This window comes from Ahaetulla prasina, chromosome 1, assembly GCF_028640845.1.
Source record: "Ahaetulla prasina isolate Xishuangbanna chromosome 1, ASM2864084v1, whole genome shotgun sequence".
NCBI classification, from domain to species: domain Eukaryota; kingdom Metazoa; phylum Chordata; class Lepidosauria; order Squamata; family Colubridae; genus Ahaetulla; species Ahaetulla prasina.
The window spans coordinates 270,565,817-270,631,788 of NC_080539.1; the positions used below are offsets into that span (position 1 = coordinate 270,565,817).

The 65,972-nt window shown below is 37.1% G+C and overlaps 2 protein-coding genes and 1 pseudogene across 2 annotated transcripts; all 3 read left to right on the top strand.

Annotated features, from left to right (window-relative positions):
* Positions 1 to 942: 942 nt before the first annotated feature.
* LOC131186029 (proteasome subunit alpha type-1-like) lies at positions 943 to 7,250 on the top strand (annotated as a pseudogene).
* Positions 7,251 to 7,478: 228 nt separating this feature from the next.
* On the top strand, positions 7,479 to 15,978 carry LOC131187403 (proteasome subunit alpha type-1). Its single transcript, XM_058161632.1, has 10 exons — positions 7,479 to 7,493; positions 8,126 to 8,170; positions 9,491 to 9,592; positions 10,825 to 10,928; positions 11,474 to 11,562; positions 12,312 to 12,382; positions 12,958 to 13,087; positions 13,282 to 13,361; positions 14,628 to 14,732; positions 15,635 to 15,978. The coding sequence occupies exons 1-10, from the start codon at positions 7,479 to 7,481 to the stop codon at positions 15,689 to 15,691; spliced, it is 798 nt and encodes a 265-aa protein (XP_058017615.1). The 3' UTR covers positions 15,692 to 15,978.
* A 2,648-nt stretch (positions 15,979 to 18,626) lies between these two features.
* On the top strand, positions 18,627 to 48,887 carry COPB1 (COPI coat complex subunit beta 1). The gene is made up of 22 exons (XM_058159237.1): positions 18,627 to 18,779; positions 23,041 to 23,191; positions 23,983 to 24,212; positions 24,697 to 24,866; positions 26,514 to 26,628; positions 27,061 to 27,153; positions 27,664 to 27,801; positions 28,935 to 29,054; positions 29,845 to 29,952; positions 30,071 to 30,217; positions 31,388 to 31,533; positions 33,011 to 33,107; positions 35,102 to 35,262; positions 36,617 to 36,737; positions 37,292 to 37,519; positions 41,947 to 42,126; positions 43,131 to 43,275; positions 43,378 to 43,497; positions 43,874 to 44,019; positions 46,745 to 46,834; positions 47,245 to 47,400; positions 48,565 to 48,887. Exons 2-22 carry the CDS (start codon positions 23,101 to 23,103, stop codon positions 48,622 to 48,624), a joined length of 2,862 nt encoding a protein of 953 aa, XP_058015220.1. The 5' UTR covers positions 18,627 to 18,779; positions 23,041 to 23,100; the 3' UTR covers positions 48,625 to 48,887.
* The last annotated feature ends 17,085 nt before the right edge of the window (positions 48,888 to 65,972 follow it).

Sequence of the window (65,972 nt, forward strand, 5' to 3'; positions counted from 1 at the left end):
AATAAATAAATAAATAAAAGCTCAAGATTTCAAATCGGCAACATTCCACCAGGCAATCGTAAAACATTGTCCTATTGTAATGCTATTGTAAAGATTGCATTAAAAAAATTAAATTTTGCAACTGGCTGTTCTGCCTACGTGTATGTTTGTGCCCTGTAATGCTTTAATTTTGTATAAAAATAATTTAACTTTGGAGAGGCAGAGAGAGATACACCCAAATTAAAAAAAAAAAAGGATTCATGTCCAGTAATCCCCACTCAGAGAGCAGCAGTAGTAACATTTTTGGGAGAGAGGGTGTGCCAGCCTGCTGCCCAAACTTGTAACGTTTTTTCTCAACCTTAGCAATTTTAACGTGTGGAATTCAACAGTCGGAACTGCTGGGGAATCCTGAGAATCGGAAGTCCACACATCTTAAAATTGCAGAGGTAGAAGACAGAAGTAAGAGACTGTAACCTTGCACTTAAATGTTAGCAGTTCGCAACAACTGATGAAAGGGAACTGGCCAAATAGATAACGCAAAACAAAAGTGGGATAAATCTCACCAGAAATCAATACAGGCAAAAAGCGCAATCGGGTACGAAGCCCGTGTGTGAGAAATCATTTATTTATTTTTCCTAACTGGAACTACGTACAATTTCAGTGTTCCTTTTACACTTTGTAGTGTAAATGCAAACTAATCAATTCTCAGCGCTGCCTACGGATGGAGAAGCTGCGTTACCTCTTTTTTCTTCATCTGTACGCCGAGACGGCTACAGTTAGCTACTACGCCGGAGATACTACCATCTATAAAACCGCATTATAAACCGAATGAAAGAGACGCGCTCTTATCGCTTTAACTCTCCCCGTTCCACTCTTCCGCAGCTCCCACCTCGCCCCGTTTCATCAAGGACCCAACGCGCATGCGCACTCAAGATTCGGCCACGCGCACCTACGATTTCTTGACGGTGGCTTTTAAGCGTGTTGGGATCGGAAGCTCGGCAATCGGCTGTTCCCGCCTTGGCGGAAAAGGAAAAGAAGCGTCCGGGCCCAAACCTATCGATTGCCGAGTTCGCCGTCGCTTTCCATCATCTTTTCTGGTCAGGCGCCGGCGCTGCTGTCCGAACGTTGCCCGACATGGTGAGAGGCGAAGCCACCGGGTTTGGGGGGCGTAGGGGGGGTAGGGAGAGAGAGGGTGGGCTTTGGGGCGAGCAGGGAGGCAGGGGAGGGAGAGAGGGCGCGCTTTCGTTTCCCCGGAGCGAGAGGTGTGACTCAGCACTTGGCCGGCTGAGATTGCCAAGGCCCAGATTGCCTTGTTTTTATTGCCATTTTCTCTCTCCCCCCCCCTCCATTTTGAAAACCTTAAACCCGCTGCATGTATGGCCCGGTCCTTTCCCCACCACCCCTTTCCTCCCTTTTTTTATTTTATTTTTTGCACTCTCACCGTCCCTTCCCGTAGGCAGCCCGGCAGAAACAAGCATTCGTTCCCTTTTTGTTTTATTAATATATCTTTAATACAGGGGTCTCCAACCTTAGCAACTTTAAGCCTGGAGGACTTCAACTCCCAGAATTCCCCAGCCAGCTTTGCTGGCTGGGGGATTCTGGGAGTTGAAGTCCTCCAGGCTTAAAGTTGCCGAGGTTGGCAACCCCTGCTTCAATACATTGAGTCCGCTCCCTTAATCGGAATACTAAATTTCTTATTAGGTATTTTTTTTATTTGCATTTATATCCCGCCCTTCTCCGAAGACTCAGGGCGGCTTACACTATGTCAAGCAATAGTCTTCATCCATTTGTATATTATATACAAAGTCAACTTATTGCCCACAACAATCTGGGTCCTCATTTTACCTACCTTATAAAGGATGGAAGGCTGAGTCAACCTTGGGCCTGGTGGGGCTTGAAGCTGCAGTAATTGCAAGCAGCTGTGTTAATAACAGACTGTCTTACCAGTCGGAGCCACAGAGGTCCGTGTATTCTTTATTATTAAGTATTAGAAAATAGTAATTTTCTAAGTCGGGTACCCGAAGTTGTGCTTTCACACCTACTTTCAAACCAATGCAAAAGAAGGGCTGTTCTTTATTCTTTTACACGTTTCTTCAAACTCAGGATCCCGCTTAAAGTAAGCGGCTTCCCCGCCCCCAATTTTCTCGCCCTAACTCCGTCCGTTGTATTAACTTAACACAATTCCCCCACTTCGTATATGTGAATTACACAGGTATAAATGAGTCAGCGTTTTGACATACTTCTGTTTCCAGCCTTTTTCTGGATTTGGTTGCAGAGAGGAGCAGATCCAGAGTTTTACACACTGCATCTAGTTATGCATCCTAGTTATGTAAAGGAGAGCCCTTGGGGTGTCACAAAATAAAACCGGACAACAAAAACCCATTAAGCCAATTTAGCACAGCAGATAAATGTATTGATGAATGTAAGTACAGTATAGTTACATGCAGTAGATAATATAAATGCTATAGAGATGCATCTTAATGAAGTCTGTGACATTAAATTAAAACAGTGGAGTATAGGTTTCTCAGTTTCAAAAGGGGATATAATTTAAAGTACATTTTAAATCCTCACAGTGCAGTCCTACAGTTAATCAGAAGTAAATTTCATTTGCCCATAGGCAGAGGTATTGATGCAGTAGTTAATAACACATTTTTTCTTTTTCTTTCTGATCAAGTCACTAGATGTGCAATACTTTCGTCTTCCTGAAATTGAAAGCAAAACTTTTTTTTTACCTAGTTAGATTACAGTTTTAGTTTATAGACCTCCACATGGAAATTGGAAATGTGGGCTTATTTTTGAAATGAACTGTTGGATATTACTTTAGCAAATATTTCCATGTTTGCCTTGATTCATAATACTGTGATTTGGGTTAAATATCCACGCTGTAAATGTTCATGTATTATTTCCTGCATGATGCTTCTTTCAACCCATCTTTTATTTTTCCTTTGTCAAAATTTGTTTCCTGCACTTCTTAATAAAGCTTAATAATTATGAGTGATATACTTCCATGTATTGAACAAACAAAAGAGACTATTTAGTAGTGATGTGCACTATCCCCAAATTGGAAAGGTTGCTTGAATTTGACTCACAGCATACTTGATATAGTAATGTTGTAAAGAAGCCATACTTTTTTTTTGGTATTGCAAGGTGCTGCCAATAGATACTAGAATTTTCACACTGAATCTGAAGCAGTAAAAAACTTTCCTGCTTTGAACCTGCATACTGCACACCTCCACAAGTTCATTCATCCCTATTTTGAAAAGAAAATTACTTATTAAATGTCATACTAAAGTCCTATTATTTCCATATTATATTTGGTTACAGAAATGATAATCCATAGTAAGAATGAGATTTTGTTTTAATTTTTCCTATTTTAATGGCAGTCATATTAATGGATTCCTTTTCTTCACTTTAGTTTCGCAACCAATATGATAACGATGTCACTGTATGGAGTCCCCAGGTATTGTTTTTGTACTTCTATTTTTCTTTGTATGTTTCCTTTGCTCACCATTTGAATAAATAAAGAATTTAAATCTTACTTTGAAAGCAAAAGTAATAAGATCTTTGCAGATATGTATATATGTGAAATGTGTTCATTATAGTAACAACCTGCACGAGCCATTTAGAGTAACATGCATGAGCCATTTATACATAAGATAACTTTCTCAACTGGAAAGTAGTTTATCGGGCTTTCTGTGCTAATAGCTATGGGAAATGCAGTTTAGCCTACTTACAGTTGCTTCTGTAATGCTAGGTCCAAGACTATGAGACCACTGAGTCTGAATAATAAGATAATCATTATAGTCTGCTGTTCGCTAATTTCAGGGAAAGTAAGGGATACCTGCATAGATTAAGAATTTGGCAATCTAGATTGTGGCTTTTGAGAAAATCGTAAGTGTAAGAATGCTGCACTTACATTCTCTTTTAAAGTTGTGATTAAAATTATGTCAGATTGAGCCAGGTTTATGGGAACCATAGTTTGTTGATTAAACCAGCAGTCCCCAACCTTTTTGATACCAGGGACTGATTTTGGGGAAAACAATTTTCCACAGACTTGCGGCAGGGGTGTATATTTCACACACTACCTGCACATGTACAGATGACATTTTGTTCGCTTTTGCGGCCTGGTTCCTAACAGACCATGGACCAGGGATTGGGGACCCCTGGATTAAACCATACTTGGCAAGATGCACATAACATTCAAATCCAAACAAGCCACATTACGACTAAGCAAGATGTAGAAACAAAAACATTAACTCTATTCCTTTTTCCCTGTTTTCATCTATTGAATAGTTTTGGAAAACTCTGTGTCATTTTTTATTGGTCTGATAAAGGTATTTGTCATATTATGGAATTTAGTGTGTGTGGTGTACTCATACAGGTCATCAGAAATCGTTACTAATTTGTGCTCAAATGTCCTGATTTATTGCAATTGTGATAAAGATAATGTTAAGTCTTCTGTCATGGAGTGGAATATTTTTTATTCGCTAAACATAATGTTAAGTAACATTTGAAGGAGCAACCATTGCAACCATTGCAATGAAAGACACAAGACTAACGAAGTGTTATTAGTTGTAACTCATTGGCTAATTTGGAGTCAGCATCTCTTCTCTCCACCCAGCCTGCCTTGGGTGATTGTTGTGGATGTAAGTAGGACGATAAAGATATATACATATATGCTGTGAGTTCCTCAGGCATTCATTGTTCCCTTTCTTACTATTGCAGGATGCTCACCTCAGTTGCAATATCAGCATGTTCATAAGACTATCTTGTGTTTTTAGGGTCGAATTCATCAAATAGAATATGCAATGGAGGCTGTCAAACAAGGATCTGCAACTGTTGGGCTAAAATCAAAAACCCATGCTGTTTTAGTTGCCTTAAAGGTAAACTTAAGAAGAAAGCCAATTTGGTTTTTTTTAAGCATATGCATTATAAAGCATTATAATATTCACAATCTTAAAGTAGTTTTGTGCAATCTAGAAGATATATCTGTTGGCCAAGAAAAGAATTTGTTAGTTTTGGTTTGTAGGGACAACAGCTGAGAAAGTCTGCTCTAAATAAATGCTGTATTTAGCTTGAAAATACAGTATTTTAATTATTGTACTTATTGTTTGCCTAGTATCAGGTGGGAGGAGATAAGTGGGACATAAATTATTATAAACATGAAATGTTACAACAATATTTTCAGAATAAAATGACAGGAAAGAGCCAAGCAATTTTGTGGGGCCAGTGAGAGATCATGTGGCAAAAGCAACAGGTATATTACTTGATTATAAATGCAATCAAGAGAGCATTGCAAATTTTTGTTACAATAAGGCTATATGTGCTATGAATAATAGATACTGGTTCTATTTCCACCAGTAAAGACCACATAGTTTTTCCTGGAGAAAACAATGTGGGATATCACTGCACAGGGTGCTTTCGGGTTCTCAATATGTGCGTCCTTACTAGGCCTGGTATGTAGGGACAGGAGGCTAGGGATGCAGTTACAAGTGTTAGCTTACTGAGCAAAGACATACAGAAGACTTGATTCTTTCACTTGCACTATTAGGGATGTACTACACTTATTGATTTGCTAACAGAAAAGGCCTTTTCTAGAATGTTCCATTGCCTTCTACACAGTGTCAAATTTCCTTCCAAATTACATCGCACAGAGATGGTTTGCAGGCTTTTGGAATCCTGTGAATTAGAAGCCATTTAAGTCATCATAAAATAATTGCATAAAACAGCTCCTTATGTTTACATAAGCAGTAACAAGAGTTTAACAAACTTTAATGTAGCTGTTTAAAATACGTTTATTAATACAGTGAATTAAAATACTATTATTAATACAGTGAAACCTCAATCCAATGGGCTTTAGATGCAATGAATAGAATTTCCACTATATTAATGTCATTTTATGTTTTTCTGAAATGGCATTATATACGAAGTGTCAAGTTCTGCAGTTATTTACAAATTATATAATTGGTGTCATTTGCTATTGTTACTACAGATTATATACTCTGGTTTAACAGTCAGGGAAAAATAATGCACACTTTCTCTTCTCTCCCCCCCCCCAATATTGTCACATTATAAGTGTATGATTTATAACTGTTACTTTGGATATGTCATTTAGAGGGCACAATCTGAACTGGCAGCTCATCAGAAAAAAATCTTGTATGTTGACAACCATATTGGTATTTCCATTGCTGGACTTACTGCTGATGCAAGACTCTTATGGTAAATTTAGAATTTGATTATTTGATTGATTGAATGTGGACTTTTTTAAAATTTATAAATATACATAGACTGGGTTTGTACCTAATTCCTAATTCAAGCCTTTGGTTCCTGAGACGTATCTATGTTTCTCCATTCTTAACCTTGTCTAGTGCAATTGCTGCACACCATAACCAGGTCTCCTAATAAACTATTGCTGAATTTAAGTATATGTATGACATTTGTTCTTAGTCATTTGTGAAGATTGTGACAGCATTGTATAAGAATAGTAGTGGGGAAGATTAATTCCACTGCTCCATCCACAAGTCACTGAAAACACTGAGGAGCTGAGAGTATGCCTGATTGAAATTGCTGCTGCAGAAATAGGAGGAAACATGTGGAACATACTTGCTAAAGAGCATCCAATAATTTCATGCCAAAATGAATTCATTCCCCTTGCCTGCCCTCTTTTGCAATCAAATAGTATTATATACAAGTAAAGTTTCTATTGAATAAATCTAAGAAGTGTTGAAGTTACAAATGGAATAAATTCTGTTTTATCCCTGCAGCAATTTCATGCGTCAGGAGTGTTTGGATTCAGATTTGTATTTGACAGGCCTCTTCCAGTATCTCGATTAGTGTCTCTGATTGGAAGCAGTATCCTTTTTTTCTATGTGATAATCATTGTGGGTTTCTCACAGCTGCCAATAGATTTAACTGTTGGATAATCATCTTACTGCAAAGGACTCAGCTAGTTATTTTGTATAATAGCAACAGTAATAGCATTAGCACTTAGACATATATACTGTTCCATAGTACTTTATAGCACTCTCTAAGTGGTTAATGAATATCACCCTATTGCCCCCAACAATCTTGAGTCCTCATTTTACCAACCTTGGAAGGATGAGTCAACCTGGCTGTTACTATTACTTTTAAAGAAAGTAAGGCAATACAGGGAATTGGGGACAGTTCATGCTAAAAATCTACTCCAATTGATTGAAAACCTCAGCCACATAATAGCATAAGAAAAGTTGAATAGTAAAATGAGAATTTTCTGGATTTTAGAACAAATTCATCTATTCAGGCAGATTCATCCAAAAAATTTACTGCAATATTACATAATTTGCATGAAGTAAATTTCATTTGCCCATAGGCAGAGGTATTGATGCAGTAGTTAATAACACATTTTTTCTTTTTCTTTCTGATCAAGTCACTAGATGTGCAATACTTTCGTCTTCCTGAAATTGAAAGCAAAACTTTTTTTTTACCTAGTTAGATTACAGTTTTAGTTTATAGACCTCCACATGGAAATTGGAAATGTGGGCTTATTTTTGAAATGAACTGTTGGATATTACTTTAGCAAATATTTCCATGTTTGCCTTGATTCATAATACTGTGATTTGGGTTAAATATCCACGCTGTAAATGTTCATGTATTATTTCCTGCATGATGCTTCTTTCAACCCATCTTTTATTTTTCCTTTGTCAAAATTTGTTTCCTGCACTTCTTAATAAAGCTTAATAATTATGAGTGATATACTTCCATGTATTGAACAAACAAAAGAGACTATTTAGTAGTGATGTGCACTATCCCCAAATTGGAAAGGTTGCTTGAATTTGACTCACAGCATACTTGATATAGTAATGTTGTAAAGAAGCCATACTTTTTTTTTGGTATTGCAAGGTGCTGCCAATAGATACTAGAATTTTCACACTGAATCTGAAGCAGTAAAAAACTTTCCTGCTTTGAACCTGCATACTGCACACCTCCACAAGTTCATTCATCCCTATTTTGAAAAGAAAATTACTTATTAAATGTCATACTAAAGTCCTATTATTTCCATATTATATTTGGTTACAGAAATGATAATCCATAGTAAGAATGAGATTTTGTTTTAATTTTTCCTATTTTAATGGCAGTCATATTAATGGATTCCTTTTCTTCACTTTAGTTTCGCAACCAATATGATAACGATGTCACTGTATGGAGTCCCCAGGTATTGTTTTTGTACTTCTATTTTTCTTTGTATGTTTCCTTTGCTCACCATTTGAATAAATAAAGAATTTAAATCTTACTTTGAAAGCAAAAGTAATAAGATCTTTGCAGATATGTATATATGTGAAATGTGTTCATTATAGTAACAACCTGCACGAGCCATTTAGAGTAACATGCATGAGCCATTTATACATAAGATAACTTTCTCAACTGGAAAGTAGTTTATCGGGCTTTCTGTGCTAATAGCTATGGGAAATGCAGTTTAGCCTACTTACAGTTGCTTCTGTAATGCTAGGTCCAAGACTATGAGACCACTGAGTCTGAATAATAAGATAATCATTATAGTCTGCTGTTCGCTAATTTCAGGGAAAGTAAGGGATACCTGCATAGATTAAGAATTTGGCAATCTAGATTGTGGCTTTTGAGAAAATCGTAAGTGTAAGAATGCTGCACTTACATTCTCTTTTAAAGTTGTGATTAAAATTATGTCAGATTGAGCCAGGTTTATGGGAACCATAGTTTGTTGATTAAACCAGCAGTCCCCAACCTTTTTGATACCAGGGACTGATTTTGGGGAAAACAATTTTCCACAGACTTGCGGCAGGGGTGTATATTTCACACACTACCTGCACATGTACAGATGACATTTTGTTCGCTTTTGCGGCCTGGTTCCTAACAGACCATGGACCAGGGATTGGGGACCCCTGGATTAAACCATACTTGGCAAGATGCACATAACATTCAAATCCAAACAAGCCACATTACGACTAAGCAAGATGTAGAAACAAAAACATTAACTCTATTCCTTTTTCCCTGTTTTCATCTATTGAATAGTTTTGGAAAACTCTGTGTCATTTTTTATTGGTCTGATAAAGGTATTTGTCATATTATGGAATTTAGTGTGTGTGGTGTACTCATACAGGTCATCAGAAATCGTTACTAATTTGTGCTCAAATGTCCTGATTTATTGCAATTGTGATAAAGATAATGTTAAGTCTTCTGTCATGGAGTGGAATATTTTTTATTCGCTAAACATAATGTTAAGTAACATTTGAAGGAGCAACCATTGCAACCATTGCAATGAAAGACACAAGACTAACGAAGTGTTATTAGTTGTAACTCATTGGCTAATTTGAGTCAGCATCTCTTCTCTCCACCCAGCCTGCCTTGGGTGATTGTTGTGGATGTAAGTAGGACGATAAAGATATATACATATATGCTGTGAGTTCCTCAGGCATTCATTGTTCCCTTTCTTACTATTGCAGGATGCTCACCTCAGTTGCAATATCAGCATGTTCATAAGACTATCTTGTGTTTTTAGGGTCGAATTCATCAAATAGAATATGCAATGGAGGCTGTCAAACAAGGATCTGCAACTGTTGGGCTAAAATCAAAAACCCATGCTGTTTTAGTTGCCTTAAAGGTAAACTTAAGAAGAAAGCCAATTTGGTTTTTTTTAAGCATATGCATTATAAAGCATTATAATATTCACAATCTTAAAGTAGTTTTGTGCAATCTAGAAGATATATCTGTTGGCCAAGAAAAGAATTTGTTAGTTTTGGTTTGTAGGGACAACAGCTGAGAAAGTCTGCTCTAAATAAATGCTGTATTTAGCTTGAAAATACAGTATTTTAATTATTGTACTTATTGTTTGCCTAGTATCAGGTGGGAGGAGATAAGTGGGACATAAATTATTATAAACATGAAATGTTACAACAATATTTTCAGAATAAAATGACAGGAAAGAGCCAAGCAATTTTGTGGGGCCAGTGAGAGATCATGTGGCAAAAGCAACAGGTATATTACTTGATTATAAATGCAATCAAGAGAGCATTGCAAATTTTTGTTACAATAAGGCTATATGTGCTATGAATAATAGATACTGGTTCTATTTCCACCAGTAAAGACCACATAGTTTTTCCTGGAGAAAACAATGTGGGATATCACTGCACAGGGTGCTTTCGGGTTCTCAATATGTGCGTCCTTACTAGGCCTGGTATGTAGGGACAGGAGGCTAGGGATGCAGTTACAAGTGTTAGCTTACTGAGCAAAGACATACAGAAGACTTGATTCTTTCACTTGCACTATTAGGGATGTACTACACTTATTGATTTGCTAACAGAAAAGGCCTTTTCTAGAATGTTCCATTGCCTTCTACACAGTGTCAAATTTCCTTCCAAATTACATCGCACAGAGATGGTTTGCAGGCTTTTGGAATCCTGTGAATTAGAAGCCATTTAAGTCATCATAAAATAATTGCATAAAACAGCTCCTTATGTTTACATAAGCAGTAACAAGAGTTTAACAAACTTTAATGTAGCTGTTTAAAATACGTTTATTAATACAGTGAATTAAAATACTATTATTAATACAGTGAAACCTCAATCCAATGGGCTTTAGATGCAATGAATAGAATTTCCACTATATTAATGTCATTTTATGTTTTTCTGAAATGGCATTATATACGAAGTGTCAAGTTCTGCAGTTATTTACAAATTATATAATTGGTGTCATTTGCTATTGTTACTACAGATTATATACTCTGGTTTAACAGTCAGGGAAAAATAATGCACACTTTCTCTTCTCTCCCCCCCCCCAATATTGTCACATTATAAGTGTATGATTTATAACTGTTACTTTGGATATGTCATTTAGAGGGCACAATCTGAACTGGCAGCTCATCAGAAAAAAATCTTGTATGTTGACAACCATATTGGTATTTCCATTGCTGGACTTACTGCTGATGCAAGACTCTTATGGTAAATTTAGAATTTGATTATTTGATTGATTGAATGTGGACTTTTTTAAAATTTATAAATATACATAGACTGGGTTTGTACCTAATTCCTAATTCAAGCCTTTGGTTCCTGAGACGTATCTATGTTTCTCCATTCTTAACCTTGTCTAGTGCAATTGCTGCACACCATAACCAGGTCTCCTAATAAACTATTGCTGAATTTAAGTATATGTATGACATTTGTTCTTAGTCATTTGTGAAGATTGTGACAGCATTGTATAAGAATAGTAGTGGGGAAGATTAATTCCACTGCTCCATCCACAAGTCACTGAAAACACTGAGGAGCTGAGAGTATGCCTGATTGAAATTGCTGCTGCAGAAATAGGAGGAAACATGTGGAACATACTTGCTAAAGAGCATCCAATAATTTCATGCCAAAATGAATTCATTCCCCTTGCCTGCCCTCTTTTGCAATCAAATAGTATTATATACAAGTAAAGTTTCTATTGAATAAATCTAAGAAGTGTTGAAGTTACAAATGGAATAAATTCTGTTTTATCCCTGCAGCAATTTCATGCGTCAGGAGTGTTTGGATTCCAGATTTGTATTTGACAGGCCTCTTCCAGTATCTCGATTAGTGTCTCTGATTGGAAGCAGTATCCTTTTTTTCTATGTGATAATCATTGTGGGTTTCTCACAGCTGCCAATAGATTTAACTGTTGGATAATCATCTTACTGCAAAGGACTCAGCTAGTTATTTTGTATAATAGCAACAGTAATAGCATTAGCACTTAGACATATATACTGTTCCATAGTACTTTATAGCACTCTCTAAGTGGTTAATGAATATCACCCTATTGCCCCCAACAATCTTGAGTCCTCATTTTACCAACCTTGGAAGGATGAGTCAACCTGGCTGTTACTATTACTTTTAAAGAAAGTAAGGCAATACAGGGAATTGGGGACAGTTCATGCTAAAAATCTACTCCAATTGATTGAAAACCTCAGCCACATAATAGCATAAGAAAAGTTGAATAGTAAAATGAGAATTTTCTGGATTTTAGAACAAATTCATCTATTCAGGCAGATTCATCCAAAAAATTTACTGCAATATTACATAATTTGCATGAATTAAATTTCATCCCGTTCAATACAGTACTATTTTAATATTGCCTTATATCATTAAATTCTATGAATAAAATCCAATATTAGTCTTCCACTGATGGAACTTGAATGAACTTGTTACTGCTGTTTTCCATTTGTGTCCTACATCTTTATAACTTGATTGTGGGACTGAGGTGGGAGTTGTTTTTAAAAAATCTTGAAGAGTATACATGAAAGTTTTCATAAGATAGTGTGAATGTGTAAACCAGCTTTTTGAGATGTATTCCTCAGCTTGTTTAAGAAACACAGATACCAACGCAGCGTTATGGCAGAAGACCATATGGCGTGGGACTTCTTATTGCAGGCTATGATGTAAGTGCATCATCTGTGGGAGACATGTATATTGTATATGTTTTCTGGATATTTTCCTTTCCTAGAGTAAACACAGTAGAATTATATCAAAGCGGGTTTGTAGTCTTCTTCTGTGTCATAAAACTATTTGTAAGTAGTTATACTTGGATTTGGAACTTCTTGAAAGATAAATGTCAGTTTTAGTGTATTATTCCCGATATTTGAAAATTGGTTTCTCGTCACTCAAGCCAGAATTGACAATGCTACATAAGATTTCAAACTGTTTTGGAGCATCAGGTTCTTTAGAAGTTTTTTTTTTCAAGGAGGCTGTTGTTTCAAACATGAAAGAAGCTGTTTTAAAAACGCTTGAACTAATTTTGTATTTCACATGGGTAGTTTTGGAAAGATTGCGCTTGAAGCAGTTCAGAATGAAATGTGTTGAATGCCCCCAATAGCCAGGGGTTATGAGTTACACTGTAAAACAGCTGGAAAATCATATATTTTTATCTGGGTGGTGAGAGTGAAACACTTGTATGTAAGCTGTCTGATAGATTGCTTTTTTCAAAAAAAATAATAATGTCATTTTAATTTGTCAGGATATGGGCCCCCATATCTTCCAGACTTGCCCTTCTGCAAATTATTTTGATTGCAAAGCAATGTCCATTGGTGCAAGATCCCAATCAGCTCGAACTTACTTGGAACGACACATGACCGAGTTTTCTGACTGTAAGTGTAGTGTCTTTGAAGTATACTATATTTTTAAAGATTTCTGCTCTCTCTACACATACACACTGTGTGTGTGTGTGTGTGATTGCTGAATAGTTATTGTCATGTGATGAGGAAGTTGAAAGTGTGTTTAACCAAGTCAGCCCAGAAAATACAGCGTTTCTGAACCAGTCATAAATGAAGTTATTTTGCAGGTAACCTGAATGAATTAGTGAAGCATGGACTGCGTGCTCTGAGAGAGACACTTCCTGCTGAACAAGATCTAACTATTAAGGCAAGGCTAAGATTGTTTTTTCTTGCAATTCAGTCGGTCTGAAACATGGTTAATAGTAGTTATAAACATTGTGGAAGAGTGACATTTATTTTTGTAAAGCAGAATCCAAATTTGTAATTAAACATGCAGTATGGAGAGATGCGCTTTAAACATTAAAGTAACCTGAGTCACCGACTCTATATAATATATAATACTAAGGAAATGTAAATCTGAAGAGGATTCTAAACAAGCTTAAAGATTTAAACATGGTTACCGTATTTTTCAGAGTATAAAATGTTCCGGACTATAAGACGCACCTATCTTTTTTGGTGAGGAAAACAAGAAAAAGAAATCTGCCTCTGCCTCCCAGCAATTTTGCCTCATTGCAGCAAACAGCCTGCTTTATTTTCATTTTCAGCATAGCTTGTTTAGCATAAGAAAAAAAAATCTGCTCCCAGCAATTTACCTCCTTGCAGCAAGCAGCAGAAGCCTGCGCAGCAATAGGCAATGGCAATCCCTCCAGCCTAAAATGGCTGAGTCGGGAGATCCAACTGACAATCTGATCCAGACAACGGCTGATCCAACTGACAATCAACTTGTGCTAATTAGGCTGTGCTGAAGCTGAAATAGGCTGTTTCTTCTTGCTGCTTGCTGCAAGGAGATAAATTGCTGGGAGGCAGAGGCCAAAGGGTGGGGGCCAATGGGTGGGTGGGACTACGTTTGGTATATAAGATGCACCTAAATTTTCACCCCTTTTTAGGGAGGGGAAAAAGGTGCATCTTATACTCTGAAAAATATGGTACTTCTGATTCAGCATTTCAGGAAATGAAAGTTAAGAGTAGAAATCTGCCCATAGTTTTAATACTATCACTTCCAGTATCTTGCAAAATATAATGTTTATGTGACTTCAGGCTCATCAGTTCCATACAATACATACCCGAAACTGTTTTTCTAGTTACAAATTACACTGATTACGATAGTCAAAACAATTCCAAGAGTGGGTTTCTTATAGTCAGCAGTAAAAGATGGCTTTATCAGAAAATGTTCCATGGTTCATGAAGATGATTGTTTACTATAGACCAGTGGTAGGAAATTATATTACATTCCAGTTTCCTGAACATTGACTCTCAGCAACCCCAGCTAATAGTGTAAATTAGATTTTTTATTAGATATTTATTCCCCTTTAAATAATAAATAATGCTCCTTCCTCCTAATTTCCCACAATTTCTTTCCCCTTCCCTCCCCCCCCCCTTTTTTCTTTTTCTTTTTACAATTGTCATTTTACAGAATGTTTCTGTTGGGATTGTTGGTAAAGAAATGGAGTTTACAATTTATGATGATGATGATGTAGCACCATTCTTGGAAGGTCTGGAAGAAAGACCACAGAGAAAGGTAGGCAAATTTTACCAAAAAAAATAAATAAATCAGAGTTTGTAAAAATTTCATTAGGCTATTTTTTTCTTTGCTATATTTGCTTATCTCAGTATTTTTTTTTTCATTCTTGTAAATTAGTAGCTGGATCACATTATGAGACTTTCCATTCTGAGGACTTTTGCTAGATTGTAGCGTCCTCTTGAGATTAAATGACTGGTGATCTAAGATAATGCCTTTGGAGTGTGGTATTCTGCCTATTTAATGCTCTCCTCATGATAATTTACTCATTTGACACTAAAAAAACCATTTATTTAAGTCTTTTTAACCTAACCAGAAAGCTTTGGATTTTAATTTCTGCAAAAAATATATTCCTCTCTTGCTTTTTCAATGATTCCTCTAAGTGTAATGCAAACACATTTCCCCGTTTTTTCTTTTCCTATGCCCAAAGCAGGCTTTTAGAAAAAGTGGGAGAATTGGTTTCTTTCCATATACACATTCTATTGGCATATTAAGTAAATTGGACATTTTGCTTAACAGGCCAAATGATTACTTTTATATATTTATGCCCTACACATAGGCATTTCAAGTGTATATATAGCTTACAAATGATAACTCTGAAGGTATGACAGATAAATGAGCCAATTAAGAAGTGTGGAAAACACAAACATTTGGTTTTTCTATGTATTGGGCTGTCTTATGAAATATACAAAAAGAACAAAGCATTTAAAAATACTGTATGTCAAACCAATTTTTGCCACTGATCTCTGTTGGATTTTTAAAGCAGAAGAAATGGAGTATTGAAAATCTCCCTGCCTATTTATTGCTACACTGAATATTGAGAGACACTGTATTTGTAGAATATTTTGTGAGATTTTTACCCCCACAGTGACTGTTATCTTTATTTCTTTTACTCTTTTAAGCCTGCTCAGCCTGCTGAAGAGACAGCAGAAAAGCCTGAGGAACCAATGGAGCACTAAATGCACTGTATACACGGGTTACTTCAGAGGGAATAGTGTGAGGAACACTATTTGTATTGTGGTAACTTAATTTTAAGATTCAAGGCATAATGTAGTGATAAAACACAGTGTTTAAAATGAATTACCAAAAATAAAAACCCTTATGTTGGCAGAAAAAAAAATAACTGACCACTTCTATTAAGAAAAGATGTCATTTTCTAGAAAGACTGAAATACTGTTTTATATGAAAAAGCATGTTGCTTTTATGTTGTAAAAACATCTCTGAAATAAATTTTTCTTTTATGAAACATTGTCTAACTTTTTTGTACTTCTTAAATAAAAAGATGTATACAATATCATTGGATCCCATGGTTATAGAATCCTATACCTATGTCAATATTTTTAGATATTATGAATCTCATACTAAGTTAAATTAGAATGAGTAATCTATTTGTAATGATCAAACCAGTTGAAAACATAAAGTGGAATCCAATTACCGTATATACTCGAATATAAGCCGATCCGAGTATAAGCCGAGGTCCCCAATTTTACCCCAAAAACTGGGGTAAACTGGGGACTCGAGTATAAGCCGAGGGTGGGAAATGAGGCACCTATCGGTTGGGGAAACCCTCCCTCCCTCAGCTGAGAAGGCTGGCGGCTCCCCCGCCCCGCCCTCTCACTGCACCGGCAGGGCTTCCCCGCGCCGTCCGGTAAAATGTGAAAAAAAGAAAAAAAAAACGCGAGTATAAGCCGTATATACTCGAGTATAAGCCGAGGGGCTTAAAAACAAAACAAAACTCGAGTATAAGCCGTATAGACCCGAGTATAAGCCGAGGGGACGTTTTTCAGCACAAAAAACGTGCTGAAAAACTCGGCTTATACTCGAGTATATACGGTAATTTAAAGAAATTCACAGAGAAAGATTTTCACCAAGGATGTGCTGAACTGATTGGGAGATGGACTTTTGCAATATTCTGAATTTCAAGAATTATTTCTGGCAAAGAAATAAAAAAGGGAAACAAAAAATGTGGCTGATCTTAAGAGCCACTAAGTTATATCAGAGTGTTGGAGAGTTTTTAGCATGAAGTGTGGAGGTAGAACAATCTCAAAACCTACTGTAAAAAAATGGATTAAAGTTTGTAAAATCTGTAAGTTTGGAAATTAAGTTTTCAACACTTTCCGTGGTGTCTGACAGAACCCTGGGCTGCTGTAAAACAAAGAACAAAATAAGAGTTCAGTTTAAGACTTCAGATAATTTATACTGTAACCTTTCAAATGAATTCACACCTGGGCCTTCGAATCATTTGATTTCTGGCAACTGCCTGGATCGGTGTTTAGTCATGCTTGCTTCCTAGGGTTAAAAGGGAGTGACTGCCCAAAATCACACAATTGGCTTCATTCCTAACACAGGATTAGTGCTTAGGGTCTTCTAGCCTGGTGCCTTATCCGCTATACCAAACTGATTGTCCAACCTACTGGTAGGTATACAATTTATGCACACATTCTGTATCCTGTACCTGCTGGACATTTTTTTAAAAGGGGGTGAGGCTGTTATAGTGTGCAAAATTTCTTGGGGGGGGGGAAGCAGCTATCTTGTTAAGGAAAATCTGGTTCTTTAATAGAATAAAATATAATTTTTTATTGGCCAAGTGTGATTGGACACACAAGTAATTTGTCTTGGTGCATATGCTCTCAGTGTACATAAAAGAAAAGATACGTTCATCAAGGTACAACATTTACAACACAATTGATGGTCAATATATCAATATAAATCATAAGGATTGCCAGCAACAAAATTATAGTCATACAGTCATAAGTAGAAAGAGATTGGTGATGGGAACGATGAGAAGATTAATAGTAGTGCAGATTTAGTAAATAGTTTGACAGTGTTGAAGGAATTATTTGTTTAGCAGAGTGATGGCCTTCGGGGAAAAACTGTTCTTGTGTCTAGTTCTGGTGTGCAGTGTTCTATAGCGTCATTTTGAGGGTAGGAGTTGAAACGGTTTATGTCCTGGATGTGAGGGATCTGTAAATATTTTCACGGCCCTCTTCTTGATTCGTGCAGTATACAGGTCTTCAATGGAAGGCAGTTTGGTAGCAATTATTTTTTCTGCAGTCCTAATTATCCTCTGAAGTCTGTGTCTTTCTTGTTGGGTTGCATTAAGCCAGCTTAACGGTCCACCTAAGTAGCCGGAATGTCAACAATTGAAATGGGGCACTTAACAGATTCCAAGGAAATTGTATAAGTGACTAGAAGTCTGTAGAGATTCTCAAGAAAGTCCAGTTGTCTCCTGAAAAAGCACCTTTGGGACAACCATGACCTTGGATGACTTGAGAATCTCTACAGATGTTTAGTGATACAATTTGGGATGAACACCCTGTGAATGGTGTGGGAGTAGGAATGGATTTCCAGAAGAAAAATTGCAGACTACAATAACCAGGCGCACTACTCAGGTGACCCTGAGGACACAGATAAACTTCCAAGAGCTTCAACCACCCTCTCAAAGGATACAAATGACCAGCTGTCTGCAAGGAATATAAATCCTCCCATTCCCGGCAATCCTGTCAGAACTGAAGAAGCTTCCTGGATGAGCAGCAAAACGTCTTCAAAAGAAAAAAGAAAGTCCAGTTGCCTCCTGAATGAAAAAAGCATCTTTGGGACAAGTAACTAGGTTAGGTACGTCGACCTGTGCTTAACTTAGCGATTCCTATGGGCAAGTTTTGGAAAAAGAAAGCATCCCCCCCAAACTACATAAGCTAAATTCCCACGCACGTGTATGAAGGGCGCACCCACCCTCGGCCTCTTCGGCCTTTCTCCCTGCTTCCGCCCCGAGTCGCGCGGCGCTCGAAGTTCGCCAGGAGAGGACGGACTTCTACGAAGCCAAGGAACGTTTTTTCGCAAACGGAGGAGGCGTGTCCTGCTGGGGCCGCCGTAGTCGCGAGGTGGCCTGTGCGCCCAGGGCTTCCACGTCAGCTGGAGCAGGCGGCTGTCCCAAGCAGGACCGGAGAAGGGAGCTGTGCGACGGGGCCCATTGAGGAAGAGGCGGCCGCCGCTGCCGCGCGGGTTCCACAGCCGCCTCCGAGTCTGCCACGGGGTCCCTCGGCTGAGGTAAGCTGAGGCGGCCACCGGTTTTGCCAAGGGCTGGGAGGGCCGAGAAAATGAATGTGTGGAGGGAGAGAGGGAGGCAGGCGGGCAGGCAGGCAGGCAACGGGCCGAAGCTGCGGGCTTTCCGGGGGAAAGAGTCCGCCACCCCCCACCCCCGTCTCCTTCCTTCTCCTCCTCTCGGGTCTGCACCCGACTTTCCCTTCCCGAAGAAGGCACCTTTTCAGATCTTCCCGCGGGGCCTAAGAGCGACCAGCCAGCCTCGTCCTGTCGGGAGGGCTTTGCGGACCTTCCGTTGCAAAGGCGGTGTGGAGGGAGAGGGGGTTGGAGGGGTTTTTACTCCCGTTAGGAATAACAGAACGGCGAATTCAGGGATTTTCCTCCCAATGAATGAAAAGGCAGAGCGAGATGATGAACATGCTCGGCTGGGGCCGGAGCCTCCCTGCCTTCGAGGGATTCATTTGGGGCTCCTCCGAAAGCAGTGATGCTGTTCGGCCCCCTGAAGGGCTGGGCTAACGAGGAGCCATCAAACTAGAGAACCCTTTAGGGGCCATTAGTCCCAACCGTCTACTCGGCTTCTTTTCTTTCCCCCCTCCCTGTGCCTTCCCGGCAATTACCTAAACTAGAAAGCTATGGGAAATCTAGACAGCGTACTAAAAAGCAGAGACATCACCCTGCCAACAAAAGTGCGTATAGTCAAGACTATGGTTTTCCCAGTTGCAATGTATGGCTGTGAAAGTTGGACCAGAAGAAAGGCTGAGGGCCAAAGAATTGAGACCTTTGAACTATGGTGCTGGAGAAGACTCCTGCGAGTCCCTTGGACTGCAAGGCGAACAAACAAGTCAGTTCTAGAGAAGATCAACCCTGACTGCTCTTTAGAAGGCCAGATCCTGAAGATGAAACTCAAATACTTTGGCCACCTAATGAGAAGGAAGGACTCACTGGAGAAGAGCCTAATGCTGGGAAAGATTGAGGGCAAAAGAAGAAAGGGACGACAGAGAACGAGGTGGCTGGATGGAGTCACTGAAGCAGTAGGCATGAGTTTAAATGGACTCCAGAGGATGGTAGAGGACAGAAAGGCCTGAAGGAATGTTGTCTATGGGGTCTCCATCGGTTGGACATGACTTTGCAGCTAACAACAACAACAACAACAACAAAAAGACTCTGGCTCAAGATCTGGCTGGCTTGGTGACTAAAGCAGGACTAGAATTCAGCCTCCTGGTTTGTAGCCTGGTGCCCTTCACCACCACATCAAACCACTTTCGCTATATAGGAGCTCAGATTTAAGAGCATTCCCAGGTTGATATTTATCTATCAAGCTTCCCTTTGAACACCACTAATGAGGGAATTTGCTAAATTAACTAAAAGGAAATCCTCCAAACTGACCTGTCCAGTTATAAATGTTATCAACTTTTAACTGTCTTTAAAAGTCATAAATAGGGGTTCTGCCTTTTCCAGCCAGCTAGCAGGATGTAGCTTACTTTTAGCTGACCTCAGAAAGCTTAAGCAGGCTCAGATCTGGTTAGTACTTGGGTGGGAAATCTTCAGGAAAGCCCAGAGGTCCACTAGCATGTATTGGGATGTTGGGGAAAAGAAATACCCTGGAAGAATGCAATAGCAAATGTCTCCCATATAGTTCACAAAGGAAGCTATGTAGATATGTCCATTTAGTCTTTGGGAATAGAGGTTAATTTGAAAAAAACCTATTGTTTCTATGGAAGTTTATTGTTTTTGGTTATATAAAGAAGGTACCAACCACAATGATAAAAAATGACAAAACATGGGTCATGCCACAAACCCAGCTTGAATCTTAAATGTTTGATGCAAACATGTATTATATTTAAGTTGAATTTGTATTATGCCATTTTTAGATGGGCTGGTCAAAACCTAACTGCATCCTTGTTACAAAATTGTAGGAAAGCTATTATCGTATTTTATTGGCCCCTTTAATTTGAATTTTTTCCAGCATCAAATCTTTTTTGTGTGTTTCATGGAATTTTCACAGTAGTCAGATTTATATTGAGCCATTCAGAACAACATAGCATATCGTTCTTGGTCATTTGTTATATATTTCAATTCTCTCTCTGTGTGTGTCTCTCTCTGTCTCTTCTATGTATAAACATATGAAACATTTATAATCCATCTGTTTTATTTAGTTGTCAGCATAGCTTCTCCAGAAAAGAATATTTAAACCCTTCAATCTGGAAATTTTAATAACAAAAATTTGATTCACTTTCTAAAGCTTAGGGGACATCACATTTTACAAACAATTGTAAACCATCTGGCATTTCAGATGTACCGGTATTTACATTATTTTTTCTTGAATATTCACAAGAATTATAGTATTCATTTGGAACGTCTCACTATCTGAACTTTCATCCATTTTTCTGTTTATATTTGATTAATACTACTGGTCCAAATAATGATATTGAGAACTATTTGTTTTTCATTTGTTTATAAATCATTTACTAAATAAATATAATTGCAGGACCAGAAAAAATGCAGAATTAAAATAATAAAAATAAAAAATAAAAATAGATTAGGGACAAAGATAAAAAAGGGGAAAGAAAGTAAAAATATGAATGTGTATGGGATCTGACAGAAAAAATCAATAAGTTTAAATATTGATATTTTTATCCAGTCATATTTGTATAAAGATTATCTATTAAGAAACATTGATAATATAGCTAATAAATGAGACCAGATTTGAATAAATTTCTTTCACTGTAGGATTTTTCAAAACTTTTTGCTGTATTAACTTCTACAAGATTGACAAATTTCAAATCTGAAGTCAGCCACCAATAATTTATTGAAATTTTTCAATAAATCAAACGATGTTAGAATGTTACATAATACTGACAAGGGTCAAAGTAGATACATAATGTTCTTTAGAGGTAATATTTTCAATGATTGAGTCCCAAAGATTTAGAAGGAAAAGATTAAACTTGACTGATCTAAAAGCAGGTTAGGATTTGTGACCCATCCTTTTACAATAACAGATTTGAACATAATTATGGTAAGTCTTTGATTCTACAAAATCCCTTTTATAAAATAAATGTAGCTTTATATTTTAAAAATGATAGATGATAAGGCAAAAATTCTCTTCATATTTTCCAAATGTGACTTTTAAGTGTGAATTTCAGATAACTACATATTAATTTCTTAATGTCAGGAGGAATGGTATCATCCAATCCAGACAGGATCTAACACTAACTTCAATTTGTATCCATTGAATATTATTTATATATCTAATTATATTTCTTAATTGTCTTAGTTGAAGGCACCAAAATATTGTTTACATTTAATATGGATAAACTTCCATTATGGTTTTATTTATATTGTACAGGTACATTGTTTCTGGATTCAAAAACTTTTTAGAATTTTATGCTTAAGCATGATCACCTAATAAACCAACAAAGATTTAGTGCATGTACAATTTCCACATGTACTTGAACCCACTGTAGATCAGACAGGTTTTTGTGATATTGTGTAAAACCATTAAGAGCAACAATATATGAAGTGCTTCTCTGAAGCTATGGTTCTAAGCACTGTGTCTTTTGAAGAAGGAGCCGTTTCAGAGAGTTCCCCATGTTGTCTTGCCATCATAGTTGTGTTACATCTATGTCTGGATCTTCATAGGATGAGTTTGGAAGGCACTGAAGTGGTTTGGCTAAACCGTTAAGAGGACAATCGCTTGTTTGTGAATTGAGGATCCAGTATGGGACTGTTGCTGCCAAGATGCTTGTATAAAACAACAGATTCTTGGATTTATTTTTGGAATAATGACACTATTTGAGGCTAGGAAAAAAGGATAATTGGGTCAAACAATTTAAGAACCACTGAAATAATACTTAAAACTGTAGGCAGGGGATTGTAGAAATGGTTTTGGCAGTTCTATGTGTTTGATTCTAAGTTAGATTTTGGAAAAAGTAGAAACAATTTGTACCTTATGTACTTATGTGTGTAACTTGAGATCATGCCTAGTTATTTTAGTGAAACATGGTCAGTTTTATTTTTATACTATGTGTGGTCTTAACCAAAGAAGGTTTACTGACTATTTTAAAATGTATAATGTCCCTGAGATTAATTATCCCTAATGTTTTTCCCCTAATGTTCTTCTGTTTATGAAAATTGTTAAATAGTTCTGTGTTGTGTGCTTTGGTAAATTAGAGACTTCAAACTTTTATTGGAAGAATTTGTTGTTATTTTCTATTGAATTGCATGCAGAATCATAATGAATAATTAGCTCTGTTGATTTATTTTCTAGAATTACTGAGACCTATTTGGAAGAACTTACATTAGGAAAGCCTTTTTCAAAAACACCACAATGACGGCTGCAGAGAATGTGTGTTACACGTTAATTATAGTGCCAATGGACTCAGAGCCACCATCTGAAATAAGTTTAAAGAACGATTTGGGTAAGTAACATTTTCTAGGCTATTGTTTATAGCTTTAGGTTATTTAAATCAAAAATTTAAATAGCATATTTTGCAATTAAGCGATCAAAATTTACAATTCTTTTAAATATTACAGAGTTGCAATGATACTGAAGATAAACAGTTTAAAATATATAGTGATAGCCGAAGTGATTAATAAACTAAGAGCAATGATAGGAAAAGTTCTTTTAGAAACACCAGTTGTTTGAATAATTGGAATGAAAGACACAGGCAGGGAGACAGGTTACTGAGCAGCCCTCAAAACTTAAGTTTACGTAAAAATTAATTATGAAATGGGCTGTTTTGAGCATTTTGAAAATACCTTGAGCATGAAACAGCTATGGGCACACTGAAAATGGCTCTCAAAGGCAACCATCTATTCTGCATTCAAAACATCTGCTTTGCATCTGAAACTAGATTTTTTATGACGCTTCATACTCAAAATAATTTGAAGTGAAGTGACTGGATGTATGAACTAAGTAGAAATTATCTGCTGTGTTTTTCTAACATGGAACGTTAAGTATGCTGCTTGGAAAATTTTGGGACTTGAAGTGCGCACATCCTTAAAAGTTGCCAAATTTGAAAAATACTGAATTATACCTTCATCAGAGTATACGTGCTGTTGATAACAAAGTTATATCCAAAAGAAGCTGTGTAAAAATAAGCAAACAGAAGTGGTTTGCAGCACAAAATAACATACATTGTGTGTGTTATTTCTTTAACATATATTGTTAACATACGTTGTGCTTATTTTAAACTTTTTCATTTAACAGAAAAAGGAGACGTAAAATTGAAGACTGAGGCCTTGAAAAAAGTGATAATAATGATCTTAAATGGTGAAAAGTTACCAGGACTTCTGATGACTATTATTCGGTTTGTGCTGCCACTCCAAGACCACACCATAAAGAAACTACTTTTAGTATTTTGGGAGATTGTTCCGAAAACTACTCCAGATGGTAGATTGCTGCAAGAAATGATCCTTGTTTGTGATGCCTACAGAAAGGTAAATATTTTAATTGGGTTTAATATTAATTTTATCTTTTTCAGTGAGCAACTCTAAAGATATTTATTGGGCATAAGACCAATTGCCATATACATTTAATATGCCAAATCTTTAGAATTGCATGATTTGTGATCTGTGTTTCAAAATGCATTTAGGATGTCATCTTACTAAAAACAGCCAGTTTTATCACTTTATCAGTCACTTTATGCCATTTTTTAATTCACTCGAAGATAGAGTCTTTCTTTTTTACTGAAACACTGATATGTGTGTGTGTGTGTGTGTGTGTATATATAAAAGGTTAAGTGTTTAACATATTTTTTGAAAACATAATGCATGTTAAAATTTATGAAGCAAAACAATATGAATAGAGCCATGCTTAACGGATGTTAACAAATTTAACGGATTCAAAGCAGAGAAGTAATTGGATAGCTGACACCACTAAATATAAATCCTGTAATATGTTTTGTTAATTTTGTTGTCTTAGGATCTTCAACATCCAAATGAATTTATCAGAGGCTCCACTCTCCGTTTTCTTTGCAAACTTAAAGAACCAGAACTGCTAGAGCCATTGATGCCAGCTATCCGGGCATGTCTGGAACATCGTCATAGTTATGTGCGCAGAAATGCAGTCCTTGCAATTTATACTATTTACAGGTAAATTCTAACTATTGACTGGTATCACAAAGCCTACATATAAAAAAATATTACGCTTAAGTATCCCAAAATGTCTCCCATATGCTGGAAATGTAAGAATAAAGAGGGAACATATTACCATATGTGGTGGTCTTGCCCCGAAGCACGTAAATATTGGTTAAAAATTAAAAAGTGGCTACAAGAAATCACGAATGAACAATTGGATCTAGAACCCGAACTTTTTTTATTGGGGATCTTTAAAAAAAAATACGTGAAGAGTATAAAATATTTAATACTACATATATTAACTACTGCTAGGATGGCCTTCGCTCAATGTTGGAAACAGCCATGTGTGCCCACAGAGAGACTTATTATACAAAAGATTATGAATTGCGCAGAAATGAACAAACTAACTTTGAGTCTGAAGGATAAGGAGACATCAGTATTTTATGGTATATGGGAACGGTGGTATGGATGGATGGAAAGGAGATAGGAATATTTAGTTACTAAACATAATCAATAGATAAAATAAGAATACAAATATGTATAATTTAATGTTTGTCATTATTGCATGGATTATTATTAGATGAAAAACACCACAAATAAGCTGTTAAATGATATAAGCCTTTTCCCCCCCTTTTTTTATGCTTTTAATGTAAAAAAGTTTAATAAAGTTTAATTTAAAAAAAAATATATTACGCTTAAATGTTAAGCTAAATTTCTTGAAATTGATTCTGTTGGCTTAATTACGGATTCATTTATCTGTTTTGATATTTCTCAAAAAAGATTAAACCCCAGAGTACTTACATGTGTGTGTATAACTACATATATGTGTGTATGTGTAAGTATATATATACCCACATTTATAACATTAGCACACATATGTTTGAGATTATAAATTGCAGATATAAAAATAAAAGGGTATTATTTCTCCTGAAATTCATAGGCACAATGAAAATACTAACATTTAAGGATTTATAGTAGTCATACTTTAAAATAGTCTCATTTTTTTAATTTACAGTAGTTTCTTTATACTGTATATATGGTTGTATTATTCTATATAATACATCATACATTATAGGTGAAAATGTATAACAAATAAATTGTATATCAGCAGTATATGTCTATTAGCCTGGAAGCTGGTATAAACTTTTGTCTTGGATTTGAAATTTTAATCATTTTGAAAAATGATTATTTTATTTTTGATGCAAGTGAAATAATGTAAATTTAGGAAAAATGAAATTGAAAAAATTAGCATGCCAAATGTAGACCATAAGCCATATTTATCTTTGTGAAATTATTTTTCTTGCCAGCTGGTAGTTAGATTGTCTTAGAAAGCACTTTTACACACTTGCGAGTGTCTTGTTAAACAGTGCATTAAAAAAAATAAGTAGAAGGCAAACAAACTTTCAGCTCCTATTAATCTTTAGTTGTTTGCTAACATGGATATAATTTCAGTTTTACAGTTTCACACTATTGGTGAATTTTTTCTTTTATGGAAATACAGCAATAGTAGTTTGGGAAATCTTGCTGAAATGTAAATTACATACCTTGAAAGAAGAATTGTTCTTTAACTCCCACATTCCACCCAATTGGATGCAGTTTCTATATGTTGTATTATCCAATCTCTTTGCTTCTAAATATTATCGGTGCTTTCTTTCCCAAAAGAAACTTTGAACATCTTATACCTGATGCCCCTGAGCTGATCCACGATTTTCTGGTGAATGAGAAAGATGCAAGTTGCAAAAGAAATGCCTTCATGATGCTAATTCATGCAGATCAGGTAAAAATATAGCCTACCTAATTCTGATTTTTATTTAATAATTGTTGTTAACTTGACACTAACATTTCCGTTTTATTTCTTCACTGATATATGTCAAGTCATGCTTGCCTAAGCTTCATTATGCACATCCATCATCTAAAGCTATGAGAATCTGAACGCTAATCCTTCCACAGCCTGAAAACAAATTCCAGAAAATTCCAGCTCTATGATGCATGTCTGCTAATTCTCCGCCCAAACCCCTCCCCCCAAATTGACTTTTCATCTCTGTTTTATTTTTTGTGGATTTGAAAGACTATAAATAATAATTCTGATAAAGTAATTATGAGGTCCCTCATCGATGGAATATCAAATATAATTATGTGTAAGAAATATTGTGGAGTTAAAATTCAAATCAGTATAGAAAAATTCATACTTGTTTTTTTTTTTTTAAAGGACCGAGCTTTAGATTACTTGAGTACCTGCATTGACCAAGTCCAGACATTTGGTGATATTCTCCAGCTGGTTATTGTGGAGCTAATCTATAAGGTGCAGTAAAACAAATTTCTGTAATCCTTAACAATGAAAGCAATTACCTTTGAACAAGCTACTGAAATAAGATTCAGTCATGAGTTCAGTTAGTAATTTGAAGTTTGAAAAGTGAGAAGAAATTGTGACAGAATTTCATAAGTCATAGTATACACAGTTAGATGGAAAGAGAGTTAGATCAAGCAGTAGAAGACAATTCTGTTTCTACCATCTATGACTGTAGATAGCTCAAGCTATCTATAGCTTGTGTCTATACATTGTGCTTAAGGTTTTTTTAATTCTTACGATTCACAATTGGGGTTTGGGTTGCCAAAAGAATAGGAAGCTGTGAAGTGAAGTACTGCTTGAGGTTTACTACATTTGTAGTTGTATTTTTTTAAATACAGAGTACTTTGAGATAGTCTGATGATGGTTTCCATTCTAATGTGGTTATAAAGCAATTAAGCAGTTGATTTTTCTTTTAAAAAAATACTCTGCTAAATAATGTTTCTGTCTCATTTCCAAATTTAGGTTTGTCATGCTAATCCATCAGAAAGAGCTCGATTTATTCGCTGTATCTACAATCTACTACAATCATCGAGCCCTGCAGTAAAATATGAAGCAGCAGGAACATTAGTCACTCTTTCCAGTGCTCCAACTGCAGTCAAGGTACCGCAGTGCATTGTCTCTAACTAAAGTGTGCAAATACTGTATAGTTAGAGACCAGGCAATCTTCATGCAGATCAACAATGCTTGTCAGTCAGGTTTGAAGAATGTTGTGGGCCAGGAGAATGGGAAATCTGGTTACTTTGTAGAACTGTTTGGCTTGTGCATGAAACTGAAAAACTGTGTGAGAAATTCTCACCGAATCAAAACCAAACTTTTCAGGAAAAAAAATGACAAATGTAAAGGAGAACTCAAAAAATCCAAAGCATCAATTTTTTTTAAATTTACATTTATATCCCGCCCTTCTCCGAAGACTCAGGGCGGCTTACAGTGTGTGAGGCAATAGTCTCATTCTATTTGTATATTTTCAAAGTCAACTTATTGCCCCCCCAACAATCTGGGTCTTCATTTTACCTACCTTATAAAGGATGGAAGGCTGAGTCAACCTTGGGCCTGGTGGGATTCGAGCCTGCAGTAATTGCAGGCTGCTGTGTTTTTAATAACAGGCTATCTTACAGCCTGAGCCACCACGGCCCTGTAATTGTTGATTTTCAAGCTGTGTGGTTCATTTAGTTCTTAGTTGCAGTAGTTTTTGGTAAATATGCAGCTTTGTTAATTGTTGACTATACTATCATATACTCATCAAAACCAATGCTAAATGGAATATTTTACATAACCACTCAGATGTGGATGCACTGCAATTTGTGTTTGAATCTGTAATTTGTCTTCTGGTTACATTCATCTATAGTAAAGAGAAATGTATCACAAGAGATGGTCAACTATTAGAGATTTTCCGTTTTTTGAACCACTAAAATGACTTATCTAAGAGAAAGAGATATTTGAAACATAACACGTTATTTCCAATCTTTCAGGTAACCTTGCACATGCAACTGGGTTTAAAATCTTCACAAATGTTATAGGACTTCCTGGTTTTTCCACTTTTGCAAGTTGGATTATTTCTGCAAAAGTGCGCTTAAATGTACACAAATATAATATAGACTTCCTAATTTTTCCACTTTTGCAAATTGTTGTAATTGCTTAAATGATTGTATTTTATTGATTTATTTTTTTACTTTTTTTTCTGTATCACAAAAGAATAGTGCTTTAAATACCTTAATTCTGTCTTGTAATTTAAGGCAGCAGCTCAGTGCTATATTGACCTGATTATTAAAGAAAGTGACAACAATGTGAAGCTGATTGTCCTGGATCGCTTGATTGAACTCAAGGATCACCCTTCCCATGAAAGAGTACTGCAAGTAAGTACAATGCAAACTACACTTGTTCCCCTAAATTTAAAGTAATTAAATAAAATGCTAATAGTCTATTGTGAAGAAATGTTGGAAGGGATGGAGTTAATGAATATAGTGAAGCTGAAATGGACTTTTATTTTTGGCTTTGAATAAAAAAAAGCTTCCTTGGTAAGAGAACAAAGGAACTGCATTTCTAATTATGCTTTTTTTTGCTCAAAATTCCACACCACTATGGGAATCTTCAAAGGAGGGCAAAGGACAAAATTTCCATCATAACATTGGGACTCGGATATCACGACTTAACATATTTGAGTCAGAATTTGAAATAGGTAACAATATGAGATGTAAGTCATGATGTCATTGTTTTTGTTGTTGTTGTTATTTTTGCATCATGGTGACCTGGTGTAGAAACCATTCAAGGCAACTTCTTAGCTTTCACTTTTTAGGACAGGGCTTTCCAACCTTGGCAACTTTAAGATTTGTGGACTTCAACCCCTAGAATTCCCCAGCCAGCGTGGGAGTTGAAGTCCACAGGTCTTAAAGTTGCCAAGGTTGGACATCTCTGCTTTAGGGGTTCCTAATACCAGTCTGGTCTTGCAAAAATGAAGAGAATAGTTGCTGAAATAGAAGCACCTTGATTATTAAACAGGTCAAGAATGAATTTTACAACTTTTCAAACATACATCTCTGATCTTAAATTACTGTTTTTAATAATTACATAATTCTATACAGAATTTAACTGAATTTTCCCAGGATGGTTAATGAATGCCTATAAATGAAATATGCTTTATTTCAGGATTTGGTTATGGACATACTGAGAGTTTTGAGTACTCCTGATTTGGAAGTTCGCAAGAAGACATTGCAGTTGGCTCTTGATCTTGTATCTTCCAGAAATGTAGAAGAGGTAAAATAAATGCTACTCTATCAATTTATTTGGAAATATATAGATTCTTATTTTAATGTAAAATTAACATGGTGCAAAATTATATATTACACAGTTAATAGTATTGTTTTGTTGCTAGTTGGTGATTGTTTTGAAGAAAGAAGTCATTAAAACAAATAATGTGACTGAGCACGAAGACACTGATAAATACAGACAGTTGCTTGTTCGGACTTTACATTCTTGTAGTGTTCGGTTCCCAGACATGGCTGCCAACGTCATTCCTGTGGTATGTAAATCAGCTTTGTTTTCATTGCTCTGCAATACTTGTTAACTTATGCTGTTATCAGCTTAACTTTAGACAAAATCATTATTCATCCCTAATTCAGTTTTCCTATACTTCCTTAATTAGCTGTTTATCTTTGAGATATTTCTAATTTAAATAGTATTTCTTTATTTGAGAAATAATGAATAGTCCCTACCCAATGCCTGGTGCTTGATGCATTGAGCCCCAGGATTGGTTTAGTTTAATTTGTAGATTATTTTTAACATACCTTTTCATTTCATTGAAAATAGTGGTGAACAATGACCTTTTGACTTTAGCCTGATTTAGTCAAAAAGTTGATCCAAAAGCAGGTAATCTAGGTTCTGGGTCCAGAGTTACTTCCAACTCAGTCTTAACGTTTATTCCATTCCCATTTACTTTCAGATTAGGAAAATTTTGTATTCATTTTTCTGAGCTGGATTTTGAAGAACCGAGGTTACAATGTTGTTAACAACCAGTTTGCTGGATTCATGCTAGGATCAATCTATTTTCCAACTGGAGTATCTGGAGTAGATTAAAATGGGATTGAATAGTTTATAGGTCAGCCTATTGGCGAAGCTGTTCTCTCTCCCTCCCTCCCTCCCTCCCTCCCTCTCTCCCTCTCTCTCTCTCTCTCTCTCTCTCTCTCTCTCGCACACACACACACACACACACACACACACACACCATTTCTTTTTATAGAATTTATTAAGAATTTTCTGTTTACAGAGATATGTCACTTTCATTTAAGTGTTCATAATTTAGCTTTACTGGGTCATGACCTACATTCCAGACAAATCTATTTCACATATGTTATATTGATTAAAAAGTGAACTGTGCCACAGCTATTATCATTTAGATAACACATCTTTTACTAAGCTAAAGGCCATCCATTCAGCATTCCTGATCTACATGTTAAGATATCCCTAATTTATTAGTGGAATGTAGTATGGTGCTAATAAGTTGCACCCAAATGCCTTTTGTCAATGTAAATTATCATGTCAAAAACAGTTGAACATAAATGCTTTTAAACTGGCAGTCATTCCCATTCTTAACCTTGTATTTGCCAAAAATTAAGTCAGGTACCATTATCTGGTATTAGATAGCGGTACAGTGGTTTGTTCAAATTTTGTATGTTCATTCTTACTCTTCTAGTTGATGGAGTTTTTAAGTGATTACAATGAAGCGGCAGCTGCAGATGTATTGGAGTTTGTGCGTGAAGCCATTCAGCGTTTTGATAATCTCAGGCTGCTAATTGTAGAGAAAATGTTGGAAGTCTTCCATGCGATTAAGTCTGTCAAGTAAGTTTAAGATCTGCCTTGAAAATTCACTACCTGAATTTCATCGTGAATTACTTTTAAGACTTGGAGTTTATAATACAGTCAGCACCACTGAAATAATCCATATACAAATGACTTCTTTGCAGTAGGAATTATTTTATTGCTGATGATTTCTTTGTCTCTGAATGCATTCAAAATTCCATTTTGATGTATACATAAAACTTGCCAGATCTAAATCTCATCCTTTAAAAAGCCTGCATTGCAGTTCTCTAATGCCTACTGAAACTACTGTGTTTAGTTGGTTGTATTTACAGGATTGTAGCCTTTGTTACATCACTTTATCATAGAATTGCATTAAATACTTAAAGCAATCTGAAGTAGAAGTGACCATTTCTGAGTAAAATATGTATAGATTTAACATTCAGGGATTTTTAATTTTCATTCATCTATATAAATTGCCCCTTTTCTAGCCCACACAATTTTAGAAAGTCATTTTTAAAAAAAATTGTATTAGTGAAATCCAGGAATCCTGGGTTATTTTTCAAATAATATATATTTATATATTCTGTTTCAGGAAGAGTATGCAGCATAGTTAATAAGCAACAATTTGTATTAAAGGTCCCTCAAGGCTGCAATTGTATATACTGAGAGTATGTGTCAGTGAATTTGTCAGAATACTTAGATAGGTGTAGGACTTTGCTATCAGTTAATTTTTTGGTTAGTTGCAGAAAGTTCATTCCTGTGACATTTTCTCTCCTATCTAACAAATTGTCCCTGCACTGGCAGCCCTCTCTTTGCTGTGCTTTCTTTTCCTTTACTTAGACCCAAGCCTGCATCTGTGACATTCACATAACTCATTGGATTGCTGGAAAGATGTTTCTACTGGTGACAGGGAGAAATAGAGAAGAAGAGTTATTTTGCTGCTCTTCTGCTTTTGTATGCATAATTGACTCACTCTCTTGGTAATCAGTGGAGTAGGAAAGTGTATTTCTTGGAAGGAAATTACACCAGCTTTAAGTTATGATTTATTTATTTTTGATCTGGGATAAGTGGTGATTCCATGTGATCCTTTGCAAAATCAAATTATTATCATAAATAACCTGGCTGATTATAGGCAGTCTTTGACATACAGCCATTCCTTTAGGGACTTTTTGAAGTTACAAGGGCACTGAAAAAAGTGACATGGGCATTTTTCACATGATCAATGCAGCATTCCCCACAGTCACGCGATCGAAATTTGGATGCTTGGTAACTGGCATGTATTTATGACGGTTGCAATGTCCTGGGGTCATGTGATCGCCTTTTGCAGCCTTCTGACAAGCAAAATCAATGGGAAAGCTAGATTCACTTAATATTACTAACTTAACAATTGCAGTGATTCACTTAACAACTGTGGCAAGAAGGTTATAAAATGGGGCAAAACTCACTTAACTGTCTTGCTTAGCAACAAAAATTTTGGTCTCAATTGTGGTTTATTTTGCTTTGCTTTGTTTTACAGAATTTATCGCGGAGCACTCTGGATCCTTGGCGAATACTGCAGCACAAAGGAAGATATACAAAGTGTAATGACAGAGGTCCGTAGATCATTGGGAGAGGTATGTGTTTGCACTTTCGTTAATTGGAAATATTTTTCTAAGTTGATGTACAGTATTTCAGAGGAAAATCATAGTCTTTGAAAAATTCTATAGAATCTTGAAGCTGGTTCTTCGTTTCTTAAGGATGCATTTAGGAATTCTTTAAATGAAAAGCAATGTGATCGTATCCACAATTTCTAATAGAGTAACTGAACAGAGTTTCATTACACTGAAGTAATTGAGCATCTCATTGATGGGCAAGGAAACTAATAGCAATCTTTTGACAGAAATCTAATTAATAGGGACCTTCTTATAAAAAGGATTGATTAACTGGGAAGGCATTTGAGATAATGGATTGTATCTGCCAACCTTCAACTCCCAGTGGAAATAATTCTTTTCTGCCCTCGTTTTAATCGGAAATCCTTGAAAGCGGTATTGGGGAAACATAGAGCGAAGACGATTATGAGACTTCCAACAGCACATTTGCAAAGCAGCTCAGATAATGTTGGATTTGTAGATTTAACAGATGGTACAGAAAATTCTAATGAGATCCAAGATCATATCCAAATTGTCTTCCAGCTCCCAAAATCTTTTGACCAAAGAGTTTTGTGTAATAATGAAGAGATGCCTTTACTTTAAATAAAATAAATTTACACAACTCTACAAATATTGCGATCTAATGAGTACTAATAGGAAAATAAGCAATACTCTGTTAGATTGGATCCCTGCCCTAACCACTCCAGCAGTCTATTCTTACAGTGGCCAAACAACTGCACAAGGAAGCTCACTAGTTTTTCAGCAGATGGTCTTCACTGCCATGAAGGCTAATAACCACCAGTCCCCATGACTACCACAAACTTGCTCATTTGAACCCAAGGTAGAATTTACAACCATTTGTCATTGCAACATACATACCATATTTTTCGGACTGTAAGACTCACCGGAGTATAAGACACACCTTAAGTTTTTGGGGACGAAAATAAGAAAAAAACTGATCGGGGGTGGATCGGCCTCCCGGAATCCCTCAATCAGCTGTTCCCAGAGGTGAACTTTAGCAACAGGTTCGTTGGCTGTGAGTTCTGTGCTTTGTTTTTTTTTGTTTTTTGTTTTTTGCCTCTGAAACCTCCATTTCAGAGGCTGGACGGGGCTACATTCAGTGTATAAGACACACCTAAATTTTCACCCTCTTTTGGGGGGGAAATGGTGTGTCTTATACTCCAAAAAATATGGTAATGTATACGGCAGTAATAAGATTATTAGTAATCAGATTTCCTAACCTTATAACATATTTTATTTTCCCATCTTTTGATTGTAATGTATTTACCTTACTGTTTGAAATCATCTTTGTTACAAACAGAATTCAAATATAAACAACACACACACACACACACACACACACACACAGATATTTATGTTTTGTCTCCTTATCATAAGAACAGACGGATGGTACATTTGAAAGAACAAAACTGAGCAATCTGGATCTTACTCAAACAAAAGAAGCAAACAAAAGTTTTATTCTCTACCAGGGAATTTTTTAAAATATCAGATGGATATATGAAATCTAAAATTCCCTATAGAGAGAACAAAAAGGAAGTATATGGATTAGGGACACCCTGAGTCATCCTCACAGGAACATACACCCTGGTGTAAGGGAACTTCTCATATTTTCAAAGCCTATGGGGCAGTTTTCCTAAAAAAAAAAGTCCTAGAGCACGAAGCTTGCCTGTAGCTTTGTTTATCCAAGTTAAAGTGCTTTTCATGGACTCCTTTTTCCCCTCTTATGGGTACAAACCCACTAGGAAAAAGATTAACTTCGCAAGCTCTAGCATCCACAGAGAACAAGCGCATCTCTAAGCATGTTTCTTAGTATATATTGGAACCACAATGGAAAGTCTAGTAAATTCAGATTGAGCAGCTTCAAGAATATTAAGCTTGCAAAGACAAGGAATGAAAGAAAAGAAGAGAACAAGTTTGTGTTTTTAACAACTTTACTGCTGCTGCTTTTTTACATTCAGATTCCAATAGTAGAATCTGAAATCAAGAAAGAAGCTGGTGAGCTAAAACCTGAGGAGGAAATCACTGTGGGCCCTGCCCAGAAGCTGGTCACTGAAATGGGAACTTATGCGACCCAGAGTGCCCTTAGTAGCTCCAGACCTGCCAAAAAGGAAGAAGAGAGGTAATTAAGTTTTTGCTGTTCTTCGAATGGTTTATATTTAAACATACATATGTAATGTTTTTTCTTATTTTTGCACTTAATGTCGCTTAATGTGATTTCTTATTTTATCTTTCATAATATCTGTATTGTACTTAATATTTTTTTATTTCTGGTCTGGAGTACAGAATGTAACTACAATCATTTATTATAATAGTTATATTATAATAGTTATTATAATAGTTATTATAATAGTTTTATTTCATCGAGCAGGATTAGCCTAATAGTTTTAAATAGTTTTAAATAGTTTTTAATGGGATTTAGCAAATTTTTACAGTTCGGCCAATTTAAAATTAGTTTTTTTAAAAATTGTTCTAACTTTTGTATCGTTGTTTTTTACTTGGCTGTAAACTGCCCTGAGTCCTTCGGGAGAAGGGCGGTATAAAAGTTGAAATAATAAAATAATAAATAAATAATAAATAAATAGTTATTTGAAAAGATTGCAACAGGTTTTTTTAACTATTTTTGGGCATAACTGATTATTTAGTAAGCATTGTACAAAAATAATGTAGGAGATGATGAGGCTGAGCCTGAGGACAAATGCATCATCACTCTGGAGTTCCTATTCATCTAAAGTTACCTAAGTCCAGCCTCCCCCCCCCCCACCCATTGAAGTCTGTTGGCTGTTACCTGGCACCAATTTGCATTGAGTAGTTTGGAATAAATTCACAGTGCTTTTGAATTCTATCCTGGCTCTTTGTTTCTTGTACCTGACAAAATGAAATTCATTTTCATGGCAGCAGACTTTTCTCATCCATTTTAATATTCTTGTACTAGAATTAGACTCTTAAAATATTGTGAAATTTAACCTCTTTCTTTGGTGGATTCTTGGATGCGTTCTGGAATTTGGAATCTTGCTACAAATACCAAAATTTCTGCCCTGTTCTTACCCACTTTTGGAGGGAGATGGAACAAGTAATTGACTTTGTCACTCACCCCTTGTGAATTTCTGTTCTTGTAATTCTTTGGTACTTATTGCTAAGATGAATGCCTTATTCATGTAAAGTATGTGCTTCTTACCAGCCAGTATTAGGTTGGTAATAGTTATCAGTGGTTATCTAGAGTTAGCTACCCTAACAGATCAGAGTTCCCAAAGACATTTGAAACTCAAGCTCCTGTATTCATCATATGTCTGGATCCTATCTGGGGAAAGTTTTGTTACAACATGAAAATAATTTTATCATAGTTGCAATATATCGTTTAAAAACCCAGTAGAATACTGTTAACGAATACAAACTCCTTCATACAGCTAAACTCAGAATGCATGGGATTGCCAGTTGCTCTTTTTCTGAACGTTAATTTTACTTTTTCTTTGTAGACCTCCACTGAGAGGCTTTTTGTTGGATGGTGATTTCTTTGTTGCAGCTTCCCTTGCAACAACTCTGACCAAAATTGCTCTACGTTATGTGACTCTGGTTCAAGAAAAGAAGAAACAAAATGTAAGTGATTTTTCATAGAGGGTTTTGTATCATTACATTTCAATTTTTAGGCAATAGCTGTATACTCAATTTGCTTATAGTTCTTGCAGGCTCAAATGGAGATACAATTGAGTAAACTGTTTGCTGTCAGGATAATATATTACTATTGCACAGGTTTCCCAAGGCAGCAGCTTGGTTTATGGTGTCTTAGAGTACTTGAAATAAATCAAGGGAGACCATACACTGTAAAACTGTCTTATCTATATATTTAATTTAGAGAGAGAAAGAGAAGGTGTTACCACAAACCACAATTTAAACCCTGGATGACTTTTTAAACTGTGATGATTGGAAATTGCTTGCCAAACCATCTTCCCTAAAGAGGAAAGGCTCCATTATGGTTTTTCTTCGGCGCTACTTGGACACATTTAGCATGAAGTAGCCTGTGTCTTTTAATTGCTACTTTTTTAGGTCTTAATTCAGTCTTACATGTCATTTTGAAGAAGAAAATAGTGGAATGCATGGGATTAAAAGAAATGTAAGTTGTTTTATTATCATCTCTCTTGCTTCCATATTAGTCTTTCGTCGCTGAGGCAATGCTGCTTATGGCCAGTATCCTCCATTTGGGCAAGTCATCTCTCCCCAAGAAGCCAATCACAGATGATGATGTGGATCGGATTTCTCTATGCCTGAAAGTGCTCTCAGAATGTTCCCCTCTGATGAATGATATTTTCAACAAGGAGTGCCGGCAATCCCTTTCTCATATGTTGTCTGCCAAGCTGGAAGAGGAGAAGCTGTCTCAGAAGGTGAGAACTGATCTCCTCATCTGTGCTTAAGATCATTGGAAAATATCAGTTCAGTGCCAATGCCAAGGACCAGTTCTTAGGAGAAGCCTTTTCTTTTTCTTTTCTTTTTTTTATTGAAAAAGTTTTACATAATTTTAACAAATATCTCCCCTCCTTCCCCCAACCCCCCCCCCCCCGACTTCCCAGAGCAAAATACAGGGTATAACAAACATCTAACAATCATAAGCTAAACATATGCTAACTATCCATAAACTCTCATCCTCCCCTAGGACCTTAACTCTCCTTTTACATACAAAGAAATATAAATATAATTCTTGCAGTCTGTTCATTCAAAAACTGTTTGATATTTCTTGGTCTGGTATTTATTTTGAATGTAGTCAATCCATCTTCTCCATTCCACTATGTATCTTTCTTGTGAACAGTCTTTCAAATATGCTGAAATTTTTGCCATCTCTGCTAAGTTTGCAACTTTTAATATCCATTCTTCTATCGTAGGCAAATGTTCCTTCTTCCAATATTGCACTACCAATAGTCTGGCTGCTGATGTTAAATTTAAAATCAATTTACTCTCTATTATCATACAATCCGAAATTATACCCAATAAAAACAATTGTGGAGTAAACTTTAACTTCTTTTTCAAAATATTTTGCATGACCCACCAAATTCTTATCCAAAATAATTTGATTTTTTTACAAGTCCACCATATATGATAATAAGTAGCGTCATCACAGTTACATCTCCAACATTTAGTTTTTGTGGTGAATTTAGACCATTAACATTCCAAGTTAAGAATCTAGTTGCCATTCTTGGCACCTTGAAGCTTTCGGAGCATCGGCTGGAAGTCTTCCTGCATCTTCTCTTCGGCCTGGCCCCTCCCACAGCTTCTGTTTTAGTAATTTCTTGAGTTTTTGCTTGAGATTGTTGCATCTTTTCTTGTTCTTTATGTTTAATAGCCGCTCTGGTCAATCTTTGTTCTTTTGCATCTCCTATTTTTCCCATTAATTCTGGAATTTGGGGAGTACCCAATGATTGCGATAAATCTTCTTCAGTAATTGCAACTTCCACTTGTGCTTGTATCTGCTTTCCTTCCTTTACAGATTTTTTTACCATCTCTGTTTCTCCTCTCCTCCTGACATCTGGTGATGGTGGGCTTCCAGCCTTTAAAACATTAGTATAGAAATCTCTCGCCTTCCAAACTGTATTAAGGCAATATCTTTCTCCTGCGTAAAATAATATTAATCCAGTTGGAACATCCCATTTAAATTGTATCTGTCGATTTTTGAGTTCATTCACCAAGAAAGTAAACTCTTTTCTGTTTCCTAACATTTTAGGAGGAATTTCTTTCAATACTAGTAACTCTTTTTTTTTTTTTTTAATTCAAAAAGTTTTACAAAAATTTTTTCCCCCTTTCCCCCCCTCCTCTCCCCTCCCTTCACAACCCCCCTCCCCCCCCCCCGACTTCCCGGAACGGGCACAAGGTATAGTTAAAAATAAAACAAACATATGCTAAAAAATTTTCATCCCAACTTAATTATACCCCTACAATCATCAATTCCTAACTTCCCCCAAAAACAATCAAGAATAATACATCATAATCATTCAAAAACAGTCTGATAACTCTTAGTCTGATATCTACGTTGAATATAGTCAATCCATTTTTCCATTCCTTTAAGTATCTTTTCTTGCGTATTGTCTTTCAAAAGGCTGATATCTTCGCCATCTCAGCCAAATTGGCAACTTTCAATATCCATTCTTCTATTGTAGGTACTTCTTTTTCTTCCAATATTGTCCTATTAGTAATCTTGCCGCTGTTATTAGATTTAAAATCAATTTAGTCTCAATTACTGTACAATCCGTAATAATTCCCAACAAAAAAATTGCGGCAGGAACTTTATCTTCTTTTTCAAAACATTTTGTAAAATCCACCAAATTTTTATCCAAAAGGCCTTTATGTCCTTACAAGTCCACCAAATGTGAAAATATGTAGCGTCATCACAATTACATCTCCAACATTTTGCTTGCATATCTGGATACATACACGATAATTTTTAGGATCTAGGTGCCATCTATAAAACATTTTATAAAAATTTTCCTCAGATTCTGTGCCTGCGTGAATTTAACATTTCTAACCCAAATTTTTCCCAAGTTTCCAATAATATTGGCTCCTGAAAATTTTGTGCCCACTTTATCATACAGTCCTTTACCAAGTCCCTTTCAGAATCTATTTCAAGTAACACATTATACAATCTCTTTATATGCTCCTGAGACTGATTTCTAATTTGCTTTACCAAATTTCCCTCGTTCTGCTCTATACCAATTTTCTGATCTTCCTTCCATCTAGCATGTAGTTGCTCATATTGAAACCAAGTATAATTTTTCCCTTCCTCTTTTAATACGTGCAGAGATTTTAATTGCAAATTACCTCCTTCAGTATACAAAAGATCTTTATATGTAATCATTTCCTGATTCTGTTCTATATTTATATTCTCTATTGTATGTCTAGGACTTGCCCATATAGGAACCTTATAATTTAGTTTATAAGAGTATTTTTTCCAAACACGCAGAAGAGCAGTTCTTAGCACATGATTTTTAAAGGCCTTATCCACTTTTTTGTCATAAATTAGATATGCATGCCATCCATATAACAAATCATAACCTTCTATATTCAAAATTCTTTCCTCTGTTAAATTAAACCAATCACTTATTGCAGAGAGAGCAGCTGCTTCATAGTATAATTTAAAATTGGGCATTTTTAAACCTCCCCTTTCCCGAGAATCTTGAATTATTTTCATTTTAACCCTAGCTTTTTTACCTTCCCATATAAATTTATTAATTCCCTTCTGCCATTCCTCAAGATTCTTATCTTTCTTAATTATTGGTATCATTTGAAAGAGGAATAAAAATCTAGGTAAAACATTCATTTTAATAGCAGCAATTCTCCCCAGCAAAGATAATTGCAATTTTTTCCAAACAATCAACTCCTTCTGAACTTTTTGCCATAAAACCTCATAGTTATTCTTGTACAATTTAACACTAGTAACTCTTGTTCTGCTATCTGGATTTTATTTTTGTAGGAGGCTTGTAAAATTTCATTTCTAATCCTCCAGGTTGTAAAATGAATCACAATGTCTTTTGGTAATTGTCTCTGTCTAGCAGCCCAGGAATTAACACGATAGATTTTATCAATTTGGAATAAAAGGTCTGTTGATTGCTCTCCAGTCAATTGTGCAAAAGCCTCTGAAAAAATCTCTTTTAAGTTCTCTTGTTTATTTTCTTTCAATCCTTTCACTCTCAGGGCAAACTCCATCTATCTATATTGTAATAAAACCACTTCATCATCTTCTCTGTCCACTTTGGTTTGGACTTCCTCCATTTTATTTTCCAAATTCAAATTAGATTGATTAATTTTTTCCAACCTTTCATCCATCTGGATCATATTATTTACCATACCTTGAAATGCAGACACTATATCTTCTCTTATTTCTTTATTGCGAACTGCTATCTCCTCTGCTATTTCTTTAAGTTTTTCTTCCATAATAACAGTTTGAAGTTTTAAAGCTTGCTCTACTGATTCTTTTAAAAATTCCTTCAGAGATTCTTGTAGGCTTCCAAATTTAATGCTTGTGGGTTAGCTGTATGAGCTGGAGAACCTCCAGCTCTTTTAGAAACTCCAGGGTTTAATTGCTTAGAGGACATCTTTCTTTAAGTATACTTAGGTAACGCCAATAAATTCAATTCTCCTTGCTTCTTCAAAAAGACAATAATTGTTAAATAAGTCAGTTCTATTGTCTATAAGACTTTCAGTTTCCACTTTTAAGCCTCTCCAATTCAATGTAAAATCCAGCAGCCTTAAACAGCGTTGAGAGCGCTAACAGCATTAACAAGCAGTTAACAAGCAGTTCCTTAACTTTCACTTTCACGCCCTATTACATTACAGGCGCCATTTCCTTTGTTCTTAAGTTGATTCAGAAGGAAACAATGTAGAAACAAAGTTAAGGTTTGGTACTCGCAGTTACAATTGCCAGTGCTCCTGTTTTTGCTCCATCTGCATTGGGATCAGGTTAAAACTAATATTGAACACAGAAGTGGTCACAGCGTATTGTTCTGCTTAAGCAGAAGCGCCCTAGATCTGGAGCTCCGTCAGGCTTCCAGGGAGCTCACACCCTCCAAGCCCCTGGCTTTATTCCAGGGGCTTTTGGGGAGCTCTACCCTCGCTCGACTTCTCTCCTTTCCCTCTTCTCCCGAGGGAAAGGTTTCCAAACCGTCAGACAGCCGATTTGCGCTGTCCAAGCGGTTTTTAACGTGATCGCAGGGCTGGCAATCCGAAGGATTGTCTTCAACGCCAATGGCGCCAATGGAAGTCAAGCCTTTTCTTTTTTGTTTACATTTCTCTTAACCGCTTCTTTTTTCTTTTCCCCTTACATCAGAAAGAGTCTGAGAAGAGGAACGTGACCATTCAGCCAGATGACCCTATTTCTTTTATGCAGCTCACTGCTAAAAATGAAATGAGCTCAAAGGAAGATCAGTTTCAGCTCAGTCTTTTAGCAGCTATGGGAAACACTCAGAGAAAAGAAGCTGCTGACCCACTGGCATCCAAGCTCAACAAGGTAATATAGATTCTTCCCAGGCAGTCTGAAGTACCTTATCTCATTTTCAATAGTGAAATGTAATGAAAGCCAGAAAAATGCAAAACGGCTTAGCTGTGGGTGAAGAGAAACAAATAGCATGGCTTCTTAGGCGAAACAAGGAAGTACTATTTGAACTGTAAATATAAAGTTTATTTAACTCTATGATTGAATTTCTCCCAAGTATGAGTTGCCATGCTGGTGAGAAGAGAGTAATTGTATTTTGGAATACAGTAAATCATTTTAATAGCTTTGGGCAGGGGTGCTATTCAGCAGGGGTTCTGATAGGTTCCAGAGAACGAGTAGCGGAAATTTTGAGTAGTTCAGAGAACCAACAAATACCACTTCTGACTAGCCCCAGAATGGGGTGGGAATGGAGGTTTTGCAGTATACTTCCTCTGCCATGCCCATCAAGCCACACCATGCCCACCAAGCCTCATCAACAGAACTGGTAGTAAAAAAATTTGAATTCCACCACTGGTTTTGTGATATTAGCAGTAGTGGGATTCAGCCGGTTTGCACCATTTCAGGTGAATCAGTTGTTAAGTTACTCCCCCCCTCCCCCCGCTGTCAAAGTGGATCCTGGGTGCTGCGTTGCGCTGTAGTGGAGAAGCGGCAACGTAGTGGCCAGCGCAAGGGAAGGAGAAGGTTGCTTTCTCTCTTCCCCCCCCCCCGCTACTTCTCCTTCCCTTGTGCCAGCTGCGCCATTGTCCATTTCTCCATTGCAGCGCAGCACCCAGGATCCACTTTCATAGCCGTGGGGATAATTTTCTTGGCCAAATTAACCCCAAAGTCTTCCTTACATTGGGCTCAGCTTTTATCATGCTGCCAACTTAATCCCTCGCCCCCCTCACTTTTGTCCGTAGACTGACCAACATCCCCTGCACACATCTCCACGGGGCTGTTGAGCTAAACAGGATTAAACAGTATTGCTAATAAAAGAAATAATGTGCATTTTTTCCCCCCAAAATTCTTATCCTTGATAGGTAACTCAGTTGACAGGTTTTTCAGATCCTGTCTATGCTGAAGCATATGTCCACGTCAACCAGTATGATATTGTGTTGGATGTGCTTGTAGTAAACCAGACCAGTGATACTTTGCAGAATTGCACACTAGAATTGGCTACGTTAGGTAAATAATCCACCAGTTTTTACTTATTTCTTCTGAATATTTTTTTCCTGTGTTTCTCATTAACGTTGTCTTGATGTGTTCCCTTCAAACCATTTTAATTAGGTGACTTGAAGCTGGTGGAAAAGCCATCTCCTCTGACTCTTGCGCCCCATGATTTTGCCAATATAAAAGCGAATGTGAAAGTAGCTTCCACTGAAAATGGAATTATTTTTGGCAACATCGGTAAGTGTTCTACTTTGTATATTATATGGGATTTTGAAAGTGTCAGATCCCTGTTGAGAGAAAATGAATGAATGGTTGGATAAATTATATACAGTATCCCCCAAAATAGGACATCCTCTGATAATAAGCCCAATCGGACTTTTAAGTGCATGGCAGTAAGGCCAAGCGCTTATTTCAGGGTTCAAAAAAATAAAAGACAGGGTCTTATTTTTGGGGAAACATGGTACAATATAGAAATTAGCAGCACCTAAAATATTGGGGAATACTATTTTCAAAAAAATGCCACTTTTCAGAATGAAATTTGTGTATTCAGTTTCAAAACTGTCACAAAGTATGTTGTTAATTTCTACTGACTTTTCTCTTTCTCTATTTTTAGTATATGATGTTTCTGGAGCAGCCAGTGATAGAAACTGTGTTGTTCTTAGTGACATACACATTGACATCATGGATTATATCCAGCCTGCTACTTGTACTGATGCTGAGTTCCGTCAGATGTGGGCAGAATTTGAATGGGAAAACAAAGTGAGCTCTATAAACTGTTTCAATATTTATACTTTTTATTACTGAACATTTAAAAGAAAGAAACTTATAACCCATGAAGGATAAGAGACATCTAAAAGAATAAAAATCTAAAATGCAGTTACTAAGATATATTTATTTATTCATACTTTTATACCGCCCTATCTCCCTAGGGACTCAGGGCGGTGTACAGCCATATAAAAAACATATAAATATACAAAGTAAAACATTAATCTAAAAAACTTATTAAATAGGCCAAATATTTAAAATAGACATATAAATAATAAAACCCGGTTAAAATTTAGTTTTAAAATTTTAAAAATATTAATAAAACCCCCAAATTAAAATTTGACACTATTATGCCAGTCCCGCTTGAATAAATAGGTGTGTTTTGAGCTCACGACGGAAGGTCTGAAGATCAGGCACTTGATGTAAGCCAGGGGGAAGTTCGTTCCAGGCGTGGTGCCCCACAGAGAAGGCCCTGCTCGGGGGGGCCCCCAGCCGACACTGTTTAGCGGACGGCACCCTGAGGAGACCCTCTCTGTGAGAGCGTACGGGTCGGTGGGAGGCATAAGGTAACAGCAGGCGGTCTCGTAAGTACCCGGGTCCTAAGCCATGGAGCGCTTTAAAGGTGGTAATCAAAATCTTGAAGCGCACCCGGAAAACCACAGGAAGCCAGTGCAGGCTACGGAGTAGTGGTGTTACGTGGGAGCCACGAGCGGCTCCCGTTACCACTCGCGCAGCCGCATTCTGGACTAACTGTAGCCTCCGGGTGCACCTCAAGGGCAGCCCCATGTAGAGAGCATTGCAGTAATCCAACCTAGATGTAACCAGAGCGTGAGTGACCGTGCATAAGGCATCCCGGTCAAGGAAGGGACGCAACTGGCGGACCAAGCAAACTTGGTAAAAGGCCCTCCTGGAGATGGCCGCCAGATGTTCATCAAAGGACAGCCGTCCATCCAGGAGGACGCCCAAGTTGCGGACCACCTCCTTTGAGGCCACTACCTCGCCCCCAACAGTCAGCCGCGGATGCAGCTGACTGTACCGGGGTGCCGGCATCCACAGCCACTCCGTCTTGGAGGGATTGAGCTTGAGTCTGTTTCTCCCCATCCAGACCCGTACAGCTTCCAGACACCGGGACAGCACTTCGACCGCTTCGTTGGGGTGGTCCGGGGTGGAGAGGTACAGCTGAGTATCATCAGCGTACAGATGATAACTCACCCCGAAACCACTGATGACCTCACCCAGCGGCTTCATATAGATGTTGAACAGGGTAGGCGAGAGAATCGACCCCTGAGGCACCCCACAAGTGAGGCGCCTCGAGGACAACCTCTGCCCCCCCGTCAACACCATCTGCGACCGGTCAGAGAGATAGGAGGAGAACCACCGATAAACAGTGCCCCCCACTCCCAATCCCTCCAACCGGCGCAGCAAGGTACCATGGTCGATGGTATCAAAAGCCGCTGAGAGGTTTAATAGGACCAAGGCAGAGGAGCAACCCCTGTCCCTGGCCCTCCAGAGGTCATCCACCAACGCGACCAAAGCCGTCTCCGTGCTATAACCGGGTCAGAAGCCGGACTGGAACGGGTCTAGATAGACAGTTTCCTCCAAGTGCTGGGGGAGCTGCCATGCAACCACACTCTCTACAACCTTCGCCACAAAGCGAAGGTTGGAGACTGGACGAAAATTTCCCAAAATAGCTGGGTCCAGGGAAGGCTTCTTGAGGAGGGGTCTCACCACCGCCTCTTTCAAGGCGGCGGGGAAAAACCCTTCCATCGAAGAAGCATTTATAATCCCCTGGAGCCAGCCTCGTGTCACTTCCTGAGCAGCCAGCACTAACCAGGAAGGACACGGGTCCAGTAAACATGTAGTTGCATGTAACCTCCCCAGCAACCTGTCCACGTCCTCGAGAGCCACAGAATCAAACTCATCCCAAATAACATCGGCAAGACGTGTCTCTGTCATCCCAGTTGGATTGCTGCAATCTTGGTCCAAACTATCCCGAAGCTGAACGATTTTATCGTATAGATAACCGTTAAACTCCTCAGCTCGTCCCTGTAAGGGGTCATCCCACCCCTCTTGATGAAGGAGGGAGCGGGTCACCCGAAACAAGGCGGCCGGGCGGTTATCTGCCGATGCAATGAGGGTGGAAACGTAAGAACGTTTCGCCTCCTTCATTGCCACTAGGTAGGTCTTAGTAAAAGACCTCACTAGTGTCCGATCAGCCTCGGAACGGCTGGACCTCCAGATATAAATAAGTAAATATGGAATCTAAAATGTCATGGAGATTACTTTCTTAAAACATATCATTAGTAATTTATAAAGTTATAAAATGTGTTATATTGCTGAAAGAAAAATATCACTATTAAGCTTTAAATTAAGAATACCTCGCTAACATAATATAAATCACTAACTATAATTATAAGCAATAATGATTTAAATCTGTACCAGGACTTTAGATAATTCAATATTGGCATCACCATCCACAAAAATATTGGAAAAATTGATTGATTGATATAATGGATATGGATACTGGGTGGCTTCAAATCTTTGCAGGCTATGTTAAAGTGTTTGAAAACTAGAGTTCTTTTAGAATACAGTTGATGGTAACATTTAAAAATCCAAGTGATGTTTAAAGAAATCTGATATTAAAAGCCATGTCTTCAATTATTTCTTATCAATTGAAAGACAGCTTGTCTTTCTATTTAATTTCTATTTATTTTTGAAGGTTACAGTGAATACCAATATAGTGGATCTGAATGAATACTTGCAACATATCTTAAAATCAACTAACATGAAATGCCTTACCCCAGAAAAGGTAAGATCTTATAACCAGTTCTGGAACTAATTTAGGGCTTTCTTAGTACTTCTTCCTTTCTAATCACCCATCCCTGGGACGCATCTGCTGAAAACTTTTCTTGAGGCTTAGATTCTTAGAATGGTATAGGATATGTTGGTGCAAAGTCCATCAGTGACAAGTGCAGTTTACTAATATTACATTAAAGAAATCAATGGATTTAAAATTTGCTTTAATTTGGCTTCACTGTCTGTTCAAGTAAATCTGTTTTGGATAAATAAGGCGAGTGTATGGTTATTGCTTTTGGTATAGTTTGAACTGTAATGTAATGAGAAAAAGATAAAGCATTAAGCCACAGACCTGCTCAGTTATTAAGAACTTCAAGGGAAAAATACATTTTTATAAACATTGTATCAAATATTGTTTTCTAGGCACTTTCTGGTTATTGTGGTTTCATGGCTGCCAACCTATATGCACGCTCCATATTTGGAGAAGACGCACTTGCAAATGTCAGCATTGAAAAGCCAATTCATCTTGGACCTGATGCTCCAGTCACAGGACACATAAGAATTCGGGCAAAAAGTCAGGTAATTATGCCTGTCTCCTTAAATTTGGGAACTTTTTACATTGGTGAAATATTTGCTCTTAATTTACCATTTATCATTACTCTAATGATTAATCTGATTACTGTATATTGACTGATGCAGCACATTATCCTGAATGAATTCTTCAGACTACAGGGAATGCCCTGTAAATCTTTGTAGAATAAACAGGTAAATATGTTATTAGGAGAAGTGCTGATGAAATAGACCAGTCCAAAAATGAAGTGGGAATTTTCTGAAGTGCCATGAACTGTTGCATTTGTGTGATGGTGTCTAGGCTCTCGCTATATATGTATCTCTTGAAAAGCTGCTGGGTATATTTGAGAAACTTTTAAAAGTATTTATAATTCAGTGAAACCAGCTATCATGAAATACTTGGTTTCCCTTTATTCCCAATTACAGTATAGTTGGGTTTGGCAATTAATGTGTACAATAATTCAGAATCTCAAAATTTATGTATCATTACACTTCAGGAAGAATTCTATGCTTGCTTTTAAAACCTCTGAACTGCCAATTTTAATGTTGTGACATACTAATTCTGATCATCTTAGTTTTTTACCAAATTTATACAGTACCATAATAGCATACACTCAAAAGTATTTTTCCCCAAAGTCTTAAGAAATCAAAATGTAATAAAATTACATTTAAATTCATTCTGACAAAAACCGCATAATCAATGGGGGTGTTTTCAGTTATAAGATTTTCATCTTGCTCAGTATGCATATGCATAATCTGGAAAGGTCTGGAGAAAGGAGAATATTGTCATTGGATGCTATCCCTTCTGATTAGGTGGCCACCTTTTGCATGTGATGATCTAAATGGGTTTTGATTTATTATAGCATCAAATGGAGAGGTTGCTATAAAATGATAAATTTTAAGATTGTAACTAAAAGTTAACTGACTACAAGGCATTACCCAAAGTTTTTCTAAGCTGTAGTTATAAGAGAGACTAGGAGAAAATGTGACAGCACTGAACTGAAGAATTAACTATCATTTAATTATTTCAGGGTTTTTGCATAAAACATTCCAAATTTTCTAAAAATCTTCTCAAAAGTCATGCAGATGCAGACTTGGGGGGGGGGAATATTTTTCTTACCAAATTACTAAATATTGAAATGATTATTTAAATTGTCATTCTGTTCCTTACAGGGAATGGCGCTAAGTCTTGGTGACAAGATCAATCTCTCTCAGAAGAAAACTAATTTATAAGGTTCTTCTGAACATTTACAACTAAATGCTTGGAATTTTGCTTGTTGGAGATCAGAACATTTTGCATATTCTGTGTTTTTGGGTGTAGAAGCCGAACTTGTAATGAATAAATTCCAGTAAATAATTTTTAGGTTTTACTTATCATTCAAGATCATTGTTGATAAAACTTCAAATATATTTTTTCTCTATGTCTGTAAAAGTCAATTTGTCTAGTCTCTTACATGTACTCTTTCCAAACTAAAATAAAATACAATTCTCTATAATTGTGCTGTATTACTTGGACATCAGATCTATATTATTGAGAACTTAACAAAAGTTTCATAGTAAACTTTAGGATAGACTATGAGCAAAATTAGAATTTCTTTTCATACACACATAGACATATTTAATTTATATGCCACCCAACTCACTATCAAGTGGCTTACAAACATAATGAAAACAAATATAGAACATTTAAATATTAAATAACTAAAAATTAAATAAGTTTTAAAAATAGAATACTATGGGGTGGAACGGGATCTTCCTACTCCAAAAACCACCTCCAATATGGAATGCCCTAAGGCCAGTCAGAAAAGCTAGGATTTTAGGCAGTTATGGAGGCCAAGAGGATGGGGGCGTATCTCACCTTGAGGAAGATGTTCCAGAGGGTCTTTCTGGGATGAATTAATTTCATATAAATTAGATACCCTTAGCAGCAAGGAGGCCATGTTTCCTGAGGTGGTATGCTTTCCAGTAACCAGCGTAGCAGCAGTGAAGCCTGTTACTGTGTATGGGTCTTCTGGTATCCTGATTGGGGGCTCTAGCCCCCAATGTGTCATCAAATTTAGTAGTCTATGTACGCAAATGGGATTGTTTTTAGTCATTGGATTTAAGCACATTCTTAATCCTTTAAATTGGATTTGTTTTCTCTGGACTTGTGTTTTTCAGGAATAAATGCCTAGCAAAATTTTCATATCATGAAACAGAACTTCAGGTCATTACAACAATAGTACATTTGCACTCTAAGCAATTCTTTTATATTAAATGAAAATGAATGTCAAACATTCAAGTATGAATCACTGCTGGGTTCACATAGTCAATGAAGATAAGGCTTATTAAAAAGCCCAAAATTTGCTAGGTTCTCACATAATTATAAACCAAAACAACCAAGCTGTATTATGGTTTAACATGCTGTTTAAAACTAACCACTTCTTGTGGTGCTATTTTGGTATCAACTTGAAATTTGGGCTGTGCTCCAACTCCCAACAATGAAGCCTGAATCTGATACTAATCAGCGATGTTTTAGACTAATTTTTACTTGCCTAAGATGGATACAACTCTAATCGACCAGACTTGCATTCAAGACTTGCATGTAATTCTAATCTCAATTTGTTATTCCAGAAGTTAAAACCATTTCCATACGAATGACCGCTGCCATTTTGAAAATGGTGGTTTTATAGCAGCTATTCCATGTTTTTGTCCTGAGTGGTTCTGTGTGACTTGCACTTGCAAATTGCAATTGTGAGCAGTGGGATTATTTCTCTTCATTACCATTCTCATTTTTGATATTCTTTTGATTCCTCTCTTTTTCCAGCCTCTCTCTTTCAAACCAAGTTATTGTAATCATTTGTTTCACTTAAAATCATTGTTTGTTTTTCATTTTTCAGTGTGAGTTTTACTTAATAGCCCCTCATGCATTTATCCCACCTACAATGATTATTTAAAGAGTCCATTTTTAACAGGGAAAAGTATCATTGTACTGTATATGTTTTATTTCTGCCTTGTAGCCTAATAAAGAGAATATCCCTGTTGTATTTAATCCATGTGTATTCACATTAGGATATTTCCTTGCCCTCTATTATTCCCTTTCAAATGGTCATGATTTGTGTTATCAAAAGACTTTGGTGAGAGTCACACTATGGACAAGAATCAGTCTTAATACATCCAGGTTTGGGCACAGCTACTATTTTCTTGTGAGACCCAATATGGTGTAGTAGTTAAAGCATCAGATTAGAAACCGTGAGGCTGTAAGTTCAAGTCCCACTTTATGCACAAAGCCAGCTGATGGACCTTGGGTCAGTCACTTTCTCTCAACCTTAGGAAGGAGACTGGCAAACCACTTCTGAACTCTTGCCAAGAAAACTAGGGATTTGTCCAGGCAGTCTGCAGGAATCGAAGAAAAATAAAACTATTTCCTTTGGTCTCAAGGTTGAAGTACTGTGGGATAAGCCAAGGTGAGAGAGAAATTGGCAACATCAGAGTTAGATTTTCTGCCACGTTCTTTGTTCACCAGAGAAATGGCAAGCCATCCACATGGCTCTTCAAAGTTACAGGAAGAGCAGGAGGTTTTCTGCAGCCAGAGTCCTTTCCATGTAGGAAGTGAGCACAGGTGCTCCTCCTATTCTTGCTGCTATCCTCTTCATCACTGAATCTTTATGCACTTGAGCTGCCTTAATCCCATAGGCCAGCTTGGAAAATAGCTACCGGTATTAATTTAACATTTACCCAGTTTAACCCCAAGAACGCCTGGAGAGAAGAATGGTCCAAAGTACCTTCTTGTGGCCTGACCATTAGTGATCCCTCTACCAAACCACCTGGTTTTGATCTGCCTCACTTTGGTATAAATTGAACAGAATTGGGTGTGATAATGGAAGAAGCGCCTCTGCCCTGTATCAGTGGGGATGGAAAGATACCTCTTGTTGCAATTATGATGCTGATAACGTGCAACATACTATGGAAAATGGCATACGACATGCGTTCTCTGGTTCCCTAGAAGATATGCATGAAGCAATGCCAGAGGTGATCACCTGGATAGCTAAATTGGACACCCAGTTATGAAGCCACTGCCATACCTCCATAGAGGTTTTACTTATAATTACATGGACTGTGTATACATTTACTTCTGTTGTGTTCTCATCATGTGCTAAATAATAATAATACTGGAGCTGAAGATCAGAAGTATGGAAATATGGTTCCCCATTGACTTTACTTGTCAGAAGGCCACAAAAGGGGATCACATGACCCCGGGAGACTGCAACCATCGTAAATATGAGTCAGTTGCCAAGCAGCTGAATTTCGGTCATGTGACCACAGGGATACTGTAATGGTCGTAAGTCTGAAAAATAGTCGCAAAAAATTAGTCATTTTTTCCAGTGCTGTTGTAACTTTGAAGAGTCACTACATGAATAGAATAGAATAGAATAGAATAGAATAGAATAGAATAGAATAGAATAGAATAGAATAGACAACAAAGAATGTTCTTTCTGCGCCAACTCAGTAAGCTCAAACTGCCCAAGGAGCTGCTGATCCAATTCTACAGAGGAATTATTGAGTCTGTCATTTGCACCTCTATAACTGTCTGGTTCGGTTCTGCAACCCAACAAGAAAAACACAGACTTCAGAGGATAATTAGAACTGCAGAAAAAATAATTGCTACCAACCTGCCTTCCATTGAGGACCTGTATACTGCACGAATCAAGAAGAGGACCGTGAAAATATTTGCAGATCACTCGCATCCTGGACATAAACTGTTTCAACCCCTACCCTCAAAACGACGCTATAGAGCACTGCACACCAGAACAACTAGACACAAGAACAGTTTTTTCCCGAAGGCCATCACTCTGCTAAACAAATAATTCCCTCAACACTGTCAGACTATTTACTGAATCTGCACTACTATTAATCGTTTCATCGTTCCCATCACCAATCTCTTTCCACTTATGACTGTATGACTATAACTTGTTGCTGGCAATCCTTATGATTTATATTGATATATTGACCATCATTTGTGTTGTAAATGTTGTACCTTGATGAAGGTATCTTTTCTTTTATGTACACTGAGAGCATATGCACCAAGACAAATTCCTTGTGTGTCCAATCACACTTGGCCAATAAAATTCTATTCTATGAACTATTCTAAGTCAAGGACTACTGTATTGGACATAGGCACAGAAAGCAAAAGTGAAATAAAAAATGAGTGCATTCATCAGCTGGAAAAGAAAAAGTCTAACCCACGCTGTTTAACACATTGAAAATAATCTAAAAGCTGCTTTATGCAAATAATATACGTGTGAAGAAATAATGGAGACTAAGTGAGGCTGTTCTTCACGCTGCTACATCTCTCATTTTAGATCACTGCATCTGGCTTTTTACGCCTCTTCCTTAGTAAGTGATAACTTTCTTTTCTTCTTCTTTTTTTTCTTTTTAACCATTACAATGTGTGTTCTCACTTAGAAACGTTTCTGAGTTCTTCAATAACAAAAATGCTTATGTTGCCATGGGAACATTGTCACTCTTGGAAAGGATAATTATGTGTTGTAATGCCAAGGAAATCTGTACTGCCATCGTGCTGACACGAGGAACCAACAGATATTCATCTGTAAGTCATTAAGGATCATTTATTTATGAAAAAAGAAGCCTCAACTGTACGTTTATATATAAAGGAGAAATAGAAAATTGCACCTGAGCAGACAATTCAGAGTATTGCTTCCTGTCCCAAGATTTTCTATAATAAGAAGACCAATAGGGTTTAAAAAAAAAAAAAAAAAACTCCTTATATCAGGGGTCTCCAACCTTGGTCCCTTTAAGAGTTGTGGACTTTAACTCCCAGAGTTCCTCAGCCAGCTTTGCTGGCTGAGGGACTCTGGGAGTTGAAGTCCACAAGTCTTAAAGAGACCAAGGTTGGAGACCCCTGCCTTATATGGCAGGAAACAATTGTGTAAAAGATATTGTAAAGGGGAGGAAATGCCTGAAATAAATTACACTGTACAGTAATAAGGTTTATTTTCAGAACAATTATTGTTTGGCTTGTTCTCTGCATGTTCTTGCAAGTCCTTCATTTACAGAAATTATCATGTCTGCAAGTTTCCTTATTCAACTGCTTTACATTCTGCAATTGTCTTAGCTTGATTGCATAGTCTACCTGCATTTTTCAGTTGCTCATTGCATTGCAACAAGAGGAACAACTTAAGTCTTTCCACAATAGCTTCCTGTTACCTGAAAAATTAAAAAAATTTTTAACACAATATGGAAAAAAATAGGGGCTTTTTTCAATAAAATTTCCCAGGAAACCATATATATAATTTGTTCAGTTCATAACACTATTCCTCTTCCCGAATGGATAGCACTCTCGGGATCCATTCATTTCTTGCAGGTTTTAAATATATTTCAATTATTGTTATTAACAACCTTAAACCCCTTATCTAAAAAATGGTCTACCAAAGCCAGCCCCTTCCTACAATTACTTGCCAAAAGATTTTGGACAACTGAAAACAGACTTACTAGGAATAATCTTCCCTTACTGATGTAACTTGTTTCCTGCTAAGGAGGGTTGCTGTGAGGAATATTCTAGGCATCTAGCAGATGAAGTTGCTTGGATGTGCTTGGACTAGACAGGTCCTATCAAGGTGATAGAAACAAGACAGGTGGGCTTCAAAAATTTTAGCAATGGGTTCTCTGCCCAGTTTGTGGATGGGCGTGGCCTAGTCAGCTTCCTGCACCATGGGTGGGGGGGTGTTTTCGCCTTCCCCAGGCTTCGGAGGCTTTTCTCAAGCCTCTGGGAGGGCAAAAACTGCCTCCCCCTTCCGGGAGACCCGTTTTCTCCGAGCCTCCATGTGGGCCCTGCACTTACCTCATGTCCAAAATGGGCTGTGTGGAGACTCCTGGGAGGGGCAGGGTGGGCTGGGCTGGGCCAGCCAGGGGTGGGATTTGGAGGTTCTCCAAACCGGCCATAACATTAGCTACAGGTTCTCCCAAACCTGGGCGAACCCATAGCAGCCCATCTCTGAAGTAAGATCTTGTATGGTTATATGGGATACAACTCAACCTATAACTCCTGTGGAGGTGAGCAGGATTCTTGAGTTATTACTGGTAACTCAACCACAGATGTATTAGATCCATGTTCCTCATGGTTGGTAAGTTCTATGAGGAGGAAACATGTATTTGGGTCCCTGTGTAATATCTACTTTGCTGATGGGGGCGGTGGCCCCTTCTGTGTAGTTCAACAATCCCTCTTTAAGAAGTCTTCTCTGGACAAACAGTACTGGACAGTTTTCATTCAGTTTCCAGTCTTCCCATCCTAGGGAAGGTTGGAGAGAAGATGGTAGGGGTGCCAGTACAGAGTATCCTGGAGGAAAACAATTATCTGGACACTTTTCAGTTATAGTACTGGCACAGAATTGGTGGAGGTAGAATGGATGTCCTAAAAAGGTAATGCTCACTGCCTGTCCTCTGTGATTTTGGCCCTACTTGTATAATGCAACAAGCCCCATGTATTAAACAGTATTATTTGCTGGGTCCAAGGGAACATATCTTCTCTGTCACAGTATCTGCCCTCTGGATCACCATTACCCTTAAAATATGTCTGGCTTCCAACCTGGCCATTTTTAAAACAGTCAGGAAAATTTGTCTCTTTCCCCAGTCCTGGAGTTAAAGTGAGTTATGGGTCCTGTATTTTATTATTTTTAACATTTGCTCTTCTTCCAAATGTTCTTAACTGTACTGTACATGCACTACCCAGATTTGTTATAGAGTTGTGTGGCCTTATACATTCAATAAACAAATAAATGGGATAAGCTGTAAACACCAAGGTAGAGTTCACAAGGTTTTAATCTAGTCACCAATACATCTCTTGGCATCTGCCAAGCTATCTGTTGGACCTGACCTTTTATAATACCATATTACTTTATTTTTTAAAAGTAGCAAGCTAATATGTTGTTAGCCTCTATCTCCATTTGTTATTTTCAAGAGTACCACTGGGTTGCACATATGCTGTTTTAGGAAATTAAAAGAGAAAGATAGAGTTGTTTTGGTTGGTAGTGAGCCCACATGCCCAGAAAAAGGATAAAGGTAAGCAGAAGAGTTTCCTGATGAATGGGATAGAGATGTATATATAGTAATAGTTAATTGATGCCTGCTTTCTATTTATATCTTCTGCATCAGCCACTTTGTGAGAACTCCCACACATTCTCAGCATTCCACATTCAGTAACATTCTAATACTTAGCACTGATTAATTCTTGCAATCTCAAAACCCACATATTACATCTGTCTCTGTAACTTCTGTCCATTAATGAGACACATTTATTAGGTAGATTTCCATTTTTTTTCTTTTACTAATGCTTTCATTCATTCATGATTCCTGCGACATTCAGATAATATGTGTATTTGCTAGATTATGATGCGGTCACTAAATTGAATTCTTCCAAAAAGACAGAGGCTGTCTTTAGAATTGTATCTATGGTTCTCTTCCCTTTTCTTAAGCTCTCAGACCAGAGAGCTAGATTGTATGGCTGTCATATTATGCCCTATACCCGTTTTCCACAACTTTTGGAGAGACATAGAAACCATGTTCTCTTACACTATTGTTCACGAGGAGAGGAGTATAAAAAGTCAGGATAGTGTTCATAGCAGTACGATCAAAGCTCCAGTTTTTTATACCTGCTCTGCCTTTTGCACTATTTTATTTATTCGTTCGTTTGTTCATTCGTTTGTTTGTTTGTTTGATTGTTTATCATATGGTGATGTTACATGAGCCAGCAGTCTACAATGCTGATACAGAGTAGTTATTTGACTGCCTTAAGATTACTAGCCCATTCGGTTCACGTTCGCATACAATCATTGGTGCACCAAATGGGGGAGCTGGCTCCACACTACAAAGAAAAACTGCATCCTGCAGCAGCCTCTGGGACTTTCTCCTTCCACTGAAGTCACCTTATAAATGGGTGTTGCATCAGGGAAGGTCCAGCAGCAGCAGGGATTTGTCTGCAAGAAGTGCCAGCTCTTCTTCCCACCGAAGTACCTATTTATCTACTCGCATATAACATGCTTGCGAACTGCTAGGTGGACAGAAGCTGAGGCAAGTGATGGGATCTCGTCCCGACACAAGATGAACTGCCAGAGGAGAGGCTTAATGTTCTCCAGCATTATTAAACCACTGAACCACCATACCTCTGCCTTCTCCACTGTGACATCTGGATAACTTGAACTCTTCTTGTAAGACAATAGGGGAAAACAGGCAATAACACCTGCTTTCCATTGAATCTGATTCTTCTCCTTGATATAAGTTTTTCTCTCTTGTTTATTTCCCATCTTCTTCAAATATCTAACATGTTTGTGGGCATCTCATTGGTTTCAGTTAATTTGGAACAGAAGTTCCCAGTGATGCTTTAAACTTTCAAATTTGTCCAGAAGTAAAGTAGCATTTTTAGTTGTAATGTTTAGTAGTTACATCTGAACATGAGTCAGAAGTCCAGAATGTTTTTTTTTAAAGCACGGCATTTGCTTACATGCGGTTCTTAGTTTAATCTTTAATGACGTTAAATACTGACTCATAGGGATGAGTTAAGAATGATAACATCTCAGAAACAATAGAGAACAATCAAGATGATAAAAATATAGCTGATAGAATTTTCCACCAGCATCTAAATAATTCTAAAATAGCTTCCTGTAGTCTTCTTACTGAAATGACTCCGAGTCTCTTATAAACTTATCTAATCCATTGTCTGTAATCAATGTGGTTAATTTTGCCATCTCTGCCAATTTTAAAGTCCAGTCTTCAACAATTCATGTCCCCTTTTTGTGACTCCTAGCAGCAGTCACCATGTAGAGAAATAATGCCCCAAATTGTTTTTCAACCAATTTGTCCATAATACCTCAAAGAAAGACTTCAGGTTTCATTAATATTTATATTTTGAATATTTTCTGCATTGCCATTATTAAATTTATCCAATATGATGTAGCATATTGCATTTCCAGATAAATAAGATTCTCTAATGCAGGGGTCCCCAAACCCCAGTCCATGGACTGGCACCGGTCCGTTACATGCCAGAAACTGGTCTGCGCAAACAAGCAAAGCTCTATCCATGGGATGCAGGCAGCACACGAAACCTTGCCCCCTCTGATCTGCAGAAATACTTCTCCCCATGGAACCGGTCCCTGTTGTCCAAAAGATTGGGGACCACTGCTCTAATGGTGTCTTATCCAAGTACTATTCAAATCTTCTCCTCTCCTCTCCTCTCCTCTCCTCTCCTCTCTCCTCCTCTCCTCTCCTCTCCTCTCTTCTCTCCTCTCCCTCCCCTCCCCTTCCCCTTTCCCTCCCCCTCCCTTCCCTCCTCTCCTCCTTCCCTTCCCCTCCCTTTCCCTTTCCCACACCCTCCTCTCCTCTCTCTCCACTCCCCTCCTCCCCCCCTTCCCCTCCCTTTCCTCTCCTCTCCCTCCCCCACCCCTAAATTGAACAAGGTTTTTTTTGATGAGAAGTGAAACATATTCAAAGGGGAAAAAAGCCAAGAAAGTCCAGTTGCCTTTTTGAAAAAAAGCTCCTTTGGGATAACAATGGCCTGGATGATTGAGAATCTCCATAGACATTTAAACTTGCCTTGAACTGTACCTTAATTTTTCAGCCTGCCTCTCAGTTGTGCTGACATTGACAGCATTATTTCCTTGAGCACTTATTAGCCATATGAATATGAATTCAATTAAGATCTAATTTTGTAGGGATAAAAGCTCAAGTATGCTTCACAGATGAACAGAAACAATCAATTACACCAGTTATACTAACAGATGCCTAGTGCTATTTCTATAATAATATGATTCAAGTGATATTCTGCCAGTTGTGTGGGAGACATTTAGAAATGGAAGAAAAGAATAATCATTCAGAAAATATTATCTCTGATTAGCAAACTATGTCTGTGCTCTGATACTAAACGGGATGGAAATCTATGGTATATCAGTGACTGTTAAATTTTGGCCCATGAACAATTAACAATCTTTAAAGTCCATTGCAAGTTCCCCATGCGCATCACCAGTTAGCTCCCTCACACCTCAGGTCTTAGCATCCAGCATTCACTGCTAGCCAGCTGGATTCTGGGGCTGAAAATTGCTTAATGGAAGCACACATGTGATAATACAAGTGACAAAGTAAGTACTGAAACTCAAGAGAATGGACAATAGCCAAAAGTCTCGAGTGAGTTGCTGACTGGGAGTCCATATGTGCAGTACCAAGTGGAACTGTAATCTTGCAAATGAAAAAGGAAAAAAAGGAAAACTGTGAATATAAATATGATTAATATCTAAAGATGATATTTCATTGGGCTCAGATGCCACTCATGCCTTATTGGTGTGTGTATTTTGCTACGCATGTTTGTCTGATAATGTCAGCTTTTGCAGCACTTTCAAATAAATGAATGCACTAGCAAGCCAATAGAGTTTTTCTTTTGAAATAAGCACAAAACAATTCATTCTGATCAGGAAGCAATAACTTTTATCGTCAAGGGTAGGTTAAAAAAAATAATCAACCCAAGGCATCATTCGGGCATTTGTTCTCTGTAGCAAAAGCAAATACAAAGTCATATTATACTGTAGGTGAAAAGCAACTTAATGACAAATGCTGTGCTCAGAGAGAAGGTTGAACAAGGAGTTGATAAGATTCCCTTGAATAACACTCTGCCATGTCATTCAAAATTCACAACAGAGATGTAAACTAGTAGGAACCATCATTTATATGTGCTAGCAAACATGCAGGGATTATCGTTGTTTGATGACAACAGAAACCCAGTAAAGACACTCTCCATGATTTCAAGTAGTTTACTCCAGTAGTGTACCTCAATGATATATTCACTTTTTGCTTGTAGATCAAAATAACCAAATTTTAATGCAACTCACAAAACTTCAGCACTTTTTTCACAAGCATGAGCTGGGATGGAAATGGTTTGACCAGCAAGATTTTTACTCATTCTCCACTCTTGGTGATTTTTTTTTCTCCACTGTTTAGAAAAGAAATAGATGCCATAGTTGATACAAACATTGAAATGACACATGAGGATGCTGTAGCTGAACCAGGGGTGAAATGCTCCCACTTCAGACTGGATTGGCTGATCTGGTAGCGATGAGGTGGGTGGTTCGGAAAACCGGTAGCAAAAATCCTTGACCTATTTGGCCAAATCGGTTTTTTAAAAAAATGCTTTTAAAAGGTTAAAAAAATGCTCTGATGATCCCAGCTGAGCTGCGTGATCATCAGAGCCTTTTTTTAACTTTTAAAAGCATTTTTTACAACCTATTTGGCTGAATGGGTTGTAAAAAAAATGCTTTTAAAAGTAAAAAAAAAAGATTGGGCGCCACAGCTGATCACTCCCCTGTACACTGTTCTACTTACCCCATGCCTCCTTTGGGTGTGCACTGTGCATGTGCACACCTTGCATTTGGTGTGTAGTGCACACTGCGCATGCATGCATGTAGCACGCATGCGCAGCCAGCAAACCGGTAGTAAACCGGTTCAGATTTCACCACTGAGCAGAACCTTAAGGAAAGCTTTCCAGATCTAAATGAAACCAAAACATTCATCACTGTCTTTCAGATTGAATCTTTCACCTTCCAGCTTGTGATGGCAATAAGCTTGTTGACTGAGTTTAGAAGGAGACTGTTAGAATAATACAATAACAGAACAGCAGCATTGAAAAGGACCACAGAGGTCTTCAAGTCCCTGCACAAGCCGGAGACCCTATGCCATTCCAGACAAGTGGCTGTCCAATCTCTTCTTAAAAGCCTTCAGTGATGGAGCACCCACAACTCAAGAAGGCAAGCTGTTCCATTGGTTAATTCTCACTGTTAGGAAATTTCTCCTTAGTTCTAGGTTGTTTCTCTCCTTGATTAGTTTCCATCTGTTGCTTCTTGTCTTGCCTTCTGGTGCTTTGGAAAATAGGTTGACCCATTCTTCTTTGTGGCAGTCAAAGAACTCAAACTCAAACATTGGAACACTGCTATCATGTTCAACGGAAGAAGTCTCTTCCAAATGTCTGGCTTTTATATTCTGAATATCTAAAACTACCCAATACAGCTTTCAAGCATATTCATTGTTTTCTCAAGTAACTGTACTTAAGTTTATAATAATAATAGTAAAAACTAACTGAAAGAAAGAAAGAAAAATAGAAAGGAATAAACAGTGCAAAGGATAAAAATTAGAAAAGACATAAAGAATAGAAAGAAAAAAGAAAAGAAAGAAAACTAAGAATATAGTAACAAAAAATAAAAAGAAAATATATAAATGACTCCTAACATTCATCCCAACCAATATAAACAACTGTAGTTAAATAACATGATTTCTTCTTCCCATATCCCATCTCTTACCCAAGAACTTGTCATTTTAAGGTTTCTAACAGCTCAAAAGTAGTTAATAAGCAATTTCCAAATGTAATTAGAAAAGGGTTAGTATGGGGTCCTTGGTGCTCTCTGAGCTTGTTTATTTCCTTGTTTTCTTTCCTTTTTGGCAAATTGGTCATCAGCTTTTTTTTTATTGGATTGTTGCTTACTGTTCAAATTCTGGATCTAAGAGTAATCTTAGTCTTAATTTTTGCTCATCTTGAATTAGATTGCTGGCACTTAGAGATAAACAAGAACTACATGCTCTTCAAAAGAGACAATCAAAAAACCAAAAAGGAAAGAAAAAATTCAAAACATCTCTTCACCAGCAATCTACTTCAAGATGAGCAAGAATTAAGACCAAGATTACCCTTAGATCCAGAATTTGAACAGTAAGCAACAGTCCAATAAAAAAAAAGCAGACAGAAGGCTGAGGATACAGTGGGACTAACTAATAAAAATATTTATGATGCTTGTAAGGCTCCTGGTGAGAGTTGTCTTTCCCACCCCTTCATGGCTAAAAAAAAAACAACCTCTGAAATCTCAGTACATGTAAATAAACATATTCATCTATTTATGTACAGAAACTACAATGATTAAACATAATAATAACTGTTTACGATTCAACCATTTTCTTGCAAAAAATTCACAAAGCTGTTCAACTATCTCTGGAAGTTAAAAAATGTATTAGATAGGAGGGAACGTGGAATGTGAGCTGGCAAAGGGAGCAAAGAATTATTTGCTTTGTGAAGCAACTGTAAATCACTGCGATAATATTTACCACTTCACAAACTCATGTTGTCACTAGAGTCTCTAAGGAATTCACCACTAATTGAGAATAGCCTTTCCATTTTAATGGCAACATTATAAATGGTAACTAATTCATTTCTTAAGTCTCTGACTTCAGCATAAAAAAAGATTGTGGACGTGTGTGTGTGTGTGTGTGTGTGTGTGCATGCGCACACACACACACATTTAAAATATAGCAGAATTCCATCCATAGGCTGATACCCTAGGAATCCACATATTCTTGTGTTTTCTAGAGTTTGTTGTTTGTTTGGCCATCCATCTCAAATTTACAACTCTGGCCAGCATTTTAAAAACAGCATAAAACATAAAAGAACAATAGTTGCAACTGCAACTGGGGTAAAAAATATTTCCCCTGAACCAACGGATACATTGATTAGCGTAATGATAATAGGAAAGAGAAAAGCCAATGCAGCAAAATAACCAGCTTAGCTGGTTTATCTTCAGCATGATCATTCATACAGTCAGAAGCTCTCTGTTCTTTACAAATAAGGATGAAAAGCGCCTATACTGTAAAGAGCGAATAATGTTTTGGAAGCTCTGCCTTTTAATTCATTTGATTCCTGCTGCTGGAGAGTGGCCTTTTAACAGCTTAAATGGTCTTTGCTATATAAGTGCCATGAAACCTTAGAGTTTATGGAGAAGTAGAGAAAAAGAAAGAAAACTAAGAATATAGTAACAAAAAATAAAAAGAAAATATATAAATGACTCCTAACATTCATCCCAACCAATATAAACAACTGTAGTTAAATAACATGATTTCTTCTTCCCATATCCCATCTCTTACCCAAGAACTTGTCATTTTAAGGTTTCTAACAGCTCAAAAGTAGTTAATAAGCAATTTCCAAATGTAATTAGAAAAGGGTTAGTATGGGGTCCTTGGTGCTCTCTGAGCTTGTTTATTTCCTTGTTTTCTTTCCTTTTTGGCAAATTGGTCATCAGCTTTTTTTTTATTGGATTGTTGCTTACTGTTCAAATTCTGGATCTAAGAGTAATCTTAGTCTTAATTTTTGCTCATCTTGAATTAGATTGCTGGCACTTAGAGATAAACAAGAACTACATGCTCTTCAAAAGAGACAATCAAAAAACCAAAAAGGAAAGAAAAAATTCAAAACATCTCTTCACCAGCAATCTACTTCAAGATGAGCAAGAATTAAGACCAAGATTACCCTTAGATCCAGAATTTGAACAGTAAGCAACAGTCCAATAAAAAAAAAGCAGACAGAAGGCTGAGGATACAGTGGGACTAACTAATAAAAATATTTATGATGCTTGTAAGGCTCCTGGTGAGAGTTGTCTTTCCCACCCCTTCATGGCTAAAAAAACAACCTCTGAAATCTCAGTACATGTAAATAAACATATTCATCTATTTATGTACAGAAACTACAATGATTAAACATAATAATAACTGTTTACGATTCAACCATTTTCTTGCAAAAAATTCACAAAGCTGTTCAACTATCTCTGGAAGTTAAAAAATGTATTAGATAGGAGGGAACGTGGAATGTGAGCTGGCAAAGGGAGCAAAGAATTATTTGCTTTGTGAAGCAACTGTAAATCACTGCGATAATATTTACCACTTCACAAACTCATGTTGTCACTAGAGTCTCTAAGGAATTCACCACTAATTGAGAATAGCCTTTCCATTTTAATGGCAACATTATAAATGGTAACTAATTCATTTCTTAAGTCTCTGACTTCAGCATAAAAAAAGATTGTGGACGTGTGTGTGTGTGTGTGTGTGTGTGTGCATGCGCACACACACACACATTTAAAATTATAGCAGAATTCCCATCCATAGGCTGATACCCTAGGAATCCACATATTCTTGTGTTTTCTAGAGTTTGTTGTTTGTTTGGCCATCCATCTCAAATTTACAACTCTGGCCAGCATTTTAAAAACAGCATAAAACATAAAAGAACAATAGTTGCAACTGCAACTGGGGTAAAAAATATTTCCCCTGAACCAACGGATACATTGATTAGCGTAATGATAATAGGAAAGAGAAAAGCCAATGCAGCAAAATAACCAGCTTAGCTGGTTTATCTTCAGCATGATCATTCATACAGTCAGAAGCTCTCTGTTCTTTACAAATAAGGATGAAAAGCGCCTATACTGTAAAGAGCGAATAATGTTTTGGAAGCTCTGCCTTTTAATTCATTTGATTCCTGCTGCTGGAGAGTGGCCTTTTAACAGCTTAAATGGTCTTTGCTATATAAGTGCCATGAAACCTTAGAGTTTATGGAGAAGTAGAGAAAAAAAAGAAAGAAATTAAATTAAAATAGTGCTTTTGTGGACTTCCTTTACTTTTGAAATGAAGGCCTTTCTGGCAAAATGCTAACCTTATATTGATTGACCCTATTGTCAGTCCTGATCTGGCCTCTGCTACCTCTCTTCCTAGTCCTGTCTGGTCACCTGGCTCTTCCTTCTCCCACCAATAATAGCTGACAAAGCCTAACCCATTTTATAACTTGTCCTGGTATAGTATTGGTGCCATGGCAGTAGAGTGGTTAGAGCGCAGTATTGCAGGCTACATTTGCTGATTGCTGGCTGCCTGCAATTTGGCAGTTTGAATCTCACCAGGCTCAAGGTTGACTCAGCCTTCCATCCTTCCAAGGTGGGTAAAATGAGGACCAAGATTGTTGGGGGCAATATGCTGACTCTGTAAACCGCTTAGAGAGGCCTGCAAAGCACTGTAAAGCGGTATATAAGTCTAAGTGCTATTGCTATTGCTATTGGAATAAGGATGCAAAGGAACCACTGAAATCTTGGCAATCTAGGCAGACAACAAGGGCTTGAATGCATCAAATATACGTCTAGTAAATCATAGGAAAGGAGGAGAAAAGAGACACTTTTATTAACTGCTGACACTGTAAGAAGGTTTCCTACAGAGGACAAATCACCTGCTTAAAGTAGCTCCAATCCACTATGAAGTGTGGACTTTTTTTTTAAAAAAAAATCTAGCCAGGCCACATCAAATGTCTGGGATGCTTCTGCTATGTTCTAACCAGAGAGCTTAAAAAATATTATCTGAAGCATTACATAATTCAAGTCTATTTATTTTATTATATATATATTTGCTATATCAAGAGATATATAACAAACGTACTGTCATTCAGATAGTTTTCAATCGCCAACCGATGAGCAGACAACTGTTCTGCAAACCTCTGCACTGCACTTCCCAAACCCCTTCCCAGGCATGCTTAACAAATAAATCTCCCTGTAGTTTTGCATTCACTCTTGATACCTTTCCTTTGGAACAATAAAAGCATCCTTTCCCTCATCCAGCACAAATGCAGTCCTCACACACACACACTAAATACAATCCTTTTGTAAGAACCCACATTCATATTTAATTCATATTTTAATGTTTCTCGGGTTACACTGGCCGTATCTCCAACCTTATCATGCTTTGCTGCTCATTTATGATTTTCTTTTCGTTCCTTTTTAACAGACACTAATACTTATAGCACTAATTCCAATTCTATTTTTGACATCTCAATATTATTACTATGCAAATCTCTAAAATACTTTTTCCAGCACTGCCTCACTTTTTTTTCAACCCAAATTTAATCACTTTTAGTTCTTATTGTGACCACTGATGAAGTGGAAGGAAAAAGAGAAAAGGAAGACCAGCAGCAAACTGAGTGATGAAAATCTATCTATGTGTTTATAATGACTCAACAGCAAGGTGATGGCACATAGTCAGCTAATCAGTCAGCCAGCCAGCCAGCCAGCCAACCAACCAATCAACCAATCAACCAACCAACCAACCAACCAACCAACCAACCAACCAATTTGGAGGGTTTTGCAGCAATCACTTCTTAATATGCCTTTGTTTTATATCCATGGCCACTTTCATTTCATCATTCCACCAAGCATTCTTTTTCTTACTTCCACTAGCATAACTACCCACACTGAAATATAATTGTTTGCTCTCTGTTCCAAGAAGGCTTCTCACCCACTTTGCACTTTCTCTTGCTGCAAGTGTTCTATTTATATTTTAGTTCCCCCCTCTTTCCATATCATCTTTGTATCTTCCATCAACGCTCTAAATATTTTATCTGAAACAATTAAGTCAATTGTGGTTTTGATTAATTCTTCCATATATATAGATGAAATGAATATGCCACATAATGAAAACAAACCCTTTTCTAAGCAATTGCCATTCAAATTCATTCTTGAATGTCTGACTGGTCCAATCACTTTCACTGTTTTGTTTTAACATGATCCCACCCCTCTGTTCATGACATCTGATACAACAGTAGCCCCACCTTGGAGTACTTTCATTCAAACAATTACAGTGAGCCCTATGTCCTTACAACATGGCATCATTTTACCAATCCCATATCATTGTCCTTTGTGTGACTGTTTAGCAACTTTGGCTGAAGTCCACAAATGAAGACGCCAAGCTGAAGATCTGACACAAAG

Coding starts and splice junctions, on each gene's coding strand:
- LOC131187403 (XM_058161632.1), top strand. Junction 8,171..9,490: donor TCACTGTATGGAGTCCCCAG/GTATTGTTTTTG, acceptor TTGTGTTTTTAG/GGTCGAATTCATCAAATAGA. Junction 13,088..13,281: donor CATGACCGAGTTTTCTGACT/GTAAGTGTAGTG, acceptor GTTATTTTGCAG/GTAACCTGAATGAATTAGTG.
- COPB1 (XM_058159237.1), top strand. CDS start 23,101: ATGACGGCTGCAGAGAATGTGTGTTACACGTTAATTATAGTGCCAATG. Junction 26,629..27,060: donor TGCTAATTCATGCAGATCAG/GTAAAAATATAG, acceptor TTTTTTTTAAAG/GACCGAGCTTTAGATTACTT. Junction 30,218..31,387: donor CTGCCAACGTCATTCCTGTG/GTATGTAAATCA, acceptor TTACTCTTCTAG/TTGATGGAGTTTTTAAGTGA.